This window comes from Toxorhynchites rutilus, chromosome 3 (assembly GCF_029784135.1).
Source record: "Toxorhynchites rutilus septentrionalis strain SRP chromosome 3, ASM2978413v1, whole genome shotgun sequence".
Taxonomy (NCBI): Eukaryota; Metazoa; Arthropoda; class Insecta; order Diptera; family Culicidae; genus Toxorhynchites; species Toxorhynchites rutilus.
This window is the reverse complement of record NC_073746.1, coordinates 2,459,706-2,531,794: the sequence shown is the minus strand read 5'-3', so window position 1 is coordinate 2,531,794 and position 72,089 is coordinate 2,459,706.

Genomic DNA, 72,089 nt, shown 5'->3' with positions numbered 1-72,089 from the left:
CTGGTTGGTCGGAGATGAACGTGCCGTGTGGTTGTGTGCGGCGTCACTTACAGGGTGTACGTAACACGCGGCTATCACAATAAATAGAATTATGTTTATTTTTAAATAAACGAATGAATAATTTTAAAAGGTAAAACATTATCTAGTTATGGCAACCCTGCTCCACTATCGTGCTTTTCTGGCCATTTGTGACATTATTGGCGAGTTGGACTTTCGTCTATTTTGAAGAAGACTGGTAAAGTGCCATATGTGCACCCGTGGCCGAGTGCTTGGTGTTCGGGTTCGATTTCCGTTCTGTTCCGGGGATTTTTCATCAAAGAAATTTCCTTCGACTTGCACTGTGGTCACGCATGTTCTGGAACTCCAGAATACATTCAAGACGTGTTAATCGGCATAGAAATCTCAACTAAGTATTAATAAATGACGCTAGTCGAAATGATGCATACGTTGAGACGGCAAAAGTTCCACAGGGAACGTTAACGCCATTAAAGAAGGTAAGATAATGTGCTAGCCAATGTGTTCCCCAAATATTTTGTGATACAATGCATGAGATGTTAGATTATGATTCTGCCAAGATCATAAGTGAGTAAATATAAAAGTGAGCAGAAAAAAACATACACAAACTCATATTCACACTCGATAGAATACCCAATTCAAATTCCATAATTTTCATCAGCTCATCTCATTTTGATCACGACCATAGGTCACTTCCAGCCATGTGCTTCCAAGCGGGTTTTTGTGCAATTTTAAGGTACTAGGTAGATGCCTAGGTACACCGGGGCAAGTTTAAACGGTTCTTTCGAAGTTCAACTTGAAAGTTATCATAAAAAATCACAAAACCACTAAATTGAAATCTGTTTGCACCTAATAACGGGTCTTTCATGAGGGAATCGTAAACCTTTTTTGTTAATAAAACACAGATTTCTTGAGATATTGAGTTCAGATTTATTCTGGTTGTAGTTTTTTTTTTGTCCTAATTATTTGTTTAAGGCAAATTAGCATTTTAGCAGTGACAGAGCCGAATTTCAATCGTGTACATGTCACATGTTTATCATATCTATAATTAGCACATTGCACAGTTGCCATTTTTCGGCGTAAGAGTATTCCTTCTGATCTTCTATCATCCAGTTAGACCACCGGACAGCGGAGACAATTGATTGATCATTGTTGAGTTATTTATAGAACAGCAGCCTGATGTGTTTTGCAGAGCAGAACGCAGTTGTATGGATGAATCGATCTTTTTTCGACCGTGGATCGATCTCCATCGCTTATGATTGTTGCGTGGACGTAGTTAGTCTGTAACAACACAAAGATGGTCAATGAGGGCCCTGAGTTTTGAACTCACGATCAATCACTTACTGAGCGAACGCGCAACCAATGTGGCTACGGAGACCCCCTTCTGGTTGTAGTTCAAATATTACATTTTAAGAATGAAATTCGATTCCGTTCATATGACCACCACGGGCCCGTTTACAGCGATAGATTCGTTGGATCCAATGTTTCACTACATTCCGCTACTACCACACATTTCGACCAAAATGTTACGAATTTCGAGTTGGATGTTGTCATTATTTTCTTTAAGAGCCCAATCAAGGAAGTCTCGGCGCTGACTTTGACGTTCTTGAGTCAATTGATTCTTGTTAGGATGTGGCCCGAGATCTTTTTGCAAAATACGCCACAATGAGGTTTGGGAGATGCCTAATTCTTGAGAACAATGTGTAATCGACTGATTTAGATAATTTCGGAATGATTTACTTGCGGCTGCGATATTATCGTTGCTTCGTGCGGAGCGGCTTCTCGTTGGCACGGGGACATCCAACAGCGAAAATGTAGACTCAATTGTGGTCATCAAACTATGCAAAGTCTGCCGATTAGGACGATTTTTACTGCCGGAAATTAGAGTAAGCGCTCTTAAAGTTGCAATCACCGAGTCCGATTTTCGGTAGTAGTTTTTATTAATTATTAAGCGTTGCTCGCTCATGTTATTCATCATGATTAAAATGTTGATTTTGACCAACGTTTTGACATTAAGGGATCATTAAAATGTTTTAGGGGTTCGTTCACACGAAGACACAAAACTGTCAAGTCACTAATGGATTGGGTTGAAAAAACATGGAGTAAGTTGAAATACTCAGAGTCAGCGTTGCCAGCCTTCCAGATTTAACTAAAATTTTCCATAATTTTACGGATTACGGCCAGACATCCAGACTGTCCTTTGTCTAGTCCAGACTTTTCGTGATTCCTCCAGAATTGTGCAGATTTATCGCAAATATCTGAATTTAACTCGAATAAAACTAACAATCTCTTACAATATAAGCCTTTGGAGTTGCAAGCTCTACATTCTAGTATTTCACAACATTTCAGAATGGTACCAGATGTTTTTAAATATAGTGTTTCAAAGTATCGAATATTAAAAATTATCAAAAATCGCAATTTACACCAAATTGTAGGGGGTTGTATCTAGGACACGACCGCGTACTTTAGACGTATAACTACGCAATTGCATTCTGCAATCCACTTGTTTACCACTTCGAATATTATTTTAGAATACATCGAAATTTTTGTAACTGATTATGTTCTTCCGAAATATGTGAACGGAAGAATTGTCAAACGATCATTGTATTTTACATTTCCTTCTGAAATTATTGCACATCTCATGTTTACGTAGTTCTCGAACCGCGAAAGTTCATTCATCTCTAGTATCTGAAATGACGATTTTCCCAAGCTTCTCAGCTTAAAAGTACGTTTTAAAGAAACATTCCGGTCTGCACAACGACAAGCGAGTACAAAAGTACTCAACACCAAAAAATACCCCCGACTTGCATGTATTTGCAAAGGAAGGAAGGAAGGAAGGTTTTGTATTATAGAGACTTTAAACTTTTTCAGTTCATTCGTCTCTAACCTTGAAAAAGGCCCTTGGAAAACTTTACTCTACTCCAACACTACACCTTCACCCTCATTGCCTTGAGAAAAGCATTCGATCCCTCGCAGTCCAACTCGTCCAGCAACGATGTTGTCCAGTCGGTGTCCACGCCACGGTTTCCATAATAAAATCTGTGTTTTTGGTCTCAAAAAATCTTTTTATCTGTGTTTTTTCTCAAAAAATCTGTTTCGAAATCTGTACGCACCCTTTGTCGTCGTTTGTCTGCTTTCAGCCACCACAGCGAAGAAGCATACTAATATTATAATTTAATGTATCAGTGCACACTTTTTTTTAAACGAACTTTAAGGTCTTGTGAACTTATTTACGAACCAAAATGGCGCTACTATGAGTAATAGATAACGGTACTCAGTATGAACAAAAGTAGTCATCCATGCTTGAGGAAAGGATTAATAAAAAACTCCATATACTACGGTACTCTGTAGATGTAAAGAGCATTGTTCTGTATGTTCAAACAAGAAAGATGAAAGGCGAAAGACACCAAACTAATTATTTTTGTGATACATGTGAAAGATATCACACGAAGAAGAATTATAGCAAATATTTTTAAAACATAAACATTAAAACATTGTTTAGTGAACACTTATCAGAAATTTACAAAACATAATACAATCTTGTTCATCTTCCATAATCTCACAAAGTTGTACATCACTGCTTTATCAGTAAAAAAAAAAAAATGCGACCAGTACGACACACATGTCGAAATTTAATACGGCCGCAAAAGGTTAAATTTATAAGTTCAATCTTGAAGCATAATCTTAGCTTTAGTATCATTGATTGGCATAGTTATTTTGAATTTGGCGATGTTGATGGTATCCACGTAAAATTCACTGTATTCACTGTGCTTTAGTAGGAAAAAGATAAACAGCGTTAATTATTTATTGTAAAACTAGTCGATGACGCGGACTTTTGCACTTTTTCGCTCTAGATTGAACATAAGAAAACAGTACTACACGCTACATATGAATGCCAAAATGACTCTCAATCAGACTGATTCGAATGCTACATTGATAGAATTGGTGAATTGGGAAAAAAATATTGAGATCAAGCCATAACTAGTATTGGATCATTATTTTGAAAAATCTGTAAATTGGTATGAAATCCAAAAAAATCTACAAATTATTCTGTAGATATGGTAACCCTGGTCCACGCAACGAATGCTGTATTTGCAAAGCGGATTCCCCCAGGCACATTGATTTTGAAGTCCGTGTTAGGGAAACACAGCTCGGTGGGAGCAAAAATATCCCCTACTTGCATGTATATTGGCAAAGCTGATTTCCACAGGTACAAAGATTTAGAAGTCTGTGATGGGGAAACCGTAAATCGGGCCAATCAAATGTTGGCAGTTAGGGCGTTTAGATAACGCTTGACATTTTACAGTTATTCAATTGTTCATCTCATGAAAAATAACATTTTATTAATTTGAAGATCTGAATCTCGAAGTCGAATGTTGTGCCAAGATTTTCTGGCGATGCAAGCCAAAATACATTTTGCTTTTCGTTTGAACGCGGAATCCAATGCACATATCTCGTTCCAGCTAGCCGAACCATTTCAAAAATGTAAACATCATTCGCAGAAAATAATAATTGTAATTGGTTCCAATGCACTATCCCAAAGCACAATCTTTCATCGGTGCGATTTACCGTCTCTCGATCCCAGCGCGAAGCGCATGAGTCGCTTATACACACAACAAAAAAGCAACGAAGATAAAAAAAATGCAATAAATGCTCAATTTTCACAGCTTCAATAGATCCGATTTGATATGTCAGCACCAAAAGTGATTCCAATTAATCTAGCCATAATAGCTAGATTTATGCCAGCTACCTTCACTCGGTTGAATTATTATTAATGAGAGGATTGTGTTTGATCCGCAAAATGTGGATTGTTTGTATTTTTGCCTACTTTTCCGATTATACTTGTTATACCTGAGAGCCGTGAAAAATGGCTACAATAAACGTTTACAGGCAGAGCACATCAAGGAACGAAATTGATGTAAACTGTTCATACGCAGAGGCGTAAAAAGGATCTTCGGATAGCAATGATATATTTCAAATTTTGCTACACTTCCTGTACGGAGCGTGATTTCCGCTTCTTTGCTACTTTCACATTTCCCTAACAACACATGAATGTGCTCGCTGGTGAATGACGGCACATTTTTTTTCAGGAACACTCAACTGATCACGAAACCACATTCCCAAATGTCTGTCATTTCTGGAAGCATGATGTTTGGAAACGCCAGAGAGATACATACTGAAAACAAAAACAACGTTTTTCAGGGACGGATCCTTGTGTCAAACGTGGCAAACGGGGCACACACATCGGTCACATATTGTTCACCTTAGAGGTGTAATTCTGAGAGACATTCTCACTTGGCAAGTAATAAATGTAAATCGTTTAAGTGTGTCATCTGTTGACAGTGACGAGCGGGAAAATGAATAAATACATTCACCCACGATTTCACTGGTGGCGGAAAGAATGTGATTAATGTCGGAGTCAGGTATGGTGACGGTGGAACGTACATCCTGCGCTGCTCGGTTCCGTTTTGGAAAATTGAAAGCTCAATCAAACCTGTGCTTGCCTATTTTTGTGATTATGTTCCGCCTCTGGGGGGGAAGTCTTCCTTGAAATATAATACTTTTATCGTACAGCAAATATGATAATATATTACAACATTGCAACATGTGTGCGGGAGGTGTCCGGAAGCGGAACTCCCGCACTACAAAGTGGACGTCAAGGTTTTTCATTTTGGTGAAGTTCACGCAATATTTCGAAATCCAATTTATCCCGCGCTCGTATGATTAATTCAATCGAGGTTTTACAATTTTTTTACAACTCCGTCATATGTTGGGGTTCCGCTTTTCACACGGCGTGAACATAACAACAACCACATTGCAAACGTCTCCCGATGGTGGAGGAAGTGGCGTGAGGAAACCGTGAAGCAGAGAATTATGGCAATATCACGAGGCATTATTATTTGTTACCGAGCGCGCTCCCTGGAATCCCACAAAAACGCATGTAAAAGAGTCGCAACGTTTTTTTTATAGTCGAATATATTTTTACGGTGCCCTAAGAGCACATGGGCTCGCGTATTATAATTTTGAGAGATGGTGTGCATGTTTCGCTTCAGAACGCGCGTATTGAAAATACATAGAAGACCAATTCTGATTGCTGTATTGTTGCAGAATAACCAAATCCGGGACCACTTAGACGAGAAACTTTATGTAGCCCCACAAAAAGTAGTTTTGAAGTGTCGAATCGCACGATCATAAACGAGAACCGTACTTTGAAACAAGTATCAACGAATAATTGGAAATCCAAAGCAGTATTCAGGGCAAAAAAAAACATTAGTCATTAGCAGCCTTCGATGGGGGTCTTCGTAGCCACTTGGTTACGCGTTCGCTTACCAAGCGATCGATCGTGAGTTCAAACTCAGGGCCCTCAATTGACCATCTTTGTGTTGTTATAGAATAGCTACGTCCACGCAACCATCATCAGCGATGGAAATCGATCCACGGTGGAACAAAGATCGATTCATCCATACAACTGCTCTGCTCTGCAAGAAACATCGGGCTGCTGTTCTATAAATAGCCCAACAATGATCAATATCAACTGTCTCCGCTGTCCGGTCTTCTGAACAATGGATGAACAGAAAGAATAACCTTACGCCTAAATGGCTACTACTGTGTAATTTATCATAATGTAATGGAACAGAAAACTTAACGCCTACATGGTTACTACTAATTACTGTGTAATTCACAATTTATAGAAACATTAACACATGTACATGTACACGATTAAACCCGGCTCTGTTACAGCTAAATGCTAATGAGTCTAATAAATAAATGGGATAAAAAAAAGCAGCCTTCGTTGACAGTGAAATGCAATTTTGTTTGGCAAAATACAATTTTGTGTTTAACATTACGTTTTTTTCTCGAGGCTCTTCGGGAAATCGTAAAATTAACATCAAAATTAAAATCCTGTATTTTTTTTGTACTAAATTTATTTTCAAATGGCTCAGTAACAATAAGTAACAATGAGCCGTGTTTATGAATAGGGAAAAGCCTCTTTGAGTAGAACAATGCCAATGTTCTTTCTCAAAAAGGCATAAAAACCCTATTATTTTTTCGAAAAATGTTACAATATGGACAAACAATATGACAAAATTCACAATAAGATAATATTAAAGGGCTTCTTGTTGCAGAGATGACCATCTCCTAGGAACTAGTTATCTCCTTGGGACTAGGGAAGGGATGAAAATCTGCTCTCTTTTCGAATTCTGAAGAAAAAAGTTGAAATAGAGAAAAGGAAACGCTAATAATAAACATCAAAACAATAAAGGAAAACTAAACATATATGTTCATATTTGAAAGTGTATGGATTTGAAAAATCATAAATTAAAGAAATAGCATCAATATTACGAGTAGCCAGAACGTCGCGAATCGGAAAATTAGGTGGCATACCCTTATTGCGAAAATTTTCTATTAAAGATAACCTGTCATTTAGAAACTCAGAACAAAACCACACAATATGATCAATATCCTGATATCCTATACCACACACGCATAGGTTACTATCACTGATGTTAATTCGAAAAAGATGTGCATTCGAAGAATAATGGTTAGACATGAGTCTGCACACTACCCGTATAAAATCACGAGAAAAATTATATCCTTTAAACCATGGTTTGAGAGAAACCCTAGGAATGATAGAATATAGCCATCGGCCTTTATCACTACTATTCCAACTTGACTGCCAAGATACAAGTGCCCGTTCACGAGGAAAATGAAGATATTCATCGAATGTAATAGGCCTATAGAATAAGTCTCCTTCCATAGTGCCCTTCTTAGCAAGAAAATCTGCTTTCTCATTTCCAGGTATCGAACAATGAGACGGAATCCATACGAAAGTGATATTAAATGAACTAGTAATCAGAGCACTTAAAAGTTGATGGATTTCAGATAAGAAATACGACGTATATCTAGTTCTCACTGAACGGAGTACCTCTAAAGAGCTGAGACTATCAGAAAAAATGAAAAAGTGATCTGGGGCCAAGGTCTGAATATGGAGTAAGGCCATGTATATTGCAGCCAATTCTGCAACAAACACCGAACAGGGTAAACTAAGCCTACGAAAAGTGAAGAAGTTGATATTGAATATACCAAAGCCTGTGGATCCATTAAGACTAGATCCATCAGTAAAAAAAGTTTTGGTTGGGTCAATATGTTTATACCTTGACAGGAATATCGCAGGTATAACTAAATGGCGGAGATCATCTGAAATATTATGCACATAATCCTTCATTGACAGGTCAATAGTAATAGAGGAATTGAACAAAATTGAAGGAATGATCTGGAAACCAGATAAAGCAGATGGACTTTCCAAAGTCATAAATTCATGATATAGAGACATTCGCCTAGATCGAACGCCTGAGTTCAACATTTTTTCTAAGTTTGCTATCACCTTCGGATTAAGTGTTTCACACCGTATTAAAAAACGGAATGATAACTCGAAAAAACGTACGGAAAGAGGAAGTATGCCAGCTAGAATTTCTAGGCTCATTGTATGTGTTGACTGCATACATCCTAGAGCAATACGCAAACAGCGATATTGAATCTTTTCCAGATGCAAAATATGGGTACAGGCAGCGGACCTGAAGCAAAAACTACCATACTCCATAACAGATAAAATGGTTGTTTTATACAACCTAATCAAATCCTCAGGATGAGCTCCCCACCAAGTTCCTGTTATGGATCGAAGAAAATTTATTCTTTTCTGACATTTCTGTTTCAAGTAGCCTATGTGTTTACCCCATGTTCCTTTGGAGTCAAACACAACACCTAAATACTTGAATGACATCGAGTGACGAATAGGTCTATCCAAAAGTTTAAGCTGTATTTGTGCAGGATGATGTTTTCTTGAGAATACAACCATCTGTGTCTTCTCAGTATAAAATTCAATACCCAATCTACAGGCCCAATCAACCAAATTGTCAAGAGAATCTTGCAAAGGATTATGAAGATCGGTGCTGTCTTTGCCCATTACCGATACTACACAATCATCTGCAAACTGTCTCAAAGTACAATTTCCCGATAAACAAACATCAATATCATTTACATAGAAGTTGTAAAGAATTGGACTAAGACATGAGCCTTGAGGAAGACCCAGGTGGCTAATACGTAAAACTGACGAAGAACCATGAGAAAAACTCATATGTTTTTCACGCATTAGGTTAAACAGAAAACTATTTAATTTCTGGGAAAACACATTTAGACGAAGTTTTTGAAAAAGAACTTCAATGGAAACAGGATCGAACGCACCTTTGATATCTAGGAACACTGATGCCATTTGTTGCTTACTACACAAGGCAAAGTCAACCTCTGATGAAAGAAGCGCAAGACAATCATTGGTTCCTTTGCCTCTACGAAACCCGAACTGCGATGGCGAGAGAAGATTATTAGATTCAACCCAGCTGTCTAAACGATGGAGAATCATTTTTTCTAGTAATTTGCGAATGCAAGATAGCATTGCAATTGGTCTATAAGAATTATAATCAGACGCAGGTTTACCAGGTTTCAGAATAGCTATAACTTTAATTTGTCGCCACTCATGCGGAACAATATTCTGCTCAAGGAAAGCATTGAACAGTTTCAACAAACGACTCTTCGCATTATCAGGTAGATTTTTCAACAAATTAAATTTGATCCTATCTGACCCTGAAGCCGTGTTGTTGCAAGAAAGAAGAGCAAGAGAAAAATCAGTCATACTGAACGGAGGCTCAACATCATCAGATGTCTCTAAGAAGGGAGAAGGTGCGGGGGCTGAGTCTGGACATATCTTCTTGGCAAAGTCAAAAATCCACCTTTCTGAATATTCAACTTCTTCATTTGAATGAGATGAATTTCTCATTTGTCTGGCAACTCTCCAAAGAGTGCTCAAGGAAGTCTCTCGTGAAAGCCCATTTACAAAATGACGCCAATAGCCTCTCTTTTTAGCTTTAGTGAAGCTTTTGAATTTACGCTCCAGATAAATGTAGTTATCATAACGTTCACGGGTGCCCAATTTTCGCCAATCCTTGAACGCATTCGATTTATCTTTATAGAGATTTGTACATTCTTGGTCCCACCATAGATTAGGAGGACGTCTACGAAACGAATTACCAGGAAAGCGCTTCGTCTGAGCATCAATAGCACTGACAAGAATTAAACCAGTTAGAAAATTATATTCTTCCAGCGGGGGTAACTCATGAACTAATGCCACCGATTCTGAAATAATTGAAGAGAATCTCTTCCAATCAATGTTTCTAGATAAATCATGCTGAATATTTGTTGTTTCAGACGATTTTGAATTATTTGAAATGGAAATAGTGATTGGCAAATGATCACTTCCATGTGGATCTTGGATGACATTCCAATTACAATCTAAAGAAAAAGAGGAAGAACACAGAGACAAATCTAAGCAACTAGCGCGGCCTGAAGATGGAGCGATTCTTGTTACATCACCTGTATTCAAAATTGCCATGTTGAAGTCCTCGCAAAGATCATAAATCAAATTGGCCCTTCGATCATCAAAAGACTCACCCCATCCAATTCCATGAGAGTTGAAATCTCCCAAAATAAGATTAGGTTGCGGTAAAAGTTCAACTATATTCACAAGATTTCTATAATTAAGCATAGTTCTTGGAGGAATATAAATAGAAGCAATGCATAAATCTTTACCCTTGATACGTACCTGACACGCTAGAATTTCAATTCCTGAGACTAAAGGCAGGGGAATCCTGTAAAATGGGTAGCATTTTCTAATACCTATGAGAACTCCTCCATAGCAATCATCGCGGTCTAAACGGATAATATTAAAATCATGGATGTTTAACACATTGTCCGAACGAAGCCATGTTTCAGAAAGAGTAAACGCATCACAATTCAAAAAATGGAGCATTTGCTTGAAAGAATCAAGTTTAGGAAGAATACTTCTACAATTCCACTGCAAAATAGAGGATTTACCTGAATCGTCCAATAAATTAGACATCGAAATTAATGAACGAGAGGAGGGGCCACTTTGAAGTCATTTGTTTAGCTATCTGGCTGATAGAAGGAAGCCAAGCAAAAATGATACCTTTCATTGAATCTGATATTCCGAAAAAATCAAGAATCCATTGAACAATTGATGAAAAGGAAATACCTCCTGAAAAAGATGAGGGATCAGGAACCGATTGAGAAGCAAATTGAGAATGGCTTGACAATTCAGGGAAATGAACGTCATAATTTGAAGATCTCCAACCAGGAGGGTTATTCTTGGGTAGAGCAGAATAATTTGAAAATTCTGGCTTGTTAGAGATCAATCCTCTTTTTTTAGATGGCTTAGAGGAAGAAGCAATTTTCCTCTTCCTGACTCTTCCTGTGATTACTGGATCAAATTGAGAATCCGAATCATCATCCTCTGATAAAACAGAGAAAGGATTTTCTGAAGCCTCGGGTACCTGAGGTGAAGCTGCCTTGAGCATATCAGCGAAGGATCGATTAGAACGATCCTTAAGTGATTGCTTGAGTTTCATCGAACGTAATTTGTATTTCGGACAATCCTTAATTGTATGAGGAACATCTCCACAAAAGATACATTTATCAGCATCTTTGTTACAAGTGACTTCGTCATGGTCGTCACCACATTTTGAGCATTTCGTTTTATTACAACAGTAGGTTTTAGTGTGACCTAACTGATTGCAATTTAGGCAAGTCATTATTTTAGGGGTATATAACCGAACTGGAAGACGAAGTTTGTCGATAAGCACATAATTTGGAAGTGCTGTGCCTTCGAAGGAAATTCTAAAAGAGCCAGATGGATAATACTTTTTTTCTGTACCCTCAGATATCAAAGAGTTCAGAGATCTCACCTCCAAAACTTTTTTTTTTTTATCTTCGCTTGTTTTACGTCGGCATATTTCCGCCACTTTAGTGCCAATCACCGACATACGGGAGGCGACTCCACCTGTTCCTACCTATCAGACTCAACAACTCATGAGCCGGGCCAACTTCTTTTACTTCCCTTCCGAAGGAAGACGTAACCACAGATTTTTCGCCTCAGAAAATCCCAACGACGCCAGCTGGGATTGAACCCAGGCCGATCGGATTGTGAAGCTGTTACGCTAACAACACAACCACTGGCGCCGTCAATCCTCCAAAACTTTAATATGTGGAATATTTGCATTGTGAAAGATACCCTTAGCTTTTACAAAATCTTGAAGTTGAAGAGATTTTTCCGTAACTACACCATCGATTTCAACAATGTGAGCCGGAATATAAACTCTATATTCATTAGTGAACAAAGAGTTTTTCACTATCGCGTTAGCATCTTTGTAATTTGAGAGCACAACATGAAGTTTATCTTTATTGACTTTCGTTATTTCTAAGACACCTGAGTAGTTAGACGTCAGGTCTTTGCAAATTTGAGATACTCTTAGAGGCTTCCCTTTGGGACGGAAGAATACCACCCAACGGTTTTTCGATGATGCCGGGGCGTTCTGGTATTGTCTAATACGTGGAAGTTGAGCAGAGTTAGGCAGAGATTGTGTCGAAGAGCGGAGAACAGAGTCACTATTTGGTACAGACGAAGAGTTTGACTGCGATTGTTTTTGTTTTTTTCCTAGAGAAACCGTTAAACCATCTGAAGGAGGGTCTGAGACCCTCATTTCAGCATCGGAGGGTTCATTACCCTCCATTTTTCAAAAAAAAAAAGTCGTAAAAATGAGAGAGAAGATTTTTTAGAACACGCAAATATTAAATGATAAAATAAAAAAAGAAAATAAATAAATAAATAAAATAAAATGAAATATGTGTATGTATATGTATATGTATACGTATGCGTGAAAGAAAAATAAAACGAAAACTTATCTTAAATGTATCTAGATGAATGTCAGAAAACTTCTAAAATCCTTAAAGCGGGTCCAATGGAAGCTTCACACTCCAAAAAACACTTGAAAAATAATTCCGACTTCAAGAAAAATCCTTTCTTTTTAGTATATCGTCCCGGCTTCTTTCGAAATTCCGTCAAAAAAAGTTTTGAATATTGAATATCTTCAGAAATTCTGCTCCGAGGGTCAAAACAGCGGGAAGTACACAACTTCTTCCGGAAATAGTCTTTCAAACACTGAAATGGCTTACAAGAAAAAGTCACAAAGAAAATCTGCAATATTCGTTATGATGAAAATTATACGTCACCTTTATTCCACGGCTTGCTGATGTATCAAAATCCAGTCTTTGTAATGATTAAATTTTGGTTTTGCAACGGCGATGTTTCCGAAAATTGGTGGAGCCGTGTGGTGACTCCCACCGTTTAAATTCCGAACCTCTCACCGACGAGAGTTCCGGTAAGTCACTCTGGAGATGATGGACTTGGAGTAGGTTCGTGTATGGCGTGTAACAAACACGGGGCCGAGCTTCCGTTACTTTGACAAACGCACTGCCGAATGATCTATTATACGCAACCACGTGGCAAAAGAACTCTCCGGGGGATTCATCGAGTACCTCTCGAGCGATGGCCGATGGCCGGAACGTTAAAACCTGGACACGGAGCCACCAAGGCTGTATAAATTGCCTTTTATTAATAAAAACTCAAAATTAAAATTTCCTTCACTTTTCTGGGTGCAAAAGCACACTACTACAATCAATTATTATTTCTACTAAATATTTGTATTCGATTGTACAATGGTCCTAAAAAAACGAACACACAGACAAAAAACTTTTTTATAGTCAGCAATACTCGCGCAACTCCCGATTGATTTAATTTTTTAATTAATTGATTTCTCTCCGAAAATATAATATCTGGAAATAAAAAAAAAATAGTCGAAATATTTTAAAAATCGATTGAGCTTTTTTTCGATTTCAATGCCTTTCGAATGTTCTAGAATCACTTTTTTATTGCTGTCTCTACTTCCGGTATCTTCCGACATTGATCTTTATGTATTATCTTACCTCATATACATCATATAAATATTAATTTGCTTCATATTATTTGTTAAATTCAAATGCCATTTCTGGTGCCTTCACTCGTGCCGTTCTGGCATTTTTTTCGCCAAAAAAATAAGCAATTTCACCAAAACAAATATAGGGGAACTGGGGGGAATGTGATCACCCTAAGGAATATGCCCATTTCCTGTGCCCACATACCACTAAAATTCCCGTTCCTCGAAGAATATTGTAGCTCAACTTATTGTAATTCAAGATAGTAATCGGTTTTTATTATCAAAACTGAAAATAGTGCATTTTTCATCACCTGTGGGGGGCAAAGTGGTCACTCGCATATATCACGCTAGAATAGATAGATTTATGCGTGTTTTTTTTTTTGGCCAAATTCGTTTAAATCATTATTGAAATAGTAGGCACATGTATGAAATGAGCTAGGCCTATTCACCCAGAATCGTTAAAATTTTCTCATACGTACAAAAACGTAGTAGGAAACACATAACGTTTTTCAAAATGAAGCTTGGTTTTGGTTGGGGTGGCATATTTTTCCTGGGTCAAAACCACAAAAAGGGCTCCTTTAGGAGCAGAAGGTGATGAGGTATATCAGCTTTTGAAAACAGAACTTTGTCAACAGTAATCCTCCACTGACCACTTAGCCCCCCAAACAACGATATGCGAAATATGCGAAATGATCGCTGAAATTGAACAAAATATCTATTTACCTCCCCTAGAGTATGTGAACAGTCGTCCAAACTGTTGATTTGTCGCAAATACCAGGTCAAAATAAACTAAATTTCACTAGAAATTCCTTAAATTCGAAACGCACAAAACTACGGCCGAATGGCTACCGAGAGAGCGTTTTTTGTTTTTATTTATATCATGACATGCGACAGCTCCACTGTAGTATAGGGTGACTCAAAAGTCATGAAATTCTTCAATCATAAGATGACTATCAATACGGTGTCAATAGTCAATAGTTATACTACCAAACAAGCAGGTGACCATTTTACCCCAGGTGACCACATTACCCCCACTACCCCTATATCATTTGCATGTGCAATAAAAAAATCTTATTTAAACATTTTAACGTTTTTATTTCATTAAAATTATTTTTCTACTGGCTGACCCGGAAAACTTCGTCCCGCCCACAACTGCCGAATATTATTTTTCTGTACGCGATCAACATTCGCGGTATATAATTTTTTTTCTGGACATATAAACCTGACGCTGACCGAGACACATCAATGCTGATACTGACTGATGAATCCGTTGTTCCGTTTTCGAGTTAAATCGCGAGGAACGGTCACTAAATCATTTTTATTTATTTAGATAGATAAAGCTGATTTCATTCAACATGTGGTTATGATTATTAATATGTTTAGGAAATTTCATTTTCTCAATAGAATGGTTTCGTTTTATATGTTGTTTACGCATAAAAAATCAAACATAAACACCGTGAAACAAATATGAATCTGATGAGTTGAAATTATTACATTCGTAATCTGAGGAAGTAATGAGAAAGAATCAATAGGATGTTCTTGAAACTCTGCAACGAAATATTCTACAGGCTGATTGAAATGGAACGAAGCTACAAATGAGTACAAACTACAATTGCAGCGTTATGAGTGATCAATCGATTATGAGAAAGTCGTGTGAGCTATATATCAAAATGAATTTAAATACAACGTATGCAATGAACACGCAATATGTTTCAAAATGGCTTTGGCACAAAGCGTTGCATGGTTAATTTCACTTTGTCCATCATACTTTAGTCAGGAAGGACGGACCCGGCAAAAGTGAGCCGACTTTCACCGAGGGGAGCGTCTTGAACTTGCCAACCCCTGTATCAGAGACGTCAACCTTCCTGATTCTTCTGGATTTCCCAAATTTTTTGCCACGTTCCCTGATATCTTGACAAATATTCAACTTTGCCCGAGTTTTCTAAAATGATTTTATTACTTTTCACTTTATCAGATTAAAAATTATCCGTGAATAATATACTGGGATCGCTGCCAAAGTTTTCCTGGTTGGAAATGATAACTGTCATGAAATCCTACATAATAAAGCTCTCTGGCTTGTATAATTGTATAATTCTTGTATAAAGTATAATTCTTACTCTTTCTCTTGTTCATTAACTACCTTTATCAACTATTGAGGGAAGCTTTTTAAATTGATTTTGGCACTCTACATCCGTTACGGTTATCACGTCCTCAGTTTCAACAAATCCGTGAGAAGAGATGTAATCGCGATACTCCAACCCAAAAGGCTGGTTGGTGATAGCTTCGTTTGCGTTCCTTTGTTCATTGCCTGAGTTCGAGAGAGAACTGATTGAAAGGCTGTATGAATCTCTATGGAATCAGAAATTATTGCAATAAGAAGCATATGGACATTATTTTGCAATTAGCATTTGTTAAATTTTATTTTTTCGGACTTTTGATTTGATTCTCTGGAGGGAAGTTGAAAAATGATTATTGACTCTCCTTTCAGCCGCTTCGCTTCGACTAGCACTACTTCGGCATACGCCTTCAACGTGATTTGACTTGACTAGAAAATGAATTGACGAGCGTTGAGAGCTAAATTGATTATTGGAAGGTTTATTGGTATAAATCTGCTCCTCATAGATTGTTTGTTTTTCTTTTGTGATTTGCTTCTTGTTTTGATTATCCATGGCAATGAAGAGTGTGAGAGCTAATCGTATTTTTCTGGAGAGGAAGGAGGATGTGTGAGACAGGACGGCACTGTCGTATACCACCCTAGATTATACACCTTCTCGGACCCAACTAGCTCTCACAAGCGCAGCTCGCAGTCAGTCAGAGTCGAAGATCCAACCGGGAAAGACGTGTATTCGCGTTCCGGATACAATGGGTGATTTCCAATGGCATTTGTAGGCCACACAGTAGTGGTCGTCCAAACTTTTCACAACGATGTATATTATCAGGTCATCGGCATATACCAGTTTGCACCTTCCAACAAGCGGTACAGTGACATCGTTAAAAAATAGTGCAAATAGCAAGGGACCGAGATTGCTGCCCTGGGGAACTCCAGTTTCATTTCCAAAAACATTCGACAACCTACTTTGACTTGCAGCATTCCATCCTTGAGGTACGATTCCAACCAGCGGCAGAGGCTACAGAGCCTGCCGTTCGACCATGGTGGCTTAGGTGATGGTTTGAATCGGGGAGTATGGCTAATGAGCAAGTTGTTCACGATGAAACCAAACTGATTGACCGACTCATCAACATCTGTATAGCTAAGAACAGTAGACCGGTCAGCCAATTCCAAACCTTCAGTCAACGCAGTGAAGTTCATCCGTCTGTAGTTCAATGACTCGATGTCGACAACATCTTCGTATGTCAGGTGCTCAATGTTTTCAAGTGTAAATATAAGGGCTGGATGATGGCTGTCCAACGACACGGTCGACAACGGTCGACGGTTGTGGTTACTGAACAAGCCGTTCTATCACTCACAAAAATCAGTTCCAACTGACTGATTCTTTCGTCCAACCATTTCTCAACTAGCACTATGTCATCGTATTGCACTTCAACAAGCCAGTAAAAAGCCATAAATTTTGGATTTCAGGCCACAGACGTTCTGGTAGTAGAAGCGGATCGGAAGCACGAATCATTGTCAGGCGTTGAACGCGCATCGTTCGAGCCATCGATGCCATCCACGACTGCATCACTGCCATTAACAGGGTTGGAGACCCGTTGGTCTATGGTTGTTGGCTTGTGAATGAATCAGGACGCGTATTGTTCGAAGTGGATGTGTTCTTGCCTGAAAAAGTAGGTTGGAAGACCTGCATGCTCGTGCTGTTTTAGTCCAGACCGAGGAATTGTCGGACAATCGCGCGGGTGCTAAAGATGAACGACTGGAAGGATTGTTGGGACCCCCTCACCCCCACAATTCTGGGAGTTTAACGGCCAATGGTCGGTACATGCAGATATTGCGGCCGTTGTTCTCCTCCCGATTCTGGTTCAGTGGAATTGCTATTCCACTAATTTTCAATATTTTTAAATTTTTTTTTTCTAGTTCTCTTCAGCGCAATACACTAAAATCAAATCTCTACTGTCAACAAATGTACCTTTTGAAGCTAGCGATTGATCAGAAACGTTCAGAATTGGCAAACAGAAGAGGAGTTGTGTTTCATCTGGACAACGCAAAGCCACACAACAATTGTAAACAAAGAGAATATTGAAAAAATCTATTGCTAGAGTTTTTCCCCAATAAGGACCAAGACTTCCATGAAAGAGACACTATGAAGCTTCATTTAGAATGGCAACAAATTTTACAACAAAACGGTGCATATTTGGGCCAACGATCCGAAAAAAGATTTTGAAAGATCGAAAAAAAAAATCTAATCTTGTTTCTATTACCCTGCTATAAAATCCATCGTTTATAAATGAAAAACTAGGAAGAACTAATCACCTGGTGAAGAAGAATTTATCTCTAGAAATAAGTTACATTGGGATGATTTAATTTCAATTCAATTCGATTCTTCGAAAATGATTATGAGTATCTTAATCCATTTCAAGAATGGTGATAGCAGCATGAAAATGTGTTGCGTAATTAAAATTTATACTTAAACTAATATATTTTTTAACAGTCATCAAACCAGATTGCTATTCACATCTTCACAAATCATCACAAAATAGTAAAGCGTCGGATCATAAAACAGCACCCAGTTAACACTAACCTCATGCAAAGACCCCAATGCTTGCCGACAAATTAAGGCTATGCACGGAATAGTAAAAGATTTCCCACCCACGCTCCACACTGGCGCACAGTACCGAAATGCAATAAAACTCGCAATCACAACCTTCCATTAGCGTAATAAATTTGTAAACGTCGACCGGAATACAACGAACATAAGCTAAGGAACAAACAAATGACACGGCAATCGAAATCCGGTATTACCATGCATCTTTCCCCTGCAGCCATAACAACGACCATGCTGTGGCTGTGGCGCTTGGCAATGGCGGTGAGCTCTTCGGGAGGTTGGGGTGTTCCAGCCCTGTTAGTGTCGACAGCATGCATTCATTTATCCGTCACGTTACGTAGCCCTGGATTGAGTCCTGGCAACGACGCTAATGGGACTTCTGCCACGAGACGTGCATTTACGTTCGAGCGCGTCTATTCTGCGGACAGGGTGGTTCCTCGGCGGAGCGTCCTCTCGGCGTGGGTTAGAGAACTATTCATCGGCTCGTAGTCGGACACTAGCTATCCCCCTGGTTTGGTCATGTTGCCGACGACCCCCAACTAGTGGTATGTAAAAGATCAATCCGTAATTTATTGTTCTCCATTTTATTGCATTTTTTCGCTCCTTGTGCCAGCTCCTCTATGCTACTGTGCGAGCTGTCCATCTATGTTTTTTTTGTCAGTTTGGGTGGGAAAAAAGGCCCGACGAAGAGATAGGAACTTGTGACGTTCATGTGTTATGACTGCAATTTCTTCATTGCGAGCGTTGGGAGAGAACATTTCCTATTGTTGTTTACTCATGCTGTGTGAACAAAGTTTTGTGCATATATCTCTTCTAACATTCTTACGCTTACTGAAACCCAATGGCAGTGAATGAATAGGCTTTTTGACTGCTGGTTGAATATATACTCTAGCTTCATGTGATCTCAGAATAGATACTAATCTCTGTCGTATACAATATTAAATAGTAATATATTCAAAATGCTGTAAAATTGTATACGTATTCTTTATATCGAATGGCTGTATAACCGGCTACAAAAAAATACGTACAAAACAATGTTTCCTCCTATTTCAACTCGTAGTTTTTCGAAGATCAAAATCCAAAATAGATTTCTTCGGGTGAAAATTTATGTCTAATTTCATACAAAGATGATTTTTCTGCACTAGTAAATCCACTTGATGCTAATATTAGAACAAACTGCTGGAGCCTTGAAAGAATGTATAAATTGAAAAGATTGCATGTCACACCACTGGCATTATTTAGGTGGCACATTCACACCAAACGTTTGAAATTGTTACAGGTCACACTTCCATATTTAGGAATGTGTTTCCGCTAAAAAGAAATATTGCCACGAATTTGGCGCACTTTGAACGTCGCAATCCGACGCGGAGCAGGTTCGTAAAAATAAATACAAGTCTTCCTGCTGCCGGCATCCACTACCAGGGCAATATTGCTTCACTCCGGCAGCAAACCTCTCCGATGTTCCGCTTCACAATTTCTTCCTTTTAAAGCTTTGAGTGCCTTTTGAGCCCATAGATCTCGCATTCTGTCGTTCAGCATAAGCTTGGAACATACAATATACATGGTGATTTCATGCTCAAAAGATTTTTTTCTTCACAGAGTGCTTCGCCATTCCTCCTACCCCTCGGATGGGTGCCAGTCTCGCTTTGGGTTTCTTCCTGACTTGGTGAGTGTGTGTGTGTGTGTGTGTGTGTGTGTGTCTGTGTACGGATTCCGGTGAATTGTCCTGGCTTGGTCCACCGCAGTCAAACGCGGGGGCGAAAGCAAACTCGAAGGCAGTCAGAGACAGCACGATAGAGAGGAGAGTTTGCATTTTAAATGTCAGCCGTATAATCAAATCATTGCATAAATCAGCCTCAGGAGAATTTATTGTATCAAAAGCGGTTCGAGGGCTCCTGCTTTTTTTTCCTTTGTGACTTTGATACGCGCTTTCAGGCGCTCTGTTGCTCTCGCCTTTATCTGATGTCACGGATGACGGGTTTCCCACCGCACAGACCGCGTTCTTCCCACAGCCGGGCGAAACGTTTTGCCGGAAGAGCTTCTCTAAAGAGCTGAATGGAATAGCGAAAGCTCTTCGTTAACAATTATCCCGAATAGGAACGGAAGAGAGCAAACTGGTATATGAATAAATATACATACAAATGGAACCATTCGCTGGGATGGTTACGGACCACCATTTTCTTCGACTTTCGGCATGGACCTCCGGCGGCTTCGGTGCGCTTGATACGTAGGGCTGTTCGCTGCACGAGCGACTTTGTGTCATTTAATTACGATGGCAATTAGACGTACGATAACAGTTCGGTTGAGGTCTTTTTCCACCCGAACAGCTTACGCACAACGTGTCCCAATCCGCAACCACCGCTGTGTGCGTGGGCAGAAAAGGTCTGCTGCTCCTTGTGCGCTGGAATGAATCAGAAGGAATGGAGTGAAATTGATGATCGCTGGTCATAAATTTCAAGGTGCTTTATTCATGAAAATTTCGTCCCGATGAAGATAAGATACTGTTTGTCTGCTTGTAAGTTCGTTTATTACATTTGAATGCTTTTGAATATTTAGTGCTTCTCCAACTTGGTGGGCGTAAACATCGTGATGTAATGAGCCAAATCAAGATACAAATCATCATCATTCAACATTATTCTGTTTTTTTATTAGCCAATGGGACATGTCAAATTTTCAATTCGTACCATTTCGCTGAATTGGATCGTTTAGAATCGCCCAATTGGAATCGGTTCCCCGGTTTTCTGGGCGTGGGTTTAGGTGGAATTCCACGAAGAACATGTGAAATGGCTCTCGGGAGCGGAATCTATTTCCAATGTGCGGCATTCCGTGATTCGAAATAATAATAGTCTATAATGACGCCGACTGTAAACAGTGTGTGGGTGGAAAAGGGTTATTCGTTGCGATTTACACAATTGATTTTATTTCTGAATAGACGTTCGGATTCCAAATGGTTTTCTGGAAATAGAGAAACATTGAATTCCGAATTTTCGGAAATAAAATCATATTGAAAATGTGGATTTGCGGCCAATCGTGAGCTTTGATTATCAGGCCAAAAGATACATCTTCATACTATCGGAAAAAAACAGAGCCTATGACCAATTCCAACGTGACGTGACAAAGTTATAGCATAAACGAGTACGTTTTTGTGCATTTTCTTTTTTAATTGTTTAGGTTTATGGTGAACGTGATAGAAGAGCAGATGTGATTATACTGTTTACTCATTTTCACTTTTTGTTTTTATTAATTCGTTTATTTTTACAGGCTCAGTTACATAAGTTTAAAGGAGCCGAATTCTTAACTAAACATATTAACTATATCTATATATCTATGAACAATTTTCCATAATTCTATTGTTAATAAGATAGAAAACCGATTACTCGCGGTCTACTCGAGTTTATAAGGGTGACATATTTTTATCAGGAATAGGATTGCTCATTTTCACTTGTCATTATAAATTGTTATTTCATTTAAACACAGCATTGGGATTGTGAAAAAATGATTCACATTATAATCTAATGTTTTTATTGTTTTTTTTTTTCAAATTTTTTCTTCACTCTCTATCATCGTTCTTGTTACCTAAATAATTAATGAATAACAGCAACGAGTGCTTGGCATCTGTTTGCGACACCCCGATGCATATCACCCTGGACAAATCAGCTGTGTTGTCTGGTGTGAACGACCAGCAAATAACAGAAAACCAAAACCCGACAGACAAAACATGCAAACAAAACGTAGCAAACAGAAACAACAGAAATAATCCAACCGCGCGAGGAAGGGAGACGAAAACAACATCGGAGTAGAGCGAACAACAAACATGAATTCACCACACCCGAAGATTATACGGAGAGCAAAACATCGCACATGGGAGGAACATCAACAGTAACATCAGTGCGCTGTGAAATTGTACTCCGGCGGAGCGATCGCAGTCGGGAATTGACCACCAAAGGATAGTTTCAATATGTACTGTATACGCGTCGAATAATTGCCGGTCGATTGAGTTGAATGTCATCAATGTTAAACGTTTTAATATAAGTAATGTTGTAATGTTATGTAGTATATTGTGAAAAATAACAATTTTAAATCGGATGTATGTACTCTCTGTTAAATTGTGTAATACAAATTGTGTCGACAGCTGTTAGTGTTTTTTTATTCGAGAGAGTGAACGCAATCAGCTGATTAAGGCTGGATGTTGGGAGTGGTATGCTGGATGCATCCAATTGCATGTCGTACAGTGAACATTCGATTTTTTCCCCAACTGAGTCGGTGGCGTGATTGACAATCGCGAATGCAATTTATGCAGTGTTGGACGTGGAATTTGGCATTCGAAAGAGGTTCTGGTCCAACAGCATCGAATACTCATATGTGACAAAAATCAAATATGTGTCATCAAATTAGGTGAATACATTCGTGGACTTGAAAAAAACCTTGTTAAAGAACACTCTGTGTATATGTACTTCTTTCGTAGTTTATTTATTAATTTAGAAACATATATATATTTCCTGAATTTATTAAAAAAATATTAGTTTACTTTATTCTTATTGTTCAACCCATATGTGTTTTCTGGCGCTTTTATTCGTGCTATTGGGCAGCCTTCGCATTAGGATTGGGCGATCTTTAGAAAAAGATCGATCTTAACGGATCGATTTTATAATCGGTACCAAAGAATTGATCTTTGCTGAATCGATCTTTGAAAATTGATCAAACTTACAAAACTGCTTCTCTTGAATTTACGATCACTAATCTGATCACCTTGAAAGGAATTAAATATTTATGAAAACTGTTAGGGGATTTTTCGTGAGACTAATATGAATGTTCACTGAATTTTTTTTTCCTGTACAAAGAATCGATCAAAAATCGGAAATCGGAGAGAAAAATATTGATCTTCTAAATGTCTATATAGATAGAGGTCGCCCAATTCTGCGTCAAAGTACAACACATTGCAAGCCGGATGGAAAAAAGAAATTTTCCTTAAGCGAGAGCAGTGTTCATTATAATAGTAATTTTTGTTGCCATTCTGCGAAAGATGCTAAATAGTATAATTTGTGAATTATTTATTTGGGAATGCTGTTTTTTAGGGAGCGTTGGAGATGTAACTTTGCTCATAGGTGACGAATTCAATGCCAACTCGTCTTATAAGTTGGCAGCACCATCTCAGATAGCAGCGAGACGTTGTGGGTGTAAACATCTTTGGATCTTTGAGGCATTTTTTTCAAAGTCATGTTTTAGACCTTATTAAAATATGAACTTTCGTCGCAGACGTCAACTTTCTATCTTTTATAGTATCTGGAATATAGGACATTTTGGTATGGAGACCCCTGATAAAATGATCTTCTACTCGTTACATTTTTGTGTGTAAATTATCGCGTTTAACATGTTTCTGAATAGAAAAAAGTTAGCAGAGCATGTGAATCGCGATACAAAAAATATGTAAGGAATTAAACATTAATACATAGTAGTTTTCCAAAAAAAAAGATGATAAAGATATTGTTCGAAAAACTTTTTCCCTGTTGGAGTGCCCATTTTCTGATGTATGGGTGACTTGTTGGAAATTGTATGGGCTATTCATATCATTTTTTTTTTCAAAATTTAAAAAAACATGTTTTCGAGAAAAATAAATTTTAATTTTCAAAATATTGTTTTTTTAATTCAATTCAATTTTTTTCAATGATTTTTCAAAAATTTGCTTGATATTAACATGATATAACATGAATAATTTCCTACATTTCATTTTTTGACTAAAATGTTGTATGTCTGGTAGGTCTTTGTTTGAGAATTTTTTTTTTTTTGAAATTTTGAGTTTTTTTCAACCTTTTTTCGACTAATCTTACTTTAAAAACTATACGATCTACAAAATGGTGGTTAAATAATGAAATGTAGGGAATTATTTTCATTTAACACGTTGAGCCCAGCGTCGGTCCCTAGGGGCCGACGTTGAGCTTCTTGGTAGAAAAGTGCTGACTGTTACAAAATAATAAAATAAAAATATATGCGGTTTGTTTTCGGATGTTTTACAAAATGTGAGTACTTTCTAGTCGAATTGCTGACTATTTTCTATATCCTATAACCCCCATTATCCGCGAGCGGATGATCCGCGGTGCGGTTTATCCGTGGAAACGAGTTCCATAGTAATTCTATGAACCTACCCTAAAGGGCCTGGCCGGGTAAGGGAGTAAAAAGTGCCCACAAACCAAATCACCAGCTGTATGGCAAATATTGTAAAGGATATTAAATAAGAAATTTTGGTGGTTTATTTGAACCCCTATGTGGTTTAATGTAGGATCTATAGTGAAAAACGTACTTTTTCGATTATTTCACGCCATCCTCAAATGATCCGAGATAAAAATTTGAAAAAAATACTGAATGTGCATCTTACTACGGTGTATCAAAAAAATTATCAAAAAAAAATTTCATCAAAAATTTTAGTACTAAAAAAATATTGAAATTTTGAAAAAAAATGTTTTGGGATTTAGAGATTCAGTACTACTCTTATTCATATTTTAATGTGTTTCTACGGCTTTTCTAGATATGTGTGATTTTTTTCAGATTTTTTTCAGTGTTGCGTGGTATCAAAAAAATTTTTTTTTTATGTTTCCAAAGAGTGGTTAGGTAAGGGAGTAAAAAGTGCCCCCAAACCAAATCACTAGCTGTATGGCAAATATTGTAAAGGATATTAAATAAGAAATTTTGGCGGTTTATTTGAACCCCTATGTGGTTTGACGTAGGATCTATAGTGAAAAAAGTACTTTTTCATTTATTCCACGTGATAAAAATTTGAAAAAAATACTGAATGTGCATCTCACCACGGTGTATTAAGAAAAATTATCAAAAAAATATTTCATCAAAAATTTTCGTACTAAAAAAATATTTAAATTTTGAAATAGTTTTTTTTTGGGATTTAGAGATTCAGTACTACTCTAATTCATATTTAAATGTGCTCTTACGGATTTTCTAGATTGATAAATATCTTCAAGCTGTTTTTTTTTCAGATATCTAATTATAAAAATAAAATAATTAAAAAAAAATAATACACCGTACAAAAAAATGTTATAGATTTTCTGGCATTTCGAAATTTTGAAAAAAAAATATAACTTTGAGACCACAAATCCGATTTGTTTTTTTATTTTAAATTGAAATTCAATTGAAAACCACGAATACAATAAAATAATCGTTTACAAAAAAATAAAAATAATAATGCAGACGATGAAGAAAATTATTTTTGTGTCACACAATGATCTTAAAAATTCAGGAAAAATTACGCAACATGTAGAAAAAAGACACATACGAACGCATTTAAATAAAAATTTGAGCAGGAGTGGGTCCCAAAGTTTTTTTTTTGATAATTTTTCTTGATACAGCGTGGTAAGATGTACATTCAGTATTTTTTTCAAATTTGGGAATTGGGACCGGCACTGATATTGTGCAAACGCTTTTCATGCACGCTGAATGGAAAGCGTAGAGAGAAAAAATCGAGGCTTAACGTGTTAAAGATATCGAGCAATTTTTTGAAAAATCGGAAGATGGTCACTTTTACAGGGAAAAATTTTTTTGATCTACAACTTTTTCATGCATAAATGATCGTGATTTACATGCTCTACTAACTTTTTCTGTTCAGAAACATATCAAGAACATGTCAAACGCGAGAATTAACACACAAAAATGTAACGAGTCAAATATTAATTTTTTCAGGAGTCTCACAGTTGACGTCTGCGACGAAAGTTCATATTTTAATAAGACGTGAAACTTTGTCGAATACACTATATCGCTATCTTGACTTTAAACAAAATTAGTATTAGTTGTATTTTTTTTCAAAGAAACCATGAAAGAGTTGTCGTTAAAAAAAATCGTTCCCTGTGAAAGCTCTCATCTTCTGATGTATGGACGACTTGTTGGAAATTGCAAGGGCATATAATTTTATAATTTGTAAATCATATAATTTTTTGATAATTTTTAAAAAATACTTTTTTAAGAAAAATTAATTTTAATTTTTTAAATATTATTAGAATTTTACAATTGGAGCAGACTAATATCTCCATAGTATAGTTCAATACAATAGATTCAATACACTTATTTCGTACAGTTTTTTTCAATTCTAAATATACAATGTAACTGAATACTTTTCTTCCAACAGTGTTATAGCTGACTGATCGCCATATATTCAGAAAGGAAACGCCTAATACCTAGCAGGAAGAGATGGTAATCACTTGACGCCATAAGAATCTCCCAACCAAGCTGTCAAGCCAGACGTTGTTTTGATGAAACACTATTCCTCTTATATTGGCTACATTTGAGCGATTGTATACAAGAAACGTTGTAAAACGCAATCTCTACCAGGGGAATTCTTTTGAACGATCGACAGTTTTTCCTACTTGAGGAACAAACTATCTTCTTCGTTCACAAGAGATCATAATTGCTCACAGCTACGACACCTGCAACGAAATGTAAATTGACCCCTAACATATTAGTTGTATTACCATGAGAACTTTTCCAGATTCGTGTTTAAAAGGTTGATGAGAGACAATCTCTGGCATCCAGAACATTGTTCAGAAGATCCACTTGTTGATGTTATGCATGAATAACTCCCACGATTAAAAGTAAATTTTCAGTCATCGTTGTGTATTGTGTGTTGTGTAGCTTTAGGTAGTGTCCTCAAGTTTCAGAATATTCATTGGAAATCGTCCTGCGAAACCCCGTTGTTTAGAGTCGATTCCACCAGCAAGGACAGCATCTACGCATCCAGTTGCGAACAGGCTATAATCATTATTCGTGCACTCAAAAAAAATGAAAAAATACATCCTCAAATATACCTTAAACCATAACCAAAATACCCGAACACATCACTTTATCCCAATAACACAAAAATCATGTAAATTAGTTGGTTTCCGACCTTCCAGATACGATTCGAAATTGTTTTGAGTGGAATTCAACAAAGAAGTGGCTCTTCGGAGTGCTTCAAACCCCAGTGCTGGAGCCTGTATTTTGTGCTACCACGTCAAGGATTTTACATCCGTTATCAAGTACTGTTAGGTTATGTTGTCTTCGGATGACGTTCAGCTGTATATTCACCGCATTGATCCTCGCTCATAAAGTTGTTGAAGTTTTGCTCAAGCAAATCTTCTAGCTTCTGATATATGGTACCATTTTTGGAGCAGATTCTAAAAAAAGATAATTCTACCAAACAACTCAACGCAGTTACTCCAACTCATTTTTATTGTTGTGATAGATTTGAAGGGGAGTAAAGAAGATTCTGTTTTGGGAGTCCTCTAGAGCGGCAGAAATACAAAAACTAGAGAAAGATTTGATGACCACTCGGATTCGGAAGATGGAAACACTGACCGAGCTGAAAGAGCTGCGGCTGAAGCTCATGGAGTTAGAGACACAGGTGCAGGTATCAGCCAACCAGCTCCGTCGACAGGACGAGAAATCAAAGAAGGTAAAGCAAGAATTAGAGGAAGCATTGGCTTGGGAAAGAGAATTGGCTAACAAAGCTCGTGAACAACAACACCGATATTCCGATCTCGAATCACGCATGAAGAACGAGCTATTGAACGTGAAAATCAAGTTCACCGTGCAGAGCCAGACGGTGGTTGAACTGAAGCAGGAGTTAACGCCTTCCCATGGGGTACGAGAACCAGCGAAACTTCCAACGAATGAGGGAGTGGCGTTGAGGAACAGTTGGAACATGGTTCTGTATACCATTACACTATGGTCCAGGAGGTGCATTTAAGTGGAAATTAGCATCTAGAGCTCGACAGTGATTCTCTAGACAAAAACTGTCTTCGACAAAGTTGTTACATATAATAGAGCGCTGATTTTTTTGTTATCAAAAATAGGGTGACCAAAATTGTCGATGAAATGAAAAATCTAACTTTTTTATCTTTATAGATAGAGGTAAACATAGTTCAACAATATTGTAGCCCTGGTTATTTTAAGTAACTTTGTCGAACAATATTTCTTTCTATCTCTTCAAATAACCGATATAGCGCTTTTTCTCTAGTTTGAGTTAGGGTTACCATGAAAATAAAGGTTTTTTGCTCTAACTTTTATATGAAAAATTCTACATCAAAACTGTCTTCGAATGACTTTTAGAGCTTTCCAATCCACGCATTTTACGGTGCATAACTTGTATGTATCTTAATTCTACTACTTATTGATGTTTTTTCCCCGAAAACACGACCTTTTCATTTGCTTGTCGTTCTTTTTGGGGCAAACATAATAAAAAATTATTGATGGCATTTTAAAGAGCACATTTGATTCTACATAAGGTGTAACTTCCAAAAGAGTGTTATTTTTTGTATTTGAGTAAATTAAATTTGAAATTATGAGTTTTTGCATATAAATGAACAAGTTGCAATTTTTAAATGCATATAGTAAGCGTAAACTTTAAAGCAGCATCACTTCAGTTCAGTCTTATAGCCACTCAACATGGAGGTTCAAAGAAGACACATTTGTTTTTGTTTTCGGTGAACGAAATATAGAAGACGTTATACAATTATTACGAGAAAAATGCCAAGATATATGTGTTTTGAGTGCCAGAAAGTGCCTGAAATGCCAAATGCTGAGCCAAAGGATGAAGCGTAACCGTGTTCGGGAGATTACAGAAAAATTTTCTGCTGAAGAACTGGGCTTCGAATCCAGTAGTATCTCTTAGTAATAGGCAAACACCAGAGTATTCCGATCTTCTGATTCCGGAAAATGCTAAGCATTAGATTTTGTAGTTTTTCATTTGTATGATTTTTATTTATTACTATGAATTTAATTTCCATTATAACAACTAAAACAGGTTAATATGTACATACGGAAGATTATAAAAATAAATTTGAATAAAACAATAGGAACAACAAAAGTTTGGTAAAATAATGTCATCAATCGACTCATCGCCAGTAAAATATGTCAATATATTACTAAAAAATAACACGTCGAGCTCCGAGTTGTTCTTCATACGTTTTCTGTTCAGGAAGCATTTGATAATTTGTTGGTTCCTGCTTTTCTTTTTATACAATAAATATATTTTATTGTAGAAAAAGAAAATAGTCAGAAATTTTTCTCGGAATAATTGTATAACGTCTTCTATATTTCGTCCACCGAAAAAGGAAATCAACAATGTGTCTTCTTTGAACCTCCATGTTGAGTGGCTATAAGACTGAACTGATGCTGCTTTAAAGTCTACGCTTACTATATGCATTTAAAAATTGCAACTTGATCATTTATATGCAAAAACTCATAATTTCAAATTTTATTTACTCAAATACAAAAAATAACACTCTTTTGGAAGTTACACCTTATGTAGAATCAAATGTGCTCTTTAAAATGCCATCAATAATTTTTTATTATGTTTGCCCCAAAAAAGAACGATTAGCAAATGAAAAGGTCGTGTTTTCGGGGAAAAAACATCAATAACTTTGAGTAGAATTAAGATACGTACAAGTTATGCACCGTAAAATGCGTGGATTGGAAAGCTCTAAATGTCATTCAAAGACGGTTTTGATGTAGAATTTTACATATAAAAGTTAGAGCAAAAAAACCTTTATTTTCATGGTAACCCTAACTCAATCTAGAGAAAAAGCGCTATATAGGTTATTTGAAGAGATAGAAAGAAATATTGTTCCACAAAGTTACTTAAAATAACCAGAGCTACAATATTGTCGAACTATGTTTACCTCTATCTGTAAAGATAAGAAAGTTAGATTTTTTATTTCATCGTAAATTTTGGTCACCCTATTTTTGATAACATAAAAATGAGCGCTCTATTATATGTAACAACTTTGTCGAAGACAGTTTTTGTCTAGAGAATCACTGTCGAGCTCTAGATGCTAATTTCCACTTAAATGCACCTCCTGGACCATAGTGCATTGGTAACATTTGGCGCCCGTGGGTGGTGGGATATCTACCGACCATTATAAGACGCATTAAATGGAATCGAGACAGTATTTTTCCGTTCTAATCGAAAATGAACTTTGCGAAGAGGATACGTGAATGTTTTCTGTCTCAAATAAAGTGAGGCATAAACGAAAAATAGAAGGGTGAGTTTTATCTGTGAATTAGTGTTGTTGAACGAATTTCGATGCTATTTTGCCCATACCTGCTTGTGACCCTTAGCGTGAGAGATACGGATGTTGCCACTACGCCAGATCGCCTCCACATAGGATGATCTGAGAAATATGGAGAAAGCAATGACAGACAAAACGTAAAACGCTCGCTAGCGCTCGGTCGGACCTAACTAAAGGATACTCTCCTATGTTTCAAACTAACCGGGCAATCGATGGAACACAGGTTTGTTTGCGAAAGGCCGCCGCTTCCGACGACGGGTCGACAAAATATCTGTATCTGTCTAAAAATGTCGACCGTATCGAGGTTAGTTGTGGTCCATTTTGAAGTTTCAATTTCTCTATTCATTCGAGCGTTGTTTTCGGCTTCCATTTCCCCAATCGTAGCCTACCAATTAAACGTATAATATGGATGTTGCTAATTATCTTCAATTTATTATCGCAAAACCATTCTCGTTTCAATGTAGTTATACTTTCAAGTATATCTAGATGTTACGAGAAATTATGTTACCAACAGTGAACAGTCAGATATTTAAAAATTATAATTCTGCCATAGAATTAAACCAACTACAGTTCTGTTCGAAATAATACCAGTGGCTTGAACCTCTTTCAAACGATACTACTATTATTCAGATTTATCTCACTAATTGTCATTAATGGAGTAACAAACTTCTTGTAGAAAGAAACAGGTTGGTTTTTGACATGCAACAAAAGTCAAAAACCAAAGTATTAACTCAATGCTTTTTTGCTGGGAAGCTTATTTCTAAGATTAGTATCCTGTAGTGAGGTATATATGGGCAAATTAATACGGTTTATTCGAGGTTCAACTTGAATAATATCTTGGAAAATCTGTTTGCAGCATCTACAAGGTATAACAGACGACTTTCGATGAAAAAGGTTCTCACTGGATGTTTCGAATAATTTCAAAATTATTAGTTTTCACATGCATTGTTTGAACTTGTTCCGTAGAGCGGGGTAAGTTGAAACACTGAACACTGAACCGCAACTAATGAGCTTTATGGATTCATTCAGATATTCAAATATTACGTAATGCTCTGCATACAAAAACAAAACACTGCATACAACAAGGCAACAACAATACAAATAATATTTGAATGCCAGTTCGAACAATAAAAATGCTATCTATTATATTTCGGCTCCGTTGACGCTAATACGAAAGTACCAGAAAAAGCGATTTAATGAATTTGGAAAAGTTATTGGAAAACAAATTTTAATTGAAATAAATTATATTTCAAGCAGAGGTTAATACATTGATACTTAAGTACCGTAATTAATAAAGATTGTGATAAGAGAAAAACATTGCGCAGAGAACGGAACTTATCACAACAGTTAATTGTGGTAAATTATAACTAATAATAATTAATATAATTGATAATGATAATAATTAATTCCTATCGTCAATCGCTCGATATCTGAAGCAGTTTTAAGAGGATCTGAATTAGAATTTTGGTTCCTGGATTATTGTTAGTAATACATACTGTAATAGATACATGTTATGAAGCAAATTTTATATTCTAAAAGAAATTTTACATCGAAACATACTTTGTATATCATAGCATAAAAAAAAACAGATTTTCCTTTGCTAAACATAATAGATTTGTCAAATGTACAATTGCAACCAAGACCAAGACTCATTACCCGTTTGCCAAACGACGCAATCTATCATAGCCCTGGCTACAACAACGGGCAGCAGAAAAAAAACAAGATTAAATCTGTTCTCTTATGCGTGGGTCTCGGGGTCCAGCACGGTACATATTTTAGTGCTGAATGCCGCAACATTCAATATGACACCTCATTTTCATACTCCCGACTCGGGTGACCCGAGGAGGACAGCAGTCAGCGGATAGACGCCCTGATGAAGTCATTTACTCATACAACGGGAAAGCTTTTCTTGTACATTTTTTCTCACAAACACTGCTGCTTCTGCTACTGCTGCCGTCGATCCTGCTGTTGCGCCTGTTTTTTTTATTCTTGGCGCTCCTTTTTCCTGCTATTTTCCCCCCGAAGGATTTGCATAACAATGCACTTCTGGCATCGTTAGTGTTTTCACTACATGCCGCTTCTTGCTGATCCGAAGCAGCAGCAGCAGCATCACTGTTTATGATGCTACCGAGAGGGAAAAAAAACCCTAATAATCACGCTTACGGATAACAAAGCAGCAGTAATTATTCAAGAAATATGTGTGTGATGTCCCGGTCGTTTTTCCGCTTCTGCCCTCTGAGTTTGCCATTGATGCTGCGCTGTCTGGAAACGAGCGACTATTAACAGTGGATCTTGGTGAGCTTGTATCGTAGAATCTTGCCTTCCGACAGAAGTGAGCGCTCTGGGATGCAGGTTGGTATTTGCCAGAGCTGTTTCGGTGATTAAAATATTGGTTCTTTTGGAAGTCAGATGGAAGTCTAAATGAAGGTTTCCATAAATACTACAATCAGTGAACACAATCAGTCTTCCAAATTTTCAAAACAGGTGAATTAAAGTGTCTTTGTGGAATTTATTCCCCGAACGAAATAGCCGGACAGCGAGCGTTTCAGATTCCGGCAATTTTTCGTGCTTTCGCTGTGAACCGACGGCTGGAGGTGAAAAACAGATCCCACTTCCGAGATAACACGGTGGCGAGGAAAATATACAGCGCCGAGATAGGGAAGAGATTATGAATGTAACAATGCTCTCTAATCCTATTTTGTTTTTGTGTTACTGTTTGCTGCCATGGCGGTACGAAATCCAACTGATGTTGGTTTGTGTTTTGAACGGAAAAAAAAGTCGACTACGGACGAACACGGGAAAGAATATTGCTCATCACAATGGAACCGATTACGTATACAAGAATCACATCCGACATCATAATCATCGCAGGTCACACGTACGCTAGTTTACTGATAGTCACGTGAGCGATAGATGTCGGAGGAATCGGACGGACCCGTTTTTATCCACCCCGGCCATAATGTTTGCCACGGGTATGACTACCCGATTGTGGCATCGCAAATGAGAGAAGTTTTATCTAAAACTGCTTGTTACTACAAAACTGTTCGAAACCCGTCGTCAAATTGAGCGTTATTATTGCGATTATAGGCGGAGGGTTGTGAACCAACCGGTTCGACCATCGACATCAATTCAGCGCCATTGAAGCGTATCATTGCGGGTTGAGCGAGGTCGGCCCAAAGTCTGAATCAAATTGCTATCGTTGTGCCCGAAGTATATGGGGTGCTTCTCTTGATGATATCACACGTAATGGAAGGGGGATAACCGAGGATCGCTCCTTCGAAAATCCGATAAGAAAACATACTGTTATAATATTGTTATTTGGTAATAATAGCATCCGATAATTTGCTTACGGGATGAGAAATTTACTAGACCAAATGATGTCACTTGGCTTGGAAAGTTCCCTGTATTGATACATAAATGAAGTCATACTGTTATTCGTATTTTGGTATTTTATTTTTAAAAATGTGATCTTTTATCAGAGGCCATTTCAAAATTCAAGTCGATCGGAGCGTTAACTGGCATTTGACAAGCAATTGAAACAAATGTGCTCAGAATAAATTTCAAATTCATTCTGAATCTCATTATACTCATTTGTAATTACATATTGGTAACTAATATCGAAGGAGATATGGTTAGAACTTTAGGTTTATCGTAGGAGACTGTTTGTTTTACGTCCGTATATACAAACGTGGTAACACAATCATGGATGATAATACAAGAAATGATAGAGAGATTTATGATGTTCAGTCGTTTGTTGTAAATTGAAGCTAAATGATGACTCTTTCATAATATTGTCTGGACGCTTTGAGTGAAAAGACTTTCAATGCACATCTCAACATTATGTGGAATGCCTCATTTTCAGCCACAACACCAAACTTATTCAAATAAATTCCTGGAATTCTAGCACTTGCGTTAGAAGGCACATCGAATGCTTGTTTTGCACCTTGCTCGCACTAATCTGCCCTTGAAATAAGTAAGCGTAGGCAAAAATCAAAGAGATATTTCTGTTTATCTATAAATATATTTTTCTATTTTTATAATTTCAGCTGAACACAGGAGAAAACTCAATTCTATTGTGCCCGTAGACCAAAACAAATGTGTGTATATTTATGTCGTTTTATTTATTTCTATTATGGTTATTTCTATTAACGAGACAAACAGCAACCATATCAATTAAAAGCTTCCCTGCGACAGTTTGAGTTTCATAAGAAACCTAATCTATATAAATATATAAAAATTGAGTGATGTCTGTCTGTCTTTCTGTCTGTCTGATTGCTATGGACTCGGAAACTACTGAACCGATCGACATGAAAATTGGTATGTAGGGGGTTTTTGGGTTCGGAGAAGGTTCATATGATAGTTCGAGACCCCTACCCCCTCTCTAATGGGGGGGCTACCATACAAATGAAACACAAATTTCTGGATTACTCGAGAATTAATCAAGCAAATGAAACCAAATTAGGCATATAGAGGTTTAAAGGTGCATATTCAAGGAGGGGAGGTTAGATACTCCTCCCCTCCTTGAATATGAAAAATGATTCTATGATGGTATGACACCCCTCCGGGTCCCGTAAAAATAATACACATATTTCAACCAAACATGACAATTGATTTTTTTTAATGTGACAAAACACACTCTTATACCATCTTCAATCTATATAAATAAAAATGGATCATAATGTGTTGATAAGAGCAAAACTCAAGAAAGGAATTGTCCGATTTAGGGCTGTCTTTATTCTATCATATTTTCTGTATCAAACATTTATTCCATGTAACGGAGAAACATGTTATTTGCAAGTGGTTGAAAATTTTAAACGAGAATTGTGTCTGAAAATAATCTGATATTATAATGACGAGTTTTGGTAGGAGTACTAGGAATTTGATGGTAAAAGGTAATTTCAAAGGGTAGATTAGAAAATCAATCAATGAACAGACCGCGATTGGACCTATGAACATGCGCTTAGTAAAAAAAACATGAATGTGATAACGAAAAAAAAAATTGGGCGGGAAGTAGTTTGCCGGGTCAGCTAGTTCAAAATAAAACTACCCAAAAATATTCGGTTGGAAAAGTGATTGATATATGATTAATACAATTATGAATGGGGACGAAAATAAATTCTTTTCAACACAGAAGCCCAATGGTAAATTGGGTGATCCGTTTATTGTTATAATAAAATAAAATAAAATTGATGAATATACAAATTAAAACGTCCCGGCCCTACGTGTGGGAGTGGTACTAGGGTCTTCCAGCTCGACATCAAAGGCAAGTACGATGGTCCTATGTACTCGATGACTCCTGAATTACCCATCGCTTGCAGCCTCCTGTCACCTATCAGCAATCGTCCTGGTATGGCCACCACAAGTCATCAATTTCGTGGCCATCGAAATTCTTGAGTATCCATCTACTACCAGAATGTAAGAGGATTGCGGACTAAGATTGAAGACTTTTTTACTTCCGTTACTGCTTTGCCATATGACGTACTCGTGTTAATTGAAACCTGGCTCGATGATGACCTTCTAACATGCTGTTTAGCAGATAAGATAAGGCGTCGGATGTGCAGTTGTCTTATCTCCATATCGACTGTATGGAATCAGTAGTCTCACACTCCGGGCATGATTCGGTTGCTGTATTCGGTGACTACAACAGACCTGGACTGCGATGGATTCGAAACGATAATTCTAGATGTTGCGTGGATCTCACAATATCATCTATTACTCAATCCAACTCTGTTCTGCTTGACGGCATGAGCTCCAATAACATGTGGCAGATGAACTGCCTGAAAAACTACTCCGGGAATACGCTTGATCTGTTATTTGTCAATGAGGAGATAACTAACTACTTGACTATTGATGAAATTGACAATCCTCTTGTTCCAACCGACATACACCATCCACCTTTCTCATGTACAATCAAAATTGACAAGCCTTTACTAGAGCTCAATGACCCTGAATTTGACGTCGAAGCACTTAACTTCAAGAAAGCTGATTTCAACAGATTGGGCCAATATTTATCGTCAGTGGACTGGTCGCCAATGATCCAGTGTGTAAATCTGGATGATGCTGTCGAGAAGTTCACTCTCATACTTCAACGCGCTTTCATCTTATTCGCTCCGCATCTTCGTCCCCCGCAGAAACCACCTTGTTCAAACGCTGAGCTTCGACGTAGGAATAAACGCTGCAACGCTGCGCATAAGATTTACCGAAGAAATCGTACATCAAGCGTCGTTCCAATTCGCCACCCGTCAATATAGAAGCCTGAACCGTCAACTCTATCGTAAACATGTGGTCTTTATGGAACGAAATTTGAAACGCAATCCAAAAAGCTTCTAGAATTTTGTGAAATCTAAGCACAAAGAGTCTACACTACCTTCGGCAATGTATTTGGATGAACGACTGGCTTGCAGCTCTTCGGATAAATGTGAGCTTTTTGCTTCTTACTTCAGTTCGATGTTCAACCCCACCTCTGACAGTGTTGAAGCTGCTCTGGAACTAACTCCTGCTGGGAGCGCTGACGCTGATACACCTGAAGTATCATCAGAAGGGATACGAAAAGCGGTCGAGAAATAAAAAATTTCCTATCAGCCTGGACCTGATGGAATTGCAGCGTGTGTTCTGAAAAAATGCTTCGAACATCTGGAGCAGCCACTCACTCATTTGTACAACTTGTCTCTGAGAACTGCAACCTTCCCGACTCGATGGAAAGCATCGTTCATGTTTCCGGTGCATAAAAAAGGAAGCAAAAACGATGTCCGGTGTTATCGGGGCATCACATCGCTGAGTGCTTGCTCAAAGCTATTTGAAATAATTATGTCGGAACGCATGTTTCGTCAGGTGAGACACTACATTTCCCCGAACCAACATGGATTTTTTTCCTGGCAGAAGTGTCACTACAAATTTGTGTGAATTCACATCCTTCTGTCTTAGCAAAATTGAAGAGGGCCGACAGATTGACGCCATTTCAACCGACCTCAAAGCAGCATTCGACAAGGTTGACCATAGTATACTTCTGGCCAAATTAGCAAAACTTGGTTTCTCTGTAAGGCTCGTTAAATGGCTTCGCTCATATTTCCTCGCTAGAAAACTAGCAGTCAAAATTGGCTCTTGCACCTCAACCTGGTTTGAAAGCAGCTCCGGAGTTCCTCAAGGTAGCAATTTGGGACCGCTGCTATTCTCACTGTTCATCAACGATGCCATCGTGTATCTTGGAGCCGACTGTTGCCTGGTATATGCTGATGATCTAAAGCTGTACATTGACGTCAACAGCATTGAAGATTGTCGTAAACTCCAAACACTTCTTGATAAATTCGCTGCATGGTGTCGCGTAAACAGGATGCAACTAAGCATACCAAAATGCTCTGTCATAAGCTTCCACCGCAAGATGAACCTCTTGTCGTTCGAATACACTGTCGGGGACGAAGTGTTAAGTCGAGTTCAAACGATTCGAGATCTCGGTGTCTTCCTTGATCCAGCTCTGTCATTTCGGAACCACTACGAAGACATCATAGACAAGGCTCGTCGTCAATTGGGATTTGTGAGCAAATTGAGCAGATAATTCCGAGATCCTTACACGCTGAGATCCTTGTATTCGTGCTTGGTTCGGCCGTTTCTAGAAACCGCTTCATTAATATGGGACCCTTATCGTAGCACTATGGCTGCTCGCATCGAATCAATTCAGGGAAGGTTCGTCAAATTCGCCCTACGTCTCCTGCCATGGAATGATTCGCTGAATTTGCCACCGTACGAACATCGATGTCAGTTGATAGGGTTGGAAACGCTGAAGCAAAGGCGGAAACGGGCTAAGGCAATTATTCATCGCTCGACTTCTTGTCGCCGAAATTGATGCTCCAAACGTACTTACGCAAATCGCCATCAATGTTCCTGGTTATACTCTCCGTCGCTCTGACTTCCTTCGCCTGCCGTTCAGACGTCGAGACTACTCCCTCCACGAACCAATACGTTCAATGATGGAATGCTTCAACGATGTTGCCCATTTGTTTGATTTTAATACGAATTTAAGAGTAGAATTAAGCGTTTCGTGTTCAGCTAGTTTCACTACACATTTGTTCATTAAGACATACTTGTCGGATGAAATATAATATTAATAAATAAATAAATAAATAAATAAAACAGTCCTTACATTTATCTTGACAAAATATCTGATGGCTAAAAATGTCGACCGTATCGAGGTTAGTTGTGGTCCATTTGGAAGTTCCAATTTTCGCATTCATTTGAGCGTTGTTTTCGGCTTCCAGTTCCCCAATCGTAGCCAACCAATTGAACGTATAACTAATTATCGTCAATTATTCATCGTAGGGGGTCTTCGTAGCCACTTGGTTACGCGTTCGCTTACCAAGCGATCGATCGTGAGTTCAAACTCAGGGCCCTCAATTGACCATCTTTGTGTTGTTATAGAATAGCTACGTCCACGCAACCATCATCAGCGATGGAAATCGATCCACGGTGGAACAAAGATCGATTCATCCATACAACTGCTCTGCTCTGCAAGAAACATCGGGCTGCTGTTCTATAAATAACCCAACAATGATCAATATCAACTGTCTCCGCTGTCCGGTCTGCTGAACAATGGAAGAACAGAAAGAATACCCTTTCGCCTAAATGGCTACTACTGTGTAATTTACCATAATGTTGTAACAGTTGCCAAAACTGTTTTCATCATGTGATATTTTTGGATTATTTAATTACTTATTTATTATTGGTATGCATATTTATTGAGTGTTGTTTATTTATTTCTAAATTTGTTCATTTACAATATTTTTGTGTAAAGGCTGAGCTTGAGCTCTCAATCGCGAGATACCCTGCGGTTTATCTGAGGACTACAATGTTTTTCGACCATTTTGCCAAGAACTGTCCGACATCGCGGAACCATTGTGTGTTTTGTTCGCGATCGCTAATTGTAAGTTCTTTTCATATAACGTGAAGTCTTTGTGGTAATAAAGTTGAATTGTTTCAGTGCCATCATTTGTTCCTAGTTAGCAAACAAACGCTCAATAAAATTTAACGAGCAAAAAAGCGACTACAACAGGTACATATATTGTATAATTTAGGGACATTTTCCTAACTGTGAACAAATTGCTAAAATAGGGAAATTCCTCTTGGCGAGATCCGACGAACCAAAACGCGTCGGAGAAATCGCGCCTTCAACAGACCCGCTGGAAGCTATCAACCGGCGGAGAATCCGCCGCAAAGAATCAGAAGGAGTCGGTGAGGAAATTTGTGTCCTCACCGCACTCCCCAGGTACCCTGTTTTGTTCATGTGCACATGTGATGTCCCTTAGATCTAAGCAAAGTTAAATGTACAAATAAATTGTAGAAATGTAAATCGGTAGTCCATTTAGAAAGTTTTTCGTCATGTCGTTTGTTAGGAATAAAAGTCGTTAGTATGAATGTGAGCCTATGATTGTTAATTTTATTTTCATAAAAATTTCCCGTTATCCGTGTATCGAGGTTAATGTCTGGAATTCTTGTCGTCAGCATTTTTGTCTCACAGATGGCCGTGCCAGTCTGGTGGATTGTTGTTGAACATTTCCTATGATGAGAAAACCCTGTAGAGGTTTTCCGTCGATCTTAGGGTGATTCTCAGGTGTTTGGTAATTTTCTTGGAGCTTTCTGCGGGTGTCTTCTGTCAGCCTTCGCTGACTGGAATTGATACAGCTCGACCGTTCTCTGATCCAGGTCTCTAGCTGGGCAACGAACGCGGCGATTGGTCCTCGAAAGAGGTGGCGCTTAAGCTAATCGCTTAAGAGATGTCGGGTGGGAAAGCTAACTTCTTAGCCTTCTTCGAGCTGGCCGTAGGTTCCGGGTTGTCTTTTGAAACCCGGTCCGCTACAATGTAATGGAACAGAAAACTTAACGCCTAAATGGCTACTACTAACTACTGTGTAATTTACAATTTTTAGAAACGTAAATATATGTACATGTACACCATTGAACCCGGCTCTGTTACAGCTAAAATTCTAATGAGCCTAATAAATAAAAAAATAGAATAAAAAAAAATTAATCATCGTAACACCGTACACGTTTCAATGAAGTTATACTTTCAAGTATATCTAGATGTTATGAGAAATTATGTTGCCAACAGTAAACATTCAAATATTTAAAAATTATAATTCTGCCATATACTCTGTCCACATTCTATAAGACCACCCTGATTCTATTTCGTTGCAACACAAACAGTTAAAATTTAAACAAGATACATTCATACATTGTTGAATGCTTAGAATAAAGTATATTTCATGTCATTTTCGTTCAAAAGAGTTGTTTGTTTATTTATTGTGCTTAAATATGATAATTTCAACTGTCCAGTTTCTATAAGATCATTTCAAAATTCAGAAGTATTATGAATGAAAAATTCAAAACGATCGGTTGATTTACATATCAATAGTTGCCAACCTTGCCATTTTGGCATTTTTTTTCGTTTTTTAATTTAATAAATGTTGCTGAGTGATTTTCTCGATATTTTCCTATGTTTTCGAAATTGCGACCTTGAGCTATTCAATCGTGGTTTACCGTTTTCCCTCAGTGTAGATTCTGCGTACAAGAATCCCCCTAAGATTTTCAGCAGGATTTAAATCTGGAGAGCGAGCACTACACTACTACTTGATGAGATCGTCCAATCCGACGAGAAATTTCTCTGATACCAACGTTTTCTTGGTGAAATGCATCGATTTGTCTTTCTTTTCTCTCCGTGAGCACTTTTCCCTTCGGCATTTTCCAGATTTATTGATCAAAACAACTAAAACAACGAAAAAATGTAACTGGTCTTATAGAAACTTGACACTTGAAAAATACAAAAACATTCGTTTACGCTCAGCGCTTGCACACACACATATGAAAATCATGCAGTGTATGGTAGTCACCAATACCAATTAACTAGAATATAAGTTGAAGCATTGTTTGTTTACAATAGCGCAAAGTAGCAATATCATTACCTGGTCTTATAGAAGTTGGACAGAGTGTAGAATTAAACCAACTACACTGCCGTTCTACGCATAGTTGTCCCATGTTACTTTTTGACAATTTTCACATTTCTTCATAAAACGATGTTAATATCCCTAATCATCCGGAACCACGCATGAAAATATATTATTTGTTCCTAGCTTTAAAAAAACAACATCAAGCTCAATTGTCCCATGTTGATATTCTATTCATAACTGTTCCACCATATATTTTTTGTAGATCCATAATAAATAAATCGGTTCAAGTACAAAAATTTAATGTCACGCTTTCAGGAGGCTTAATGCACTCATTCAAGAGCGTTTGCACAATATCAGTGTCGGTCCCAGTTCCCAAAGATATTTATTGTATAAATAGAAAATAGTCAGTAATTCGACTAGAAAGTAGTCACATTTTGTAAAATATTCGAAATCAAACCGTATATATTTTTATTTTATCATTTTGTAACTGTCAGCCCCAGTCAGTCAGCGCTTTCCTACTAAAAAGCTCAACGTCGGTCCCTAGGATCCGACGCTTGGCTTAACGTGTTAATAAACATAATTGCGAAAATCTTGGACCAAACTAAATCGAACTTCTGATTACTTCTACGTAAGTACAGAGATGCTGCGAAACGCGGTACATTTGGCTTCAAATTCTATCCAATAAGCATCGCTGTGACCAATTCTGTTGAATTCATCTTATTCAACGATCACAAAGGAAGTTTTCGATCACTTTCGTTCATCGTTTGACTCGGTTTCAATTCTACAAAACTACAAAACAAGTGTCTAGTGTGTGTGTGTGTGTGTGTCTCATTCTAAATTAGTACTCAGTGGTGATTCCCATTCACGAAGGCATTTACCACACTACAATTGCTCGTACTTTATGGAGATTACCGGAATAGGATACCATTGCGGTCCGATTTGCGGTGCGATCATTACTTATTGAATATTTCATCATCATAGACGAAGTGGTAATTTTTCATTCAAACACAAATACTACTGTGGAGGTTCCTACAAAACATTCTAGGGATCAAATGAGGCTAAGATTGATTCAATTTGCTGTTGATTTAGTTAACAGAAAATTGTGTTAGTTCACAAAGTCATTGAAAAGAACAGGAAGAAATCGACGTTTTAATTCTTCCCGATATTTCTGTCGGAGTTTAATATTCATAATATTCGATTTTGCACTATATTTAAATTTTACTAATTAAAAAGGGCACATGTAATAAGACGTTAAGAAGTCGATGTTCCTTTAATAACATAAGTGTATTCTACGAAGAGGAAGAATATCTCATCTGACCCGATTCTCATGAAAATTAATCATCATCAAGAGATCGATGCCATACTGGCATTTCCAAACACAATGTATAACATTACTTCATCTCTGAGTGATTCATAGTACAGTTTCAATCGAATAAGGGAAAAATATAGAACTTGAAAGATCTAAGAGCCATCCATTGCACCACTCACACGGCAAAGATGCAACGAGATTATCCCGCTTCAATACTTCAGCAGCCCATAAGCGAAGATTTGAATTTCACTTACTTACTTCTTATCAGCTAGCACAATTATTACATCTTTCTTGCAGGGAATTGTGGAGAATACTTTCCTGGCCATCTCCACCACACACTCCACTGAGCACAATGTCACTTGCAGGGCAGACTATCTTCAATGGTCCGTCCTGTTTTCTCACCACCGCCCCCCCCTCCTTCGTCTTCTGGGGCTGGTAGTAAGGAATCATAATCGTCAGCGACGGTTTCGGTCCAGCGTTCGGAGCAGTCCTTTCATCCCACTATCACCACACAAGCCGGATTTCAACCAACCCGGACAGCCGGAGAAAGGGCTCAATTTTTCATCGGTGTCACAACCCTTCGCCTGTGGCCTGCGATGGCGCTGAAGACTACTACGAGAAAACTGAATTAGTTATTAATAGAGATCAGGGGTACTTTGCTGTCCTATTTTTCTCGTCACCCCGTCATTCATTCCACTCGGTGCGGAGTCGGGGTCTTATCTATCGCTTTCGGTATGGGAGTTGCCACTTCCGTCTTGAAATTGCACAGCGTCTGACAAAGACGTGATTATGAGAGGATTTAACACCACATTTGAAAGACTATCACCAGAGCTGACGGTCGGTTTCTCGCCTGCCAATGCTGCCTGGTCTATTTTTTTTTCGCTCCCGAAAGGCACGAGGGATTTCGATTGCACCTTCGAACCAGGGAAGCCGGGGAAGTCATGGTCTCGGGAGACGGATCTCCAACCGGGCGAGTAAGTGTCATTGTTGAAGTCAATTTAGTTTGATCGGAGTGAAATTGAAATTTGATGTTTTTTATGCCTGCTTCAGGCTTCGTCCTTCTCGGGGGATTACCATTAAACAGTCTATTACTAGCGGAAAAGGGAGCACTTTTCAAGTCTTTCCATTCCGTTCGAGAGGTGAGCCGAAACCATGCGGAGAGCGTGCCGAGAATGGAAGAGTCATCATGCTTTAATGGAGCATGCTTTTTCTGGCGTTCAAGGGATTTCCGGGCTAAGGAAAAAAATGGGATTTCAAAATGTTTGCGTAATTCGGATACCGAATTCACCTGGGCCTAAGGATTTTACTAACCAATTGACCCATCGATGGGAAGGGGGGAATTTGTCACCCCGTTTGAGTGGAAATTTACAAACGAGGAAATTATTTCACTGGAACGTGACACGGTAAACGAACTGCGGATGTACTTCCGAAGGATTGTTACTGGATTTTAATGCAAAAAAAAACTGATGACGTAAAAATAGAAACTAGGATCAGTGAGCAGCACAGCTGTATTTCCCCCACGTTTCAGATTCTGGTAGCGACGAAAGCGGTGCTGCCGTCACCATAAAAACTGAATGATTTTTGAAACTTTCGGGCGTTAAAATTTCGCACGCGCGTATCTCGGCAGAAGCTCGAACCCGATAAGAGTGGCAAAACGGTAATGAGTCGGAAGTAATGACTGCTTCTCGAAACGGTGAAGCCAAAGCCTAACGGAACGTAAAGTTTACGTTTCGGAATAACCTTCACAAATAACGGCAACCGGGGTAAGATCTCTCCACTGAAAATATACATGCTTTGGTGCTACCCTCCCAAGCGAGGGAGCGTGCGACGAGTTTGTTTTTGTCGGGTCTTATCTACGTTTATTGATGTATAAATTTTCTCGATTTATGCAATTTACGATTTCATTCGAGGCAACATTTTCGTCGTATCAGTAGAGATATTTGTTGGTGTCACAACGATGACCATCGCGAGCAATTGCTTCTGAATGTGGTTTTGTTCTCGTGTTTCGAGTGTTGATTTCTACCATTTCATTTCACAATTTATAAGAGATATTAACGTTTGGAATTCAAGTGCTCTTGATATAACTAGGAACTTGTTTTGGATGACTTAATTTTCAAATCGACTTAAGCGATCATTTTGTTCTGCAGTTTAAAAAATATTAATGTTGTGTTTTTATTTGCTTACTTATTCATCATTATAAGGCAACCAAATTTTATTTCTCGTTTCCTTATACAGAAGCAAACATGAGAATGAATCCAAAATATAACTCAAACTAGAATACACGAAATGTAATCTTCAATCAATCTATTAAATTAAATCTATTAAATCTATTAGGATCATTCCACTTTTCAACACACTATAAAGAGCGCGAAGGTAATATTTATACATTATTATTATAAAGATTAGAGAAACGCTTTCATATTCTGTTTTTATGACGCTTCAGTTAGAATATGTACGCAAGACATCAGATCTATCTAGCTTTGCAGCCATTCCATGCCAAACCGATAAAGTGGATCTCAGATTTTCATGAAAAGTGGTAGTTTTGTTCCTTGTCGCAAACTATTAAACCCGTATTTTTTAAATTTTTCCATTGGGGTGCCCATTGCCATTTTAAGCTGGTTCAAAAAACCAACTTTTTCCCCTTTTCCCCAAAAAAGACTTTTCTCAAAAATTTATAACTTTTGAACTATTTGACCGATTTCGATGGTCGACATATCAAATTGAAAACAATTAGCTAGGCTTTCTTGACCATCGGGTGATTTTGAAAAATCATAACTTAAAACAGAAAAAGAACACATCCCTGATTTAGAGATATTTTATGTAAAAAATCCTTAGCTTTCAAGAAAAAATATAATAATTTTAAAGTCATTTTTGGGACAAAAATAGAAAAAAAATATTTTTCGGACTACTCAAAAATCAAAATGGTCACCTTCACGAAAAAATAAAAAATACGGGTCTCATATTTTGCGATAAGAAACAAAATCAAATCAATTTTGATGGAAATCTGAGTACCACTATATCGGTTGGAATGGCATGGAATGGCTTTTTGATAGAATAGATTCATCATGAGCTCAAAATAAAGAATGTTCATTGTACTTTCAGAGGAAAATAAACCTGGGACAAATCGAATCTGGGGTTTTATCTAACAGCAATGTCTTCTCAATGACGCCGAAGTCGAAATATTAAAGCTATGTTGTGAACTTCTTCGTGCTTCAAATTTCTCTTTCGTACGACTAGCTTCCCGTCTTTTTGTTTTGTTCTTGGAAGCGATCTTTCGAATTTTGTCCTGCATTCTCTTTTTTTTTTTGCGGGATTGTATAATTCTCGCACACAAATTCAAATGCTTGTATATTTTTTTTATCCGCCAGTTTCGCCGAGAAAAAAAGAAACAATGATTCTAATTCTTCCCGGAAAAAAAAATGCTAAAGCGCAACGGAAAATAACCGCAGAGAAAATCTTCGAAATGTCACAAAAGTCCACAGGAAATATACGGAAAAAACGCAATGTGTTTTAATAACCTCCTATTGCAAAAATTAAAATAAAATGAGTCGATTATCGCGCGCAACAATTGCCCGAACTATTGAGACCACCTATCAAATTTTTGTCCAACCCAACGCACAGTGGGGAATCGCTGGCCATCAGCCAAAAAACGAAATTGGCAAAATTGGCTTGCTATAATATTGAAGTGCTTAAATCCCACATTTGAGCGCAATATCATCAAATGTGATTTTTATTATGACTTTTCACAGCTATATTGATGTTTTTTGACAATTTTTTGAAAGAAAGTAAAATACTTTGAAACGCTCTGCAGCTTCAATGAATGATTCAATGAATGATGATTTTTGATAGTGTACCTGACGAAAAAAAAAACATGAAAAACTGTGATTTTTTGTAGAAAACCAGCTTAAAAGTTTTATTGCCGCAGTTTGCCGCGGTTGAGACTGCATTCAAAATTTTGGTAAAAATATAAGCTTTCAATTGAACACTGTCCGACGCTACATAAAACTGCGCGAATTGTCGTTTTAGTGAGAAAAGCGATAGCAAGTTTTTTCACTTTATTTTTTTTTTATTTAAATTTTATTTAGGATCCAATTAAATCAAAATCATAACAATCCATTGATGAACATTTTCGTATCACAGTAATATGTAGAGGACAAAAAATAAATTTGGGCTATACATCACTAAATTTATCATTAAAAAGTTATAATCAGCTATATTTAGAAAATCAAATACATAATTTAGTTGAGTTTTATTATGAAGCCTTCAACTTCAGCGGTACCACACAATTCAAAGTCTAGTAAGTTGTTTATTCATGGTGTTCGGACCCATCTTTTAGAATATGGTCATCGGGTCTGGGCTCACCTAGTTCCCTTTCTCCGCTGGATGAACAAGATCCAAAAGAGGCAAGCAGAAAGCCAATCTTCACTAGTCCTTATCCGATATCCACGAGTTGGGATGGGCTCCCGATGATTACGGTGATTACCGCCACCACTTTCAGTAGCGGACCACTATGAGAACAGCAACCAACGAAACGATTTCTTCCATGGATGGAAAGATAAACGCACAAAAGATAGATCCAAAACCAACGAAATTCCATTCCATTCCACTTTGACTTTAATTTTTTTTATCGGAATAAAACTATATGGCGACCGACACGATTTCATTATGACTGACTATACTGCCGTTCTACGCATAGTTGTCCCATGTTACTTTTTAACAATTTTCACTTTTCTTCATAAAACGATGTTTTTATGCATAATCTTCCAGAAAACCACGAAAAACTTATTGTTTGTTCCCAGCTTTTTAAAAAACAACATCAAGCTCAACTGTCCCATGTTGGCATAACTGTCCAAGCATGTATTTTTTTGTGAATCCATAATAAATGAATCGGTTCAAGTACAAGAATTTTATGCTTTCAGCAGGGCTAATGCACTCATTTCTGGTTTGGAAGAACGAACTTATTTTCAAACAATTAAGAGAAGTTCAATAAAACACGTGTACACCTTGTTAGCGAATGCCTAACAACAATAAGAATTATATTCTGCCAAGGTGCTGCAGATCACTCTCTTCGACATAAAACAATGTTTTTATGCATAATATTTCGGAAAAACAACATCAAGTTCAATTGCCCCATGTTCTTATTCTAGGCATAACAGTCCCACCACGTATTTTTGAACCGTGATCAAGCTTAATTGATTCATATGAGGGGAATTCTTCACATTTCATTAAAAAATAGTTTACTGCTTGTAAAAAACCCGGTGTATTGACAAACTGAAATGCTTAAAGCTTCTGGTAGACAAATATGCTAGAAAACTTTGATTGCGGTTTTCTCAGTTTCTGATTTTGGAAAATGGGACAACTATGCGTAGAACGGCAATATATTAGACATCTATTGGTTCAAAGCTCGCTACACAAAGTAGCTTTTACAAGGGGTACCCGGAAGAAGTATTGCGCGTGAACACATGGTTTAATAAATGTATTTTAATATCCTCTTTAAACCAAAGGAATCGGATTAGAAAGACAAATCTATGAAACAACGAAATATTGAGACTCACAAGACGAAATGAAAATAGGAGCGAAAGGGATTTTTCCTGCTGAATAGTATAATGAATTTAAAATTTCACTCATAAAAATGGTCGAGAAAATACTAATCTTGGTATAGTCAATCGTCTTCTCACCTCCACGGATCCAGAAGTAAATGTAGTGTACCATAAAAATAATAATGTTCGGTAAAACGGGTAAACCCTTTCGTTATACGGACGATCGATTAAATAGACTTTTGAAATTAAATAGAATAAACGGAAGGCAGAATATTCTGTGATCCCAAAGTTAACACACGTCTTATTATTTCCAAGTCTTAATTAAAATAGTGGTTACGTGTCCCAAGTGGAAACATAAAAGCTGGCGACGAGGAAAATAAAAAAAAAGTGATAGTGATTCTCAGACGGAATAATCCGTGTAGCAAGGAAATTTCAGAGTGAGCTGAGTAAGTAAATAGCAGAGTTTTTGTGGAGAGTGGTAAACTCTAGAAAACTTGTGCAGAGACAGTGTGCTTGAGTTAGCTTTGAAGAGGTCAAAAACACCTTGATCAAATAAGAGTTACTGTTGTTAGAAATTGTGTAAAGAAATCGTTAGCGTCCCTAGTGGCGTGCAATTTTATAGATAAATATTGTATGTAAAGTATATTTACGAAACAAAAGATTCCATTTTGCTCAACATATCATTAATTGTCTTTGGCCATTTTATTTCTCTTCATTATTCACAGATCTCCCCGCTCCTATTGATTTGGCCATTTTCGTTTTTATCGCAGGACCATTGTTCGATCTCATAGTTACCAGAGCGTAATATCTCTTGTTCGAGAGTCGGCACTCACAACATCGGGGAAAAACCATCTGACCAGTGAAGAGCGGGCGAGCGATCGTGTGGCGGAGCAACTGTCAGGCTGGAGAAAGAGTTCTCGCTGTGACTGAGTAGTGAGTTGTGAGATAGGCTTCACTGGCTGTGTCTCACTCACAAAAGTAAACAACTACAGTGGGAGCATAACTGCAGTTGTTAGTGTTCCAGTATCGGTGAGAAAAAAAAGATTTAACAAGTAAGTTGTTTTGATTTCCTTTTTTTTTTTGCTGGTTGCTATTACCATAACATGCCTTCGTTTGGTACGTTGGACCATTATGTGCAAGGCACGTCCTTCACTAACTATATGGAGCGTTTGGAGCATCTAAGCTCCTTCAATGGCAGGACTGAAGAAAACAAAAAATCGGTACTGATTGCTCTTACCGGTACGGTTGTTTACGATGAGCTGAAACTTATGTTTCCTACTGTTGAGCTCGGAACTTTAAGGTATGAGGATATGGTGAAAAAGTTAAAGGAACGATTCGACAAGGTAGACCCTGATATGATGCAGCGGTTCTATTTTTACAATCGATTCCAAAAAGTGGATGAATCTGCTGAAAGTTTCATATTATCGGTAAAGTTGCAGGCAGAGCTTTGCAATTTTCAACAGTTCAAGGAAACAGCAATTAGGGATCGATTGATAATGGGACTACACGATCGGGAGTTGCAAAAATCTTTGCTGATGTCGGAGACATTGACACTGGACGTGATAGAGAAAAAGTTACTAAGCAGTGAAGTTGCCAACAATCTAGAAAAGATGAAGTGCATTCAGTTAAGAATAGAATAGGGAAAAAGGTAGGAGAAAGTAGCCGTGATTTTAGTCGTGACAGGACATACAGAGGTAGAACAAATTACAGAAATGACAGGCGAGTTAGTTTCCGCAATAGATCTCCGTCTGAAGTTAGAAATCGTAGTGCTTACGCTAATGCAATTTGCGTAAAAACTATTGCAAGAAGCGAGGCCATCTGAGAAGAGACTGTTACAGTTTGAGAAATCGAAATGCGGTGCATCATGTAGAAAATAATGACAAGGACACAAGCTATGATTTTAAAAGGTCAGCCGGTCATGATAGTTCAAGTGAAGACACAGATGGAATAGAATGTTTGATGATTTCTTCCGTAAATAAAATCAACGAACCGTGCCTGATTAAGGCAAAAGTACAAAACTGTTTGCTGGAAATGGAAATTGATTCGGGTTCAGCCGTTTCCGTAATTAGTGAGGCCAATTATAGGAAAAATTTCAATGGAATTCCAATGCATAACTCAGGTAAACAGCTTATTGTTGTTGATGGAGCTCGATTGAGAATTCTGGGGGAAATTTCTGTACATGTAGAACTGAATGGCATAAAAGCAAAGCAAAAATTGATTGTTTTAAAATGCAGCAACAGTTTTGTTCCTTTAATTGGAAGATCATGGCTTGACTGTTTCTTTTCTGGATGGAGGTCGGGTTTTATGAATACTGCTTTAATAAATAGTCTGAACGAGAAGAAAGATTTTTCAGAACCTATCGTAGGCTACGAGGGGGAACTGGTTTTAAAACACGAGCAGCCCATATTTAAGAAGGCATATACGGTACCCTACAAATTGAAGGACAAACTGGCACAACACTTGGAGATGCTGGAGCATCAGAAGAACGACGATTATGGCGCACCGAAACCAATTGGAATTGGCTCATTCTCAGATTCGAAGCTCGTTGGTGCCACTGCTGGAAGTCAACCGAAGGAAACGCAGACGGGAAGAATCGGGGGAATTCCACGGCTATACGGTATTCGAGAACGAGGAGGAGCCATTCCTGGGGTTCCCAGAGGTGAGGAATGATCCAAAATCTACCAAAACGGATCGACAGGAAACGAGCGATAGCCTGATAATGACCAGGAGTCGCGCTCAAAAAGTCAGACGAAAAATTGAACGATCTGAGTTCAATGAATAATATCGATTGAAATTCAGTGAAATCTGAGTTTCTAAGATAGTTTGAATTGTATTTATTGAACTGTAGAAAAGGTTTTAGTTAAAACTGCATTCGAATTAAAATTTAAATAAGTATGTAGCAAGATTCTTGAGAAAGAAGGACTGTAGTGTACCATAAAAATAATAATGTTCGGTAAAATGGGTAAACCCTTTCGTTATACGGACGATCGATTAAATAGACTTTTGAAATTAAAAAGAATAAACGGAAGGCAGAATATTCTGTGATCCCAAAGTTAACACACGTCTTATTATTTCCAAGTCTTAATTAAAATAGTGGTTACGTGTCCCAAGTGGAAACATAAAAGTAAACACATATTTTGAAAAGAAGAAGTAATTGTAAAAAAAATCCAGATAAAGTAATATTTCTATTGAAGGACACAATTGTTGAATCAGGAAAAGATGATTATGAATCTGATGGCAGTTATGAAGAAGATGAAGATGAGAATTATTGCTTTGATTTGTTATTTTTTTTTATTGAAAAATAAAAAAAAACCTTTTTTATTTATAGCAAAATTTGTTTGATTTGAAGGGTCGTCCATAAACTACGTGATCTTTTTCAATGCCCAGTGAGTTTGCTTCTGCTCAAAGATCATAAAATTATATAGAAAGTATGTAAAAAATATTGCGTAGGAGAGAGTGCCATAAGATCCCAAAAAAATGGATAACGTGCTTTATTGACGGCCCCAAATAAAAAATGGATGCCAGATTCGTGTTCAGCATCCCTAAATGATGTAAATACCTTTTTTTTTTTTGCATTTAATGACACTTTTTTTGTTTGGCCAGTCTTTGTATGGAGTCGCACCACTTTGCAACGTCTGTTGACGAAGCACTTGCTCTTCGGTAGAGTTTTGAAACATGTTACAGAAATAGGTCTCTCCTTCCCCCCTGTGAATGAATGCTTGCTTTAGGTTTTTCGAAACGAAAAATCTATAGTTAAAGATTTTATATTGTTTCGGCTTTCAAACATAACTTATATATTTTTTACAAAGTGCCTTCCATAATTAGTTATTAGTTAGTAAGCTTATTGTTAATGATATTTTTCGTTATATATATATTTCACAGTGCAACATATATACTACTCCACCTATTTCATTCGTCTGTTCTATCACCTATCTCACCTGTTTCATTAGCCAAAGGTATTGAATTAACCAACCCAGAGCATGCTCGATCTAGAATTAAGATGGTTAGAGCAAATGTAACCCCAATTGGAATGTTAAATCCTCACAGAGTACAAGAAATGTAATGTAAATCCTCAGAAAGGAGAAGGGGGATCCCATAATAATATTACACATATTTCAACCAAACATATTGACAATAGAAACTTTTCGGAAAACTCTGAATGAAAATAACAAAATTCGGAAAATTGAATTCCCAAATGTTCTTCAATTACATCTTGATAAGCGTTCTCAGTACATTTGATGTTTGCGTTAACGAAATTGATATTTATTCGAAAGTGGAAATTGATTTTCAGGTGAAAAAACGTACTCCTATGTCTTCTAACTTTACAAATAAAAACGAATCGCCCAATGTGTTGGTAAGCGCAAAACTCGAGAAAGGAATAATCAGATTTGAGCTGTCTTTATATTTTCTGCATCGAACATGTATTGCATGTAACGGAGAAACAAGTTATTTGCAAGCAATTGGAGGATCTTGAACGAGAACTGTGTCTAAAAATAATTTTATATTATAATGAGTTTGGGTAGAAGTACTAAGAAATTGAAAAGAAATTATAAAGGGTCAATTAGAAGACCAATCAATGAATAGTTCGCCGATTTGATCCATGAATGTTCGCTTAGTAAGAAAACGTGAATGTTTGAAAGTATTGATAAAAAAAAATTCATTTTGGGCGAGACGAAGTTTGCCGGGTCAGCTAGTAAGTGATAAAAAGGGAAAAAGGGATAAAAAGGGAGGCCAAATCAAATGATCTCTTTTTCGACACTTTCAAAAGTGATAATCCCCCTAACATTACTAAAAATCCGGTAGGTAGCCATTCCCGAAATCAAATACTTAGAGCATATGATGAAAGGATGGGAATAATTTGAGAAGTGGATAATTTAGACACAAATATGCTTTTTTCGCACTGAAATGCATATAAAACTTCGAAAAAACTAAATGGATGATAACTTCGTCAAATATGCTTCTTTTCATATACCGCACAAAAAAATCGCAAAAAAAATCGTGCAAGAAAAAGTCACACAAAAAAAGGATTGCCTGTATATAATCGAGTCAAAACAACTTTTTTTAATTTTTTTTCTATACATATATTTTTCGTTTTTCGAATATAAAAGTAGAATTTAATTTTTGATTCATCCCCTTAAGTCTGGAAAATCGAAAAAATCCGAATTTTGTTTGAATTTTTAGGAAGCTTATGCCCTCTAAAAGGATTTTTCGATATTTTATTTCGTTCAAAAGCTACAGCCAAAAGTATTAAGTCACTTCTAGGGATATAGTATTTCTGTATCAATTTTTAAATGCGATTTCCATGTTTTTTTCAACTGGTGGTATCGATATCTCAGAATCTACTTGACCGACTTGGCTGAAATTTGTTATCAGCATGTAGAAATGAATTATCGAAAGCGTTACATAGCCATTTTTGATATCTCATTTTTTCGATTTTTTATGAACAACGATTTTTCATGAAAAAATAAATAAATTCGCCATTTTGTCAATTTTTTGAATTTTCACTTTAGGTATTGTTCTAAAGTTTCAAAATGTTCATTGGAATTGCTTCAGAACCGATACCACCAGTTAGGTACCGATTTTCAGACAGCATCTACGCATCCAGCTGTCAACCGCGTAATAATCATTATTCGTGCACACAAGAAAAAGGAAAATACATCTTCAAATATAACTTTAATCAATAACCAAAATACCCGGACACTTCATTTTATTTCTAACATCCAGAAAAAAAATCATGTAAATTCATTATTTTCCGACCTTCCAGACAGGGGTCCCCCCTTAAGGCAGTATTTAGTCTGGAAATTTGAAAAATATCCTTCATATTTCTGATGTTTAGGCATTCCAACATCCCATTATTTACCGAGTTATGGTCATTTTAGTTATGCGGTATCTAATCTAGTACGGCTATAACAATCAACTTCAAACGCGGTTTTCTCGAAACTTGTTTTTTCAAACTGGCTTACACGATATCTCAAGTTCTACTGAACCGATTTACGTCGAATTCATATGTATACAATCTGTGTGCATCTCTCTATCGCATGAACTAATAAAAAATATAATGTTTCAATTCTACCATTAAAAAAAATCGGGAAACGTAATAAAATACGTTTGAAACAGCTTTTTTCTATTTAAACGGTCGCCATTTAAAAAATCTTTACTGATTCAGAATCTGTTACGAAATGCGTCCGAAATGCGTACCCCCTGAAAGTCATAAAATACCTTTCCCATATAAAAAATCCGCATTCTTTCAGGAGGTGATAAAAAATTTGGTACTTAGGACAATTTTGTTGTTTCTATTTGAAGGTTTTTTTTACAGGATGTAGTTGTGAAACTTCGAAATTTCTGGAAAAATTTCGCTCTACAATTTGTTCTTTGACACCCAACTTCTATCTTTTTTTTTAAATTTCGCTGCAATATCAATTTAAACAATTCCTGGTGAATCTTCAACTAAAATCTACCTAAATAACGATTTCTACTTTATATACTCATAATTTCATTTCAACTTTAAAATATCTCATTTCCGCTTGAAATAAGTCATATTTGAAATATAAAAAAATATTTCACTGTCTATAATCAAGTCAAAAATTGTATATAATCGAATCATATACAATCGAGTCCGACCTGTATATGTAATCAACTCCGCGCTGTAGTGCGATGCACTACCATTGATTATAATTCCAGCATAAATAAGTTTCTTCAACTGTCCTTTCTAAAAATATGAGAGGCATGAAAAAAAGGAAACAATGAAAAATATGTGAGATTTGTATTATATTCTACACATTTCTTTTGACGTAGGACTACGTCTTACATAAAGGGTGCCAAATCAGAAAACAGGTCTCGTTTTTATGAAATAATGTTAACGGTATTCCCATTTCCCCAGACATTTGTTCTGTACATTTATGTGCTTTCCCGAACAGAGCTGTCAATAACGGACAACTTATGCAGCCGCTAGAATAGAAACAACAAAGGGGGATAACGAAAAGAGAATATTTGCGAAGTAAACTCCACCTTTGCATGCTGTCGTAAGCTGTCGCTAGCGTATAAGTATTGAATCTCCTCTGAGGGAAATTCTCAAAATCTGTCTGTGCCCGAAACAACAAAGGTCGCGTATTCTGCTCGTTTTGTGTTTTATGTTCCCTCTCGAGCTGTGAACGTTATCGAATATTTCACTTGAAGTGCATCTGGCATTGCAATTAACACAACCATCCGAGCCATGGCAAAGCAGGCGAAAAAAGAGAAGAGTACAAATGACTATAGGTCGCTTCTAGCCATCAGTGTTTGACTTTGTATGTGTTGCTTGTTTTCGTCGCGCTAAACTTAGAACTCGTTCATTTCTTGTACATGTGAATAGCACACCTTCGATACTTTTAGTTGACGTTCGTATTTGCTCTCGTGCGCATCGGCTCTGTTCTGATGCAACAAGCTCCTAGCGTTGTTGACGGTTTTGATCGAGAGTCGAAAAACGATTTTTCATAAAGGTCATCCTCGCGATGTTTCATTTTTATTGCTGCAACTGTGTGCATCTGTTAGACGCGTTTTTGATGCTTGTTGAATGGCGATGCACGGAAGATGCCTCTCGTTAAATACTCAGTGCAGTGCGTGCATTGATAAAAAGAAACAAATTACGCCATATGACCAATTAGTGTATTGTTCTCGCAAAGGCAAGAAATAATCGTTGCTTCTCGAAATGATTCTAGGGTCCCCAGGTCCCCGGAACTTTTTATTATAGAGTTATTTATGAAATTTCGACGTATTCGCAAATAATATTCGAAATGATAAACCAACAAATTAAAAAAAAAAGATTGCGTAGTCTTACGCCCTAAGCGGTCGTGTCTCGGATACAACCCCTTGAATTTTTAATTTATTCAAGTTATGCTACCTTGTGTATAATTTCAAAGAATTTGATGAACTGATCACACACAACTCTTTTCCTTAAAAGAAATACATGATTTCGATTCCGAAATGGTTGTGTCCCGCATACGATTGTGGAGGAGCATTTTTCCGGGTGTTAAAGTCTGTCAATTAGTGCCGTTTGCCGCTTTCCATATCACCACACAACGATTCTTTCGCTAGCCTGATTCCAGCTTTGTGGACGGACTATTGCCGAGCTACTTTTATTCTGAATTAACCCGAAGTCAGATTATACGACTGCAACCGCATTTACCTGCCAACCCTTCCCCTCAAAGCCGCACTGCCGCCAGCCAGCTTTTCTTCACGAGACACCGACGACCATGGCTAATGACTTGGCAGAAAAAGCTCACCCAAGGCTGGCGCCCCCCAACATCCCTCGAGTGCGAGAGCAGAGAATCATCGTTCGCTGATAGCCCGATTGAGGTCACCTAATGAAAAACCCTTCACCGAAGAAAATGGGAAATAGATGAAAACCGCACCAGTTACACTTACAGTAATCACTTCAGGCAGCTAGTTTTCGTGTCTGGGAATTGTCTTCTGGAAAACTTCTCGGTCTTTCCACACCTGCCGATGGGGCCACCAGCGTGCAATAATTTTCTAACTCGGGAAAGCAAAAAAAATGAGACCGAAGCGAGTGAATGAAAATGGAATAAAACAATTCATCCTCCCCCCACCCATCCAAAAGAAGGGGGCGATGGTGTGTCGAAGCTATCTCTGCGGTTCCATGCTTTTGCTCCACAAAACAGTCGGTCAAGATATAAGAGGATCAGAGGAACACCTAGGTGCAAAAAACGCTTTTCACTTTTGATGGTAATGACGATGTTGATGGTTTCGTTCTTTTTTTTTTTTTTTGTTGCTGAAGAGAAAGCCCACTTCCAACGCCCACTTCGCTCCCCGGAGAGATAGAGAGCAGATAATACGGAATACTCAAATTAGTGATTTGAAATCATTTCGACCGCAGTTGAAGGCTGTGGCAATAATTTTGTGAGATTGTAATTGCTTTTAATTCGAAGATAAGCTGGCCTCAAATTGGACCTAAATTTAGAGGTTGTCGAGTTACATTGTTTGTTTTTCTTTTTTCAGATGCAGTTTTTTCCGCCTGGAAAGAATGGGTGCCACAGAGCAAGACCTACGGTTACCGGCAAGTAATTGGAAAACTTGGAACATAACGGCACATAACGATGATATGATATAGTCATGCTACCATGCCAAGACTGGCTGTTAAAATGATGGTAAGTATTCTTGCAGTTTCTTGGAAAAATAAAATAGTTGGAAACAAGAGCACACAATGTTTCGAATGGTTCGATATTGAGCTTGGATAATTGGCCTAAGTTGTTGTAATTGCATTATTCAGTGTCCTAACGTGAAGCTAAATTATGGTTGTTATTATCACCGAGGAATATATGTGCGCAAAGCTACGACAACATGAAAGAACATTTTCACGATAAGAGGAGGAAAGGTTTCAATAATTTAGTCGTCGATCTCTGAATTTGAAAGTACATTTTTGTTATAGATACAAAGTGTAATGGTTACATATTTGATTATCTATTGAAAACACTTCGAATTACCGAATAAACATGTAATCGAACACACTCAAAGAGATCTGTAGTCTACCACAAAACGCTTTTATTTCTGCAGTCGTAATATCCAAGAACATTTTTGAGGGGTTTTCAGGATTGCGAGCCGTGGCAAAAAAGAAAAGACGAATTGGTAAATGTGGATAAATACTGACTTTAAATACTTTGAGTTTGTTTTTTTTTTTTTTTGATGAATTTATTTTGAATTTTATGACAAATTTTAAATACAAAAAATTATAGTCTTCGAACATTACATACGATGGATATAATAATAAGCTAATATTATTCCCATTAATTACATTTGGTATTACATACTGGTAACACACCCACATGCTAATAACTCCATTTCGCCATTTCGAGCCTTAACACTTTGCTGTGACAAACAAACCCGCCACGGTTGAGTTCGATCGATTTCGCCGGAAGCTAGCCTCCCTCGCTTGTTACGTTTGATTGGCTCTTGCATTCCCAACTGGTATCACGAAAGTCCTCAACGCTACTTTCGTCCCGCAGCATCATTATAGAGTAGAAGCGTATTTCCACTGGGGCAAAATTCGTTTCGGGGACTTTCTCAACAGGAGAGCAATTAATCATTTCTTTTGTAGTTCGAACACAATGTGTTGCGTGTGGGAGTGTTGGTACACAATAAGAGTGTTAATTTTTCCCTCTTCAGTAGAGCTTGCGTTTGTGTGTTTATTTATGTACACTTTAAATCCCACGCTTTGTTCTTTTTAACAGTTTCAGGACCTTCTTTCGTCGGAAAGGGAACCCTCCCGAATCATGTTTTCCGACGAACTCAACAATATTATGATGTGTTCGTGGCTGCAGTTCACAGCGGATCAGCGTGACATAATCTGTGGGCGTCCGCAGTGTGCTCCGGGGATTAACGATAACAGTCGATATGCACTATAAACAGAGCATACCGCAAGCCAACACATCAAAGCGAAAACTGTGCTTATCTTCTTAGTATGTAGCGTGATTCGGAGAGAGACCTCACCGAGATATGTGTTCACGAAGATATGGGGAAACGGATGACACGGCGCGACACGTGGTGTAACTGCGCGGCAAAGCCTCAGTTATGATGACTTGGCCTTTGTCTGTGATGTTGACAGAGTGCAAAGCACGAATCGGCTGACTTTGGCCGCATTCAGTCGTCGGCAGAAGCAGGCGAAAAAACATCAACAACGGATTTAGGCAGATTCACCCAAACAAACACACACCCACGCCTTCACATATATTTTGCTGGCTTCAAGGCTTATGGAGTGTCACAACGAAGAGATATGACACATTGTGTATGTATGTAAACTTGTGTCAAAGGATTGTCGGCTCTCGGTGTACGGAGAAGGATTCGTCGTGTTCTCTGCTGATTAAAGTAGCAATTATGCCTCGATTCAGGGCTTTGTCTTTCTTAGAGTTGAATGTTTACGGCACGCAGTTGCTGTTGGAGGAATCTCTTGCCAAACGAATATTTTGAAACTTTTAAAGAGAATTTTTTCATGTCAACTCGTCTTAGGAGTTGGCAGAACCATTTCAAATTGCAGTTCAACTTTGTGAATGTAATGTAACTTTGCATATTTTAGATCTCCAGAGAAGCTAGATAACATTTTTACTTTTGAGTTTTTTCTCAAATTTCTACAAAAATTTCCAAGTCAAAACGTAGAAGGGTCTGTGCCTAGAGGCACGGACGGAAACTTGACGTAGGACTTTGAAGACAATTGTTCAGAAATCCGTAAATTTAACTCATTCAATACCCCAAATAGTGGCCCATTAATCAGAAATAATTTTTTTTTCAATAGTAAACCAAATGAAAATAATATAGAAATCCATTTAGTCGAAATATTCGACATTCTCTGGTTTTCTTGTATCGATGTTAATAAATGTACATAAACGTTATTAATAAAACCGAAAAATTAACCGATCGGTATCCTTTTTTCTTTCGTTTATTTGATTTAGATGAATATGATATACGATTCTTTTAACTGGCAATGATTTCGTTAGATTAGATAGGATATTTTGTAATTTGTATGGATTTTTTTTTAATTACTGGGGTAAGAAAAGGTGCATCTTTTTCTTCAAGTCCCAAATTGTATGTGAAAATATGCTCCTCACCAGACTGTATGTAATAATTTAATTCGGGCAATTTTTCATATTTTCTGTTGGGGCTCAACCTAGGTTCCATCAAAGACCACGTAATCCATACAATCAGTTCGGAAACAGTTCGTATGGCAAATGACCGTTCTTTCACTCTTTTGGCGAGCTAGTTCTTTCGTATCATTCGCGAACGGTTTAACCATTTTTGTCATGAAGGCTATGCTAACATTATATACAAACATGTTGTTTGTTGCTCATCCCCCACAGCGCAATTAACGAGTGAACTCAAAAAAAACCACTTAATTTGTTAGGTTGTTTACTTGTTTTAGTATCTTCACTGTTTGTTTCATATACGTATATCGTAATCTGCGATTTTTCGTAACATGCATCTGAAATCCCTTAATTTTTCGTCACATTTTTCGTAGAGTGACTCCCTATATAGAGATCAAAGACGTAGTCCTACGTCAAAATGTAGGAAATTGTTTAAATTACACTACGAAGCGTTTTTAAAATTGAAATTAATATTTCTCAAAAACGTATGTTTTAAAATGAATTTAAAAAAAAAGTCACAGGAGGGTTTGTGTCCAAGACACGATCGCATAGTTGACGTAGGATTCCGTTAGGCTAACTGCTGTACACTGATTTTGGATATGTTTGAAGAATTACCTGTGTTATGTATGGATGAAATAAAGAAAAAAAGCTCATCAAAGCAATATAAGATAATTATCAATTTTTCTCACCAGAAAAAAAAAGTGTTACTTTAGTATAGAGAAAATATATTTGGAATGGAAAAGTAATTTCATTCATAACTTTTTATTTTCTGAGTGTTTATTCAACCCATTTCCTTTTCGCTTTAAACCCAAAGGAACACGATGCTACATGCCTCAATGCGAATTTCAATTGGGCTAACAGCACCCAATACGATATGTAGAGCATATGTGAAATCACTTTTTCGAATATTCCTTCATTTTTCCAATTTTGCTCGTCGCATGAACTTTCCTTGGGAGAAAAAAAATCGTTTCATATTTCAAGTCATTTTAACACAATAGCTACCATACACAATTTTACACTTACAGTTGTTCTAAAAGTTTTACGAAGCAAGCAACATAAAATTCCAAATTTAAATTTTATTTATATTCTATCAAGCATAAGTTCTATTCAGTTCATTGAAACATCATTCTTCAATCGAAAGATTCTTATTGGAACGAAAAAACACTTGTTCATCGCTCCCAACTTATTCACCAGCACGTATGCAATCAGCAATGCCCACGCTAGTTACAATGAGCACTATCCATTTGTGCGCGTCGTTAGTTAAACTATCGAGGGTTTTTACATGCTGATTTCTCCAAGAAACCATGGATTTGAAATCTCTGTTAGGGAATACATGTCGGTGGGAAAAAAGCTCCCTCTACTTTCATGTATCTGCATTGCCAATTTCCCCTAGGCAGCTTGGTTTTGATATCTCTGTTTGGGACCTGCCGCATATGTTGTCAATTTCGACCTATCAGAAGTGGGTATTTCCGTTAGGATATGGGTTGAGATTTTTCAATTGTTCGATAGTTAGTTTCATGACATATATTATTTTATTCAATGTAAAAAATTGTTATGGAGTGCCGAAATTGATTGACGCAAATATCTCATCAATCCATCATGAAATGACTGAACAATAAGCATTTGAAATTGGACAATTTTCACGGTGCGCTCGATTTTCGATTTTCAATTTGTACCCCAATATGTTCCCGAAAGACGTAATCCTACGTCAAAAATAGCCCAAAATAGCCAACATAAATCGAAAGATGAGTACTTTATAGGAAAATAGTTTTTCTAATAACAACTTTTTTATGTTTTCTTTGAAAAATTATAAATAACCCTAATTTTGTTTGAATAAAAATTTAAATAATGTTGTTTGAAGTAAAGATCCGATATAATGTAATACATCAGTTTTTCTGCAGTTTTCATGCAAAAAATCCATATGATTCAGAAGCTATAAGGGATACAAAATTCTTTAAAAAATTTTGATAAAAGTCGACGGTCATAATCAGTGTTGCCACATTTTAATCTGTACCAGAAGGGTTAAACCTTACTCATCTGTACTTTTTCTTCCAAAAATCTGTACCATCGAAAATATTCGTTGTAGAGAAAATCTATTTTATTAACATTAAAAATACTCATTTATTTACTACAAATATCACATTTACATTTCACTCGTCATTCGTGTGTTTGATGATGCTTATACATAGTTTTTCTGAATCTAGATTGCATACTATCATTTATTGAAAGTTTCAAGCTGCCTCACCAAGCGATACTGCGGCGTATAAGTAATCATGTACCTTATTGTACAGGGTTTTCCATTTCGGGCTTCCGAAAGTATACAGCCCTGCGCTGACAACCGTTTGACATAGTTGTCAACCAAAGCGTCATATCGTTAGTTGAATGTCTGCCATTTTATAATATGGATCGTTTTAGCATCGCACAACGTGTTAATTTTGTTAAATTAAACTATAAAAATGTTTTTCAAGCATTACGGACGGATTTTGGTCGTCATGGACGGCCTACAGAGCACACAATCGCTAATGTAGTGCGTCAATTCGAACAAACTGGATCTGTAGCGGATATTGTGAAACCTGTGCATCATCGTAATGTGCGTTCGGCCGAAAATATTGCGGCTGTTGCTGCCAGTGTGGAGGATGACCCGAATGTTTGGATTCCACGGCGTGCTCAGCAATTGGGCTTGTCAAACACATGATTGTGGCGAATTTTGCATGTGGACTTGCACCTACATCCATATAAAGTCCAACTGGTACAAAAATTAGAGCGTGGTGACCATGGAATGCGTCGGGCATACGTCGATTGAGTGAACGAACAACAGCAGCAAAATACTGAATTGTCGCGTCAAATTTTCTTCAGCGATGAGGCACATTTCGAGCTCGGTGGCTATGTGAACACCCAAAATTTCCGTATATGGGGCTCAGAAAATCCACACGTTATTGTTGAGAGGCCATTGCATCCGCCAAAAGTCACTGTTTAGTGCGCATTATGGTCTGATAGAGTCATCGGGCCGTATTTCATTGAAAATGAGGACGGCGAGACGGTAACTGTGAATGGTGAGCGCTATGGCCGCATGTTAACCGATTTTTTGCCACAAATTGAAGATATGGATACGGATGACATGTGGTTTCAGCAGGACGGCGCCACGTGCCACACAACACGACCGAACATGGCCATATTGCGAACGAAATTTGAGGAACGCATAATTTCGCGTTTTGGTGATGCCAATTGACCGTCCAGATCATGCGATTTGAACCCGCTAGACTTTTTTTTGTGGGGTTATGCGAAAGACCGTGTCTATGCCAACTCTCCGCAAACTCTTGAACATTTGAAAGACAACATTTGTGAAGTTAGGACCGAGATACCGCCCCATATGTGCCGAAAAGTCATCGAAAATTACCTGTTCCGGATCGAGGTGTGCGAATTCGAATTCTAAGTGTGTTTTATTTCAATTTCCATCGGAATTTAAAGTTGGAAAACCCTGTAGCTTTGTTCAAATGTAAGAAATTTCACCCGTAGAAAAAATCTGTACCAATTTGTACTTTTTAACGAAAATTTGTACTCTGTACAGTACAGAATCTGTACCAAAAATAACGAAAAAATCTGTTCCCTTCCAGATAAATCTGTACATGTGGCAACACTGGTCATGATATCTTAAACTTTACCGAATACACTATTTGAATATTGCTATCTTCACATTGAACAAAAAATTGTTTCAAAAGAAAACGTGAAAAAGTTGTAGACGACTCTTTTTCTATAGAAATATTCATCTTCCGATGCATGGATGACTTGTTGGTTATTTTATGAGCTATTTATATAGTTTTTTTTGGATTCAGAAAAAAAATAATTGTTTGGAAAAATGGTTTGATATTTTATGATGAAAATTCAAAAAATTTCCTACATTTCATTCTTTGACCTAAAATTGTCAGGTATTATGATTTTTGGAGTGATTTTTTTTGTAAAAATTCAAGAAAAAAAAGGGTGGGTTGTATCTATGATATAACCGCAAGGTTGACGTGGGACTACCTTAGCTTAGTAATCATTTGTTTGTATTGATTAAATTTTTTATTAAATGAAACAATTTCCGAATTCAAATGAATGCAATATATTTGCGTTGTGAGTAAAAAGTTTGAACAAATGTCATGTCTCTAGTGTCTGCACGATTTTACCAGATACCTAAGAAGACCGTGTTAGGGAAACGCACTCTAGTCTGCACAAAGGCAAGCGAGTACAAATGTACTCGTAGTTTGCATGTATTTGCAATGCCAGTTTCCACAGACACATTGGTTTAGAAGTCTTTAAAGGTAAACAGATTTAAGTCGGAACAAAAATACTCCCGATCTGCATGAATTTGCAAACCCAATTTCCATAGACATCTTGGTTCTGAAGTCTGGGTTGAGGAAACATATTTTAGTCGGAACAAAAATGCCCCGACTTGCATGTATTTGCAATGCTAATTCCCCCTCGCTCCAAGGGTTTGTAGTCTGTGCTAGGGAAACACATTTCAGCCGGAATAAAAATGCCCTCGACTTGCATGAATTTGCAATGCCAACTTCTCCACGCTCCTTGGATTTGAAGTCTGTGTTAGGGAAACACATTTTGGTGGGAACTAAAGCTCCCCCAACTTTCATGTATTTGCAATGTCGATTTCTCCAACGCTACTTGGTTTTGAAATCTGTGTTAGGGAACACATTTCGGAGAGAACAAAAGTCCCCCTACTTTTGTGTATTTACAATTCCGATTTCCCCAAGGCTGCTTGGTTTTGAAGTCTGTGTTGGGGAAACCGTAAAGCGGGTCAATCGAAACAAGGCAGTTAAGGCGTTTAGATAACTCTTAACCTTTTACAGTTATTCAATTATTTATCTAATGAAAAATGACATTTTAATAATGGCGATAGATGCGTAGAAATATTCCCTATCAATTGATGCAAACATCTTTCCGATCCAGTAGAAAATGTTCGAGTTATAAGCATTCGAAATCTTGCATTTTTTCCTGCATGTTCAGTGTTCATGTTTTCATTTAACCCCCCATATATTCCGGTTAGACGTAGTCCCACGTCAAAAACATAGACCCTTAGACGCATGGTGTCACGACCCTGTCCGAACAAACGGATAGAAAAAAGTAAAACACATATTTATTCTCAAATCACTTTATTTACACTGAATCTTTCAAACTACAAAACACTTAATACTAAAGAACATTTTAAACACTTAAGATGATCGGCAACAATCGATCCTGAAGCCCTACCTGAAAATTGCTGTTGTATGATAGTGCTGTTATATCTTCTCATATTTAGTGTCACCTACCTTTCGATCGTCGACAGATACCCAAAACAATCTTTACAGGCAAACCTTTTTTTGTACGGTCTTTTTTGTGCGATTTTTTTTGTGCGGTTCATATACTCCATAGAAGCATATTTTTTTTTACTAAAAAATACATAATACACTTGAATGCAGCTCAGCTCAGAACATTGTTTTACGTTCCATGAAAAATAGAAAAATTATACAAGCGTCTACAATTGATTTAGCTATCCCACAAAAATAGCTTTTTGTAACAGATTCACACAAATATAAGGTTTTGAGTAACTAACCCAAATCCTTTCAGAATAGCATCAAAGAACATATTTGAACTTTAGCTTGCGCTAGGGGAGACTGTACACTTCGTAGTTTCTCTCAATGGTTGAACTGAACCAGCGGTATTTCACGAAGAGCATACTGAATGACGCTTGGGAGGGTCGAAGAGATAGTTGTTGGTAGGGAGAGGTGAGAATCAGAATGCACTGAGGTAAACGATGTAATTATGTAAACGTCAACTATCGACCACTCACAACACGCGGCAGAGATTATATCTAGGTATCCTGAGAAGAAAAACCTATGAGATTAATTGGACCGGCTATAAGTTCTATTATTTATCTCACGCGTCTTTTTTTTCGAAAGCCAACCGTGATAGCAGAGAGTTAAATGTAGGAAACCTGAGAAAGTAACCGAGAAAAATCCTCTAAAATCAGGCGATCCGGCGATCTATTCCGCATACTCTTCATCGAACTCAATAATGTATAATATATAGTAATAATAATATATAGAATATATCAGTAAAAGCATCGGAGGTGATTTTCAAGTAGCTCGGAGAAAATTTCTTTTATCAGACCTTCCAAAAGTGGAAAACTCGCTGGGAATCGTGTATTTTATCGGAAGGGAAGTACTTTGAAAACCTGTAATTAAATGTTTTGAAATGCATTTTTCGATTTTTGGCGATTTTACTGACAGTTGTTTCTAAATGCTCCTCGTAATTCAAAAAGTACGCAATCCAGAACGATGCTTGTATCGGTATTTGGAATTGAATACAATTGTGAAACATTTTATTTAGTTGAATTCAGTAACATTATAGAAGTAAACCACTTAAAAGTTAGTATTTTATTAAACGTGTATTTTAATTTTACCTCATAGTGCCTGATTAACTTTTTACCAACTTAATCAAACCTTCATAATCGCTCTACGGAATACTCTCAGGAATATCTAAGCATACTTTTCCAATTCAAGTCAAATAAAGGCGAAAAAGGGTTTTTCTTCTTCTTCTTCTTCTTCTTCTTCTTATTTTTTTTCTTTTTCTTCTTCTTCATGTATGTAATATTATTAGGCCACCATCGCTTTGTCGGAAACTTGGTCCGACGACCTTAATGTATCCCATCAAGTTTGTATTCAAAACGGACTCCGTTTTGGAATAAAGCATATATTGCTCCGATTCACAAAAAAGAGAACGATAGGAGCACTGATAATTATCATGGAATTCCTACTCTGAACGCGAAAACTCTCCGAACTCTTAGTTATGGAACTGATATTCTCCCACAGCAAACATTACATTTCCATCGATCACCATGGATTCATGCTGAAGCGGTCTACCACAACGAATCTTCTCACTTTTACGACGTACGTTTTCGATGGATTGTCCAATTGTATGTCCCAAACGGATACAGTCTACCTGTCAGCCGCTTTCGACTAGGGGGCGTTGCTGATTAATGGTCAGCTGCATCCCAATAGGAAGTATCTTGTGTCTGGCGCACGTAGAGAGCATTGCAGACTGCAACATCCCAATTATGAGAACACTTGTAATACTAACCTCGAGCCAACCGCGAGTAATCGGTTACATATTGCTAACATAGTTGTAAGGCAAACATTGTCGAAATATTGTACTCCCGGTCCTGTCAGGTTGACGCCATATGAGCCTTGATAAAAATATATATTGAGCTTGAGCTTGAGCTTGAGCTTGGGTAGACTGTACAATTCGTAGTTGCTCTCCGTGATTGACCTAAACCAACCAAATTGCACAAAGAACACACAGAATGACGCTTGGGACTAGCAAATCATTCTCGTTGTGCAATTTTCGGTGATTCGAACTTTAAATGGTCAATAACGACGCCGGCCACGTCCTTACAGTCACCAGAGGAAGGGAAGGAATGTTAGTATGATATTCGCCGCCCGAAGGCCAGAAGGGTCGCCTCTATAGCGTGGTTCCCTAGCGTTTATCAAGGAAGGGATAGTTGTTAGTGGGAATGATAAAGAAAAATCAGGATTCACTGCGGTAAGTGATGTGATTATGTATACGCAACCTATCTACCATTCGATGATGAAATTCCGAAAATCATATATATATCACAACACGCGGTAGAGATTATCTTCAGGTAACCTGAGTAGAACAACTTCATAGTTCATTGGACCGGCTAAATATTCTAATATTTTCGCAGTTGCTTTTTTTTTAAATCGAATCACGGAGTTATATTTGGGAAACCTGAGGAGGTAACCATTGGTCTTCAACTCGTACACTTTATAGAACTCCAATCGCAAAGGCGATGAGATCTATATCGATGACTCCAACGCGATAGCGGAGAGTTAACTTTGGGAAACCTAAAAAGGTAACCGTGAACATTCCTGTAGAACTGGTACGACCGTAAATATATGTATCACAATTTATTGCACTAATTCTTCATCAAACTCTTCTCGCGAGGGCGGAGCAGCGATATCGGGAGTTATCTTTAAGAAATCTAATAAGGTAACCGATATCGTTTCTGTCAAACTCCTTTTGCATGATAAAAAGAATAAAGAAATAAGTAAGTTAAAGTATCAAAGGAATGACCCTTACGATTCGCGATCTACGATTTATAACTCACGTTTAACGATTTACGACTTGGGAAAAACAATCAAATTCATTATGTATAAATTCCCGCGCAACTCCCGATAAGGACCCATCCGAAACGATAGACTCTCTTCCTCAACGTTCTCTTACGTTGATAACTCAGCAGTAAAAGCACAGTCTGATGTGGTCAACGATCAAGAGTATAGAACAGAACTTCGTTTGTCAAACTATGTGCAAAATAGGGCAAAATCTGTCTGCAAGGCCGGGGTTATTGGAAGAGAGAGTCAATGAAGAGAGCCGATCAAAGCAGATAGGTCCTCCTCAAATGCTACACGATAATTGATTCATATGATTGCCGGTTCTAAATTTTAGATATTTAATGTTATGATTGATACTTATCTTGCTTCGTGTGACACCCTGTGTTTCTCTTTCTCATATTTCCTCTCCGGAAGATTCGCGTTTCTTTCGCTGGTATTCTATTTACATTGTTCTAGCATATTGTATCATGCACTCAATATATTCATATGCATGGGAAAGAAGATGATAGCAGAGAAGAGAAGTGGAATTTAAAAGGAAAAAGTGGTAATGATTTGTGGTAAGAAAAAGTAAAAAGTGAAAACAAGCATACACTGCGTGAGAGCGGATATCAATATTCGAGAGAGCGTATGGAATTACACGCACACCTTTTTATATTGCGATGACTCATGGTCCCCGGCACAGAAACAAAACCACGCGCAAACAAAAACGTAAAATGGAGGAAAAATTAACACGAAATGCTTTTTTCTTTCTTTGTTCTGTCACTGTTAAATTGTCTCTACGACTTTGAAACATGGAGAACCTGGCCTCCTGAAAATAGCTGTACAAATCGGTGGAAGCACCGTACAAACGGGTGATTAAACGGCGAATATTTTTCATTTGAAATGCTGCTGCTGCAAATCACTCTGAGGGAATTTCCTCCTGCACACTGAAAACAACTGCCCCTTCACACAATTGCTGCTTCGAAATCACTTTCAAAAAATAAAAACTGCCCATAACAGCGGTTGAGAAAGTAAATAATACCGAAATGCGTTCGATCGTGTCGTAACGAAACAAGTTATACTATGAACGGAGCAAACGAGAAAGCGTGTGCACTCGACGACTGTCCGACTGAGACTCGAGCCTTGATAAAAATATATATTTTGGAAAAAAAAACCCACGATATTGCAATTAGGATTAGGCGATCTCGGATCGATCTTTTCCATTCCGATTTCCGATTTTTTGGATCGATCTTTTTGACTTGAAAAAATCGAGAAAATTGATTCTTTCGATTTTCTATTTTTGCGAACTTAGAATTTTTTTTGTGAATCTGTTTTTCAGTTTAGATCGATTTGATTCTCACTAATGACCATCTACCAATTTTTTTGAACATAATGTCAACATTTGAATCGTTTCTTCTACTATTGAATTATGTACTAATGCTGATCGAGACAGAACTAGCGGCAGCAACTGAGGGGATTTACTGTCATCAGTGGCTGATAGGATCACTGAACTAGATGTTGTCTTCAATTCCAGGCGAAATGTTATTCTAAAGAACGCCAAAATCAAGAATCGGCTTCGTCTAAATGACAAACGTATGACACGACTGGCTTTTATGGAATCGTTATCAGCTGAGTTATGGACAGTTATTGAATTTACAGTAATGTTTAAGTAATGCTTAATAAAACGATTCCATGACGTCACAAAAAACACGATACTCCTATAGAATAAGCAGATAAATTGTAAAAATATCTTTTGATTTTTCAAAGATCGATTCTTCGGTACCGATTTAATCAGTGGATCGATCCCTACGCCATTTGGAGAATCGATTCGACAAGATCGATCTTTTTATGAAGATAGCCCAATCCTAATTGCAATGCTAAAGTTACACAAGCTTGGCTTTGTAAGGTGCATGCTGGGCTTAACAATAATAGATTCATTTCTCTCACATTTGAACTACTGGTAACACTGTCATGCAATGGTGGTACAACAGACGTCAAGTTTGACAGTACGGCACAGCGGATGTGGGTACGTCAGCGCTGGCGGTCATCTTTCTCCGCAGACTCTTGACGAGGTAAGAAGTGTTTCGTAAGCTAGTCGATATCCGTGTCGATTGATTCTCAAGCAATGGCGTGAGCTGGCTTCGTACCGTTTGGCCCTGCGGACCGTAGATATTTACAGGCTTCATTGGGAATATTCAGCCCAATGTGAAAATTGGCGATTGTCTCTCTCCTGAATTGATCGGCTACATGAGAAATACCTCAGGAAAGTCATTTTGGTCTTTAGATATTCTTGATGATGTAAATCTAGTATTGGAGAACCCTTGGCTTTCCATCGCTGACGATTTGAAGCTGATTTTTCACATGCAGTCTGAGGTTGACGCATCATTTCTCCAGCGGCAATTGTAAATTTTCCCGAAATGGTTCGTTGACAATCGTATGACACTGAATCCAAAAAAGTGCTCCACGATCACTTTCTCTCTGAGGAAAAACCCGAATAATTTCAGATATTACCTAGACGGTGTTTCGCTAGCCAAAGTTGACTGTATCAAGGATCTGGGTGTTTATTTGAACTGCATGTTCAATTACAAAGCTCATGTCAGATTTCACCGATGTCCATTCCTTCTAATCTTTGTTATGTGTTTTAGTTCGCTCTACACCGGAATCCAGTTCAGCTATTTGGATCCCTATTACCTGGATGAAGTTAAGAGAATCTAAGCCGAGCAGAAGCGGTTTATTCGGTTGGCTCACACTTTTTTGCAATAGAAAGGCAATAGAAATAAAACACATATTTCAGTCAGTATAACTCGAGAACTATTCAAGCAAATGGAACCAAATTTGGCATATGGAGGTTTTAGGGAGCAATAATTTCTTTTTGTGGTTTGACACTCCTTTCCTCTCTCTAAAGAGGAATTCCGGAATTGTCCGATTTATGGCTGTCTTTATTCTATCATATTTCCTGTATCAAACATTTGTTCCATGTAACGAAGAAACATGTTATTTGCAAGTGGTTGAAAAATCTTGAACGAGAATTGTGTCTGAAAATATAGAATAATGACGAGTTTAGGTAGAAGTACTAGGAATTTTATGGTAAAAGATAATTTTTAAAGGTAAATTAGAAGATCAATCAATGCACAGTTCTGCGATTGGACAAATGAACGTGTGCTTAGTAAAAAAAACGTGAATGTGATAATGTTAAATAAATTTTGGGCGGGACGAAGTTTGCCGGGTCAGCTAATCCTCATATAGAAATTAGAATTACATACACATCACGTAAACAATTCTCAATCTGATGAGACCACATTGGCAGTCAGAAAATATGTTTTGAGAATACCATTTTACTCTTACCTGACGCCATGTCTGTTGCGTTTTTATTTACAAGAGATGTCATTCCTCCCAAGGGAAAACTTTTCATCCATCGCCTAAAAGATACCGATTCATTCAAGTATGATTCTTGGGGAAGAATGGATACAGTGAAGCATAAAATCAGTTTTGACCGTTTGACTTCAAATATCATTCTAATATGACTGAAATAGGCAACTGAAAGTAGATTTAACAATCATGTAAATGATACGCAAGATTACCTGTTCAGGGGATTAGTGATAGAAATTGTTGAAACGATTGAAAGCGCAGAAACCAAATAAAACTGTTTGTAAAACATTATTTAGGAAATTAATAATAATCAATAAAATAAAGTTAAAATATCCCGGAAATTTTCGCAGCCGAATAAACTGTTTATCATTGCACCATATACGTCTTTATTTCCTAACAGCAGAAATAACACCATACTTCCATCATTAAAGTAACACAAATGTCGTATCGCATTCCGCCCCACTCCCAACGATGAAAAGTTTTGCGGAGGGTGAAATAGAAACGGT